Source organism: Chlorocebus sabaeus, chromosome 5 (genome assembly GCF_047675955.1).
Source record: "Chlorocebus sabaeus isolate Y175 chromosome 5, mChlSab1.0.hap1, whole genome shotgun sequence".
NCBI lineage: Eukaryota > Metazoa > Chordata > Mammalia > Primates > Cercopithecidae > Chlorocebus > Chlorocebus sabaeus.
The window spans coordinates 53,133,318-53,205,406 of NC_132908.1; the positions used below are offsets into that span (position 1 = coordinate 53,133,318).

The window sequence follows — 72,089 nt, forward strand, 5'->3', positions numbered from 1 at the left end:
TTCTGTCATTAAGTGGCCTCCTTGATCCTTGATGCAGGTAACTGTGACTCTCAGGGAATCATAGGAGACCAATTGTTCCAGAATCTCTTCTCCAGGTAGGGGCATGTGTTGTGGGTGTCGGACAAGCACAAACTTAATACAGTTGCTCAGATCCAGGGAAGATTATTTTTCCTACATTGAAAAAGACAAGCATTTACTGAGCACCCACTGTTTACAAGGCAGGTAGTGTGTTAAAGGCCTTACCTGAAGTGCCTGGTGTAACCATTCATTAATTCAGCAATTATTTATTGAGTTGCAACAAGAAGCTGTGTAAGATGTCAGGGATGCACTGGGGTCAGGGAGACAAGCAAACAGATCACAACCACAGGGTCATAAATATCACAACAGAATAGGACCAGGGCAGAGAGGCAACACCTAATCTGGTCTCGGCAGAGGAAGGTGCAAGAAATCTTCCCGGAAGGAGTGAGACCTAAGCAGAACACTGAAGCCCAACTGAAAAGTAAGTTAATCGGGTGAAGGGGAGGTGTGGATGGGAGGTTGTTGGGGAGTGGAACATTTCAGGCAAAGGAAAGAGCAAGCCCTAAGGCCCGGCAGTAAGAGAGACAGAGAGTAGTTCATTAGAGGAATTGTTAGCAGTTCACTATGATTGGAGCAGAAAAATGGCTGCAGCAGTAAGCAAAGGTCTGAGCATGAAAGATTGACAGGCCTGGAATCGAGGTACAGATTTAGCAAATGAAAATACAGTTGCTAAACCTGATGAACACTACCTTAGCCAGGTGATCAAGGTCAACATTGACAGTGGTAAGTCATATGGACAGTACAGACCCTTAATGAGATGTGCTGAAAATGGCTCTTGACCTCTGTGGTCTTCCTCCCAAAAAAACAATACCCCAGCCTAATCACGAGAAAAACATCCGACAGGCTGAAGTGAGGGGGATTCTACAAAACCCCAGACCAGTGCTCCTCAAAACGGTCAAGGTCATCAAAAACAAGAGAAGTCTAAAAAACTGTCACAGCCAAGAGGAACTAAGGAGACTTGACAACTAAATGTGATACGGTGTCCTGGACAGGATCCTGGAATAGAAAAGGACATTGGGGGAAAACTAAGGAAATCTAATGAAGTATGGACTTTAGTTAATGATAATATACAAATCTTAGTTCATTAATTGTGACAAATGTATCATACTGGCATAAGTTTGTTTTTTTTTTTTTTTTTTAAGAGATGGCGTCTTACTCGATCACTCAGGCTGGAGTGCAATGGCGCAGTCATGGCTCACTGCAGCCTCGAATTCCTGGGCTCAAGTGATCCTCCCACCTCAGCCTCCTGAGCAGCTAGGATTACAAACGCGCACCACTGCACCAACTTGACGTAAGATATTAGTTATAGGGGAAACCGGGTGCGGGGTGTGTGGTAACTCTGTACTATCTTTATATTTTTTTCTGTAAATCTAAAATGATTCTAAAATTAAAAGTTTATTTAAAAATGCAGGTTGCCCAGTTAAATCTGAATTTCAGATAAACAATGATTTTTTTTAGTGTTAAGTATATCCCATGCAATATTTGAAGCATCATTATACTAAAAAATTATTCAGTGTTTATCTGAAATTCAAATTTTACTGGGTGTCTTGGCAACTCTGCCTGGAAAGGGGTTTACCCTGAGAACAGTAAGAAGGGCAGTGATGAGCTACCGAAGGTCACAGCCAGGACGGCACATGATGTGCCACTTCTACAGCAGATGTACAGGTGAGGAAACTGAGGCTCAGTGATTTAGCCAGTCTCCCCACTAGCTTAGTGGAGAAGCGAGGATCTGAACATGGGCCTGCCTCATCCTAGGCCCGTGTCTGTCCATTACACCTCCAGACTTCACAAAACTTTTCTTTTTTTTTTTTTTTTTTTTCCAACTTTTATTTTAAGTTCGGGATACACGTGCAGGATGTCCAGGTTTGTTACATAGGTAAATGTGTGCCACGGTGGTTTGCTGCACAGATCATCCTATCACCTAGATATTAAGCACAGCATCCATTAGCCATTCTTCCCGCTTCTCTCCCTCTCCCCACAACCCCTCAGCCCTGACAGGCCCCAGTGTATGTTATTTCCCCATATGTGTCCATGTATTCTCATCATTCAGCTCCCACGTATAAGTAAGAACATGCAGTGTTTGGTTTTCTGTTCCTGCATTAGTTTGCTGAGGATAAGGGCTTCCAAATCCACCTATGTCCCTGCAAAGGACATCACAAAACTTCCAGAAACATCCACCTCCATGAAGAAGAGCATAAATTCGCCCTTGTTGGCCAAAAAAAAAATGAAGTCGGGGGTCAAGAGCACATATTGAGCCCGGAGGACTCCAGTAAAAGCAGGCAAGTACTCCTGAATACTAAACCACAGGGTCACACTTCTGCTGGCCACCAGCTCTCCATGGAGGTCTCCCTCTCCCTCTTCTCTGCCTTCACCATCACAGTCAAACCAGGGATACTCAGAGCCATGAACTGAAATGTTGGAAGGGGCCTTAGGAGCCATTCATTCATCCCATATCCCGCTTTGGGCAGGATTCCCATCCACGGTTGTTGCCATGAATGTCACCTCCCTGGTTTGGCTCTTAACTCTTGGCTCCTGTTTGTGGCAGTCTTTTCTCACTTTCAGTTCCCTACTTCCAGTCTGTTCAGGTGTCAGAAAGCAGTTCACCAAGCAAACTAGACCTATGTGTTAAGTAAAAGTCAGTGGTCTCAAGCAAGGGCCCAGAAGGCTCTTCTGTGTGGAAAGAGAAACTTTGTAATGTGTATTCCTGCTGCTCAGGGATGTTTGGGGCTTACCTCCTCCCCACCTTGTTCCAAATAGATAGATGTTGCTGCTTTAGACCTGGGTTCCATAGCGATGAAGTTAAATAACTGCATTTAGCTCAGCACAGCCCAGGAGTTACATTAGCGTATTTTAGTAGCACAAGGGAGAATACAGAGGATCAACAGAAGGGTGACGTGTGCTCGGCCGGCAGAGTCTCCTGCAGGAAATTACTGACGCCAGCCAGCTGCTCCAGGCCCCTGCTGTGCTGTTTCTCCTCCCCTCCTATCTCTCAGGGGATGGCCGTCCTGCTATGGCTTGTCAGCTCTGGAAGACAAAGAGGGTAAAACTCTCAGTCTGCTGAGTGCCTGTCTCCCGCACGTCCCCTCCAGAAGCCACCGCTAAACACAGCCCTGCCAGGGGTGGGGGTGGGAGGAAGTGTCCAGCAATCCTCTTTTCTCTAGAAATGGGATTGGAAATGGGGTAATCGTCTAAATGGGCAGTCCTGATGAGTCGATAAGCATAACTCCCATTTTATTATGGTGATGAGGTTGCCTGGGCGGGCGTAATCCCTCCGCTGGGCTCCAGGCGATTGCCAGGCAGCCAGCCACTACCCCGCCTCTCCACCGCAGCTGCATTAGTCTGATGGGAAGAGGCTGAGCTCTCCACTGAACTGCATTTCATAATGGCATTTAAAAGTATGGATCCCGGGTCACGCCAGAGTCCAGGACACTGCTGGCCAAACTGCCTCTCCCCCTTCATACATGGTCAAAATGCAGGGCTATGCTCAGCCAGGTAAGATGAAAAAAATGTCAGGGAAGATCCCAACTTAAAATGGATCAAGAAAATATGATATTAGGTTGGTGCAAAAGTAATTGTGGTTTTTGCCATTAAAAGTATTAGCAAAAACCACAATTACTTTTGCCCTAACCTAATATAATGGAAAAACTGTGGATTCTAGCACCCAGCAGTCCCACTAACTCTCTGAGACCTCTATTTTGTCATCTGCATTATGTGATTTGCATGGTTCTTTCCTGCTCTCCCACATAAATTCATAGATTCATGACTCTCCAACCCAGCCAGGAATTCCACCCTTATAGACTAATTCCTTTGTGTTGTAAAGGCGGTTTTATCTTTCATACCTCCCTATTGAAATTATAATTTTCTACTTTATTAATGCACACTTTGTGGGAGAGGAAGACCTGTTAGTAGCTGGAAGCGAGGAGCTGAGGGAACAGGACAGGCAAAGGAGGAGTAACCAGGAAGATGCAAGGGGTTCAGGAAGGGAGGTGCAGAGACACCCAAGGCCATGTCATCTGAGAATGGGTAAGATCTGGGTAAAGGGCTGCAGATTAGGGCAGCTGGTTCTACCAGTGGAGCTCAGGGGCCTGCCAAATAAATCATATCATGTGTGTATATCTCACTCCTGAAATGAGGCTTCATCTTTACCCTATTACTCATGTACTCACTCACCCATCAGCTAGGAGGCAAAGAGGTACAGAAAAATTAAGACTGCTTTTAGGGCCAAGTGTGGTGGTTCACACTTGAAAGCCCAGCACTATGGGAGGCTAAGGTGGGAGGATCACTTGAGACCATGAGTTCAAAACCAACTTGGGCAACATAATAAGACCTCGTCTATACAAGAATTAAATAAATGAAAATTACCCGGGTTTGGGGTGGGTACCCATAGTCACAGCTGTGAGGTGGCTGTGGCTGGGTAGCTGTGGCTACCCAGGTGGCTGTGAGGTTGGAAGATGGCTTGAGCCCAGGAGGTTGATGCTGCAGTGAGCTATGATCATGCCACTGCACTCTAGCCTGAGTGACAGAGAAAGACCCTGTCTCTAGAAACACAGACAGACAAACAAACAAACAAACAAACAAACCAAAAACTAGACTTGGATCCTAAAGTTGGGCCCTAGCAGCAGTGCCAGTATTTAATTGTCATATGACACTGAATAAGTCATTTGCTATTCTAAGCCAGCAAAATAAGGCTAATGCCCACCTTGCACACTCCATGGGCAGGGTTGCCACCTTGCACAACTCCGGGGGGTGCCATGCCCACAGGAGTCTACATGAACTGAGCTCACCAGACCTAGGCAATTCGCAACTTGCACAGCCAAATGTAGCAGCTCGACTTGTAGTTAAAATGTCAAACGACATAAGCTACATTAGCCATGAACACTATTAACACAGCAGTATTATTATATCAGTCACATTCTAGAAGAGGGTGCTAGAGATATAAAACACATATCCTTGAAAAGCTGAAATTTAGTAGCATCAAGTTTTACATTCTGTCCAATTCAACGATTATATTACCCTAGTGTTATCTTTGTCATTCAGACTATAGGAAGCATTAAAAAGAATAGGAAAATAGGTGTGGCTCCAAACTTAGGGTGAGGCAAATATTCGTCCTTATGCATGATGTATCTCCCTGGTCCCAAGCCCACTTTGCCCTTGGTACTATCAGCCTCTCGAAATATTCTTTATTATAAGACACTCAGAGGATTTCAGTGAAGACCAGCCACCATGATGGACATCTCAGATCAGGTTAGTAGGACCAGAAGTGTCCAACCCAAGAGGAATTTCCTTGGATGTCACACCCTTTCACACACCAACTCACCATCAGGTCAGGGCAGCAGGTCCTGAAAGCACCCTCTCCTACTGTTATGCACTGAATGTCTGTGTCCCCTCCAAATTTATATGCTGAAATCTAACCCCCAATGTGATGGTGTTTGGAGGCAGGGCCTCTTTGGGAGATATTCAGGTCATGAGGGTGGAGCCTTCATGAATGAGATTAACGCCCCTCGAAGAAGGGATCAGAGAGCTAGCTTGCTCTCTTTCTGTCAGGTGAGGATACAATGAGAGTCAACTGCTTGCAACCCAGAGAAGCCCTCACCTGAACCTGATCATGCTATCACCCTGCTCTCAGACTTCCCAGCCTCCAGAACTGTGAGAAATAGGTGTCTGCCATTCATAAGTCACTCGGTCCAAGATACTTAGTTATAGCAGCCCAAATGGACTCAGATACCTCCCAACCTTCCAACAGCCCACTTTTGCCTGAGAAAGGGAAAAAAACACAGATTTGTGACTCTCCAACTGCCCACTACTCCACTGACTCCAAATCCCCTCTGATTTTTCCTCTGACCATTGGTGAGGTTCAAGTCAGGCAGGTTAAAAATGTTAAAATAATGTAAAGTTCCTTGATCCCTTGCTGCCCTTCCAGGAGGGTGAAAAAGGAAATAGAGAATACTAAATGCATTTGTTCCCATTTCTCCATTCTCATTCACTGTCCTGATTCCCATCATCTGCATCAGATGCCTCCTAATGTGTCTCCCTGGTCCCAAGATGCGTTACCCACCACACCTCCACCCCACACGCCTCTCAGAGCTTCTGCTCTAAAACACAGCTCTTGGCCAGTCATGTCCTTGGGTTGCAGGCTGCACAGTGCCCCTGTACCCAGAGGGCACCATCTCAGCCATAGGCTTGTTCCCAACCTCACCTCTACCTGCTTCCTCTCACATAACCAACATGGCAGCCCCAAGGAGTGGCTCTCTGTTCCTAAACAACCCTCATGTATCTATTCATTCAATGCATGTTTACTTGAGAGTCTAAGGTGCATGGAGCCCTGCACTGGGCACTGGAAATGTAGCAAAGGCAAACCCAGCCAGGATCCTGGAGCTCCCAACCTTCCAGGGAAAACAGACATCAATCAGATAACCACAAAAATGAATGTGTGACTACAAACCGTGATAATTGATAAGGAAATGTGCTCTGAGATGTACTAGGCAGAAGGGCTGAAGCAGTCAGGGGGATCCAGGGAGGTTTCCCTGAAGAAGTGATATTTGAGCTGGCACCTGAAAAATGAGAAAGGATGAATTAGGTAACGGGGGTGGGAGGGGAGAGTGGCAGCAATAGGAGAAAGCTTTCCAGGCTGAGGGGCTGCCTGGGCTGGGGGCCTGTGAGCAGACTGCTGCCACTCGGGACAGGGCTGGGGGCACTGGGAAGGTCTCCAGGGGCCAGATGATGAGAGGCCTTAGATGCCCTGCTGAGGATTTGAGTCTTTATCCTAAGAGAAATTAGAAGGCATTAAGAGGTTTTAAGCATTGGGAGGGAGGTAGTTTGGGGACCGTGTGACGTGAGCAGATTTGCATTTCAGAATGGTCATTCCAGCTGCAGTGAGAAGGGGCTGGAGGGCTCAGGGTGGATGTGGGAGGTCCATTGAGGAGGTAGGTATTGCCTCCAGTCCAGGCAAGACACACGGATGCCAACTTGGACTGGGAGCTGAGAACGGAGCAAATGAACTGACCAAGTCACTTTACCAAGGTAGATGGATGGGTGGTGCCATCTGGAAAGATGGAGCACCAGCAGATGATTGGATTTGGGTGAAAAGATCCTGAGGTCTGTTTGGGACAGAATGGGTCTAGGGAGCCTTTGAAGCTCCCAAGTGGAAATAACAGTGGCGGATGGGTCTGGGATGGAGACACACATTTTGAGAGTCATCTGCACACAGACTGCAATGGAAGATATGGACATGAACCAGATTTCTTTATATCACACTTAAAGCCACCTCCTCTTTCCAGTCACTCCACCTGTACCTGCCCCCATGCAGGGAGACAGGTCTCTGCTGCCTCACAGTGACCCCATAGGCCTCTGTATGAGCTCCTGCTGCTATAGTGCCTCTTACATATTGTTTTATGGTCACTTGCTTACATGTCTGTTTTCCCCACTTATGATCCAGGAACGCCGTGAGGACACAGACACATGGCTCTCCTCCTGATGTCCTCAGCACACAGAGCACGGCCTGACCCTTTTGTGAGCAGTGAGTTTTACAGGCCCACTTTTCTGACCCACCACAAAGCCCCAGTACAATGTTGCTCTAGAAAGAGGTGAAAATGCTGGCCCAGACCCAAGAGCCTCATCTAAAACCCAGTATCAGAGTCCTCAGAGGGGAAACTATCTCACTTCCACATAGAAACCAAGATAGGCATTGAAGAATTTTTAAAAAAGAATGGTATTGATGTTTCCCCACTGTTACTACAGATAAGCAAGCACTCAGGGAATTTAAGGGGGATGGATTGACAGGTAGAGAAATGGGTAAGCTCGGTCCTCAAGGAGCTTCCAGTACCATCTCTTACTCAGAACTCGCTGTGCTCATTATAAGTCAAAACAAAGTTATGTGTATTTCATGCGCAATATCTACAAAAAATCAAAGTCTCAGTCCTCAAGGAGCATATAATTTCAAGAAAATATAGAACAAACATAGATGAAAAGTTCACTCTGTCAATAAACACAGAGCCACCCCTACCCTCTCCAGTGCCTTTTTCTAATTAGAAAAAGGTACCTTTCCACTAGGCAGACACAGCACCTCAGTCAGCAGGATATATGACTGGGCTGGATTCTGGATTTAAGCCCATGTCCCCCTACACTGACCTGACATCTTTGTGCAGTGCACAACCTGCACAACACATATATGACAGGAGTAGCAGGTGCTGATAACAAGGAGGGATCCATATAGGATGGATGAACAGAGACTAGCTAGAATTGATTGGGTAAGAACAGACGAAACTACTACAAGGAATGCCAGAGGTATATCCAGTGACAAATCAGATTTGACCAAGGCAAAGGGTACACTTGATGGAGTAAGGAAATGAGATTGGGAAGCTTAGTTGGGGAGTAATCAGGGAAGGCCTCAAACACCAAGCTAAGGAGTTTGCACTTGACCTTGCAGGAATTGACCCCGTCTAGGGTCATTATCCTCCTTTCACCAAAGTAGTGCCATGGAGCGTTGGCTGCCAGTATCAATTGTCACTAAAGAAAGTGCCCACTTTCACCCTGAAGGTCATGAAAGATACCACGTGACAAGAAAACAACTAAATATCTTTGCGCTGACACAGAACCCCTAATAAGGTCCAATCCCTTGCATTTGTAGTCTGCATAAAAATGTATATTTTATATCCAATATATTTATTGTTACAATAGTCTCCTTTGATTAATAGGATAAGAAAGCAGGGCAGTTAAGGACCGTGGTGAAGGTCAAAGAAAAAATCCACGGGGGCAAAGCTGTGACTTGAACCCAGGTCTTTCAATCAGAATCTGATGCTCAAGGGCACTCAGCCTCCCTGCACTTGCCTCGGCAGATTCCCTCTCTCACCAGTCACCACACTGACTACTTGAGTTTGCCAGCCCTGGGTCCTTTCCAAGAAAAGACAATGCTTCCAAACAAGCAGTAGTGACATTGATTATTCCAAGCCAGAGGCAGGGGATTCTGGATCATTTCCTTAAAGTACTTGCTCGGCAGCACCCGGGTCCTCACCCTCACTGCCCCTGGTCCCAGGAAAGATATGTACAGTACTTCATTTACATGAAGGGGAAAAGAATTCCCTGTGGATTTTTGCAGTCTCATTTCCCTAGCTTGTCAAATGCCAGCAGCAAGCCAGTCTGGCTGCATTGTTAGCTTGGTTGCATCTTATTTTTGTAGTGTTTTGCAGATTGCAGCAGCTTTTTTTTTCCAGCTGGGTGAAAACATGTCACCTTTAAGCTTCCTGGTGTATCACTCAAAAGATTTTCCTATTCTCCTTAGACTTCATAATACAGAATTCTCTTCTGCTATCACAAGCCATTTTTTTTCTCCAGGAAAGAACATAACATTTATTTTTAACACCATCCTCCAAGATATGTGATCAAAATGTAATTTTTTAAAAAACAAATAAACAAAAGACTTTCCAATATGTCACGCAAAGCATAAAAGACATGCTGTTCAAAAGCTAAATTTCAGTCATTGCATTTACATTCCCTTTTTTTTCTGCTTCACCCTTTTGTTACTAAGGAAGTCGGAATGAAAGGGGATTTGTCTCTTTTTCTCAAAAACCCATCTCTCGCTGCTAAGTTTCTCCACACCTGAATTCACACATCTCCCACATCATGATAATTACCTCCATGGTAACCACTCATGACATCACAAACACAATGTGATAGCAGAAGAAATAAGAGCTCCTGAGATCCTGTTGGATACAAATGCCCTGTAAGACCTAAGGGCCTCCACAGCAGGAACAAAAGGAATTTTGTCTTGAGATTTTAGCAGAAAAGTAATTTTTGAAATCTATTCTTGGATTTGGACGTTTATTGGATTTCAAAGCTTCTTGCTGCCCAGGAGCTCGTGAATATGGTCAAAGGTCTATGAAATTTCCAAAGCAGTACCACAGCAGATGAACCTGAAAGCAAACTGGAGGGACCAACAGAGTCCAGCCTATAGACATAAATCCTTAACTACACCTAAACCTCACTGTCCTTTCCAATGGTCAAAAGAAGGGCTCTTGAAATGGCTCCACTGTTTTATAGAAAACAAGGTGTTCCTAAGAAGTCTTTTTCTCCTATCTTTTTCTTACCCAAAATAGAGGAATGGCCCAAACCTCAAGCCAGGCTTACCGGCTATAAACAACTTGGCGGTCAGCAGCCAAAAGAAGAGTGGACACGTCATGGTCATGTGGCGCGTACACTATACAAGTTTCACAGAGAAGAATGGAAGCACTTGATTGTTCGACAGAGTGGGGAGATGTGAGAGGAATATTAACATTCACTTTCCACAGGCATTTTTTTCTGCAAATGGCACTGCTTTGGGACTTAAAATTTTATTCCAAATACTATTTAGATGCATCAGGGCTCTCAAAATATAGATTTCAAGTTGGAGACATCAAAGTGCATTATTTACTAAAACCACTGCAGCTTTTCCCCCTCTCCTTTCACAAGATGCTATTGTAAATTCAAGCTGCTTTAATCTCGGTGATTAAAAAAAAAAAAAAAGAAAAGAAAGAAAGAAAAAAAAAGTGCAGCTTGAAGAGGAACTGAACTCACAATCTGGGAGCTAGAAAGTAAATATTACCCAGAGAGTACCTCACTTTAATTACTGGCCCGAACATTGGTTTCAATTTACATGTGTCTTAATTAGCCACGGAAGGGTTCACCTATTATTCTCTGAATACAAAACTTAAAAAGCAAACAGAAAATAGGGAAAGAAAGGCTTATTTAAGGGTCTCCAAGGATTAATCTTTGCATTCTTCTCATTTTTTCCCCGAATTTGGGGATAAAATTTGTCGCAGGGAATTTGATCTTACGGAAACATAGAGTTTGATTTGTGAACACAATCTACTTCTGAACACTATTTTAGCAAACAGAATTTTAGAAGCATAAGGCTCTAGCAGAGGGCTATACAGAATTTTGCATAAATTAAATAACGACTGTTTCCTCCTGAAATGCAGGAAATCAAGCTTCATGGATACATTTGCTGATTGGGTGAGTGAATGAGTGAGTGAATGAGTGAAAACTCCAGGCTCCTTTACTCTTCCTACCTTTCTTTAACATCCTTAAACTTTTATTTGAATTTTTTAAAGTTTGTAAATTTTTTGCTTGTCCATCTTGGACTGTCAGTTTCTGCCACCAAAAAAAAAAAAAAACAAAAGAGTAAAATTAATTGTAATTGACTTTAATTTCAAAACTGTGTCACACCAGATTTCTAAAAAGTTGCATTCTCAAAACAACTAGGCATTAACAACTAGGCATAAAGAAGCCTTAGAATGGCTGTAACTAGAGAAAGATGTGTGGCTGACTGATTTATCGACGACTAACAATGACACTTGGGGATTAAGCATTTCTGGATTATGAAGACATAACCTTTTTTATTAAGTCTTGAGCCCCTGACTCCAACTCCACCAACCAGCCAACAGTTATTCAAGCAGGTCCAACGGAGTTTCTGCACTGGGCAAGGAACTCTGTTAAATGCTTTGGGGGATAAAAAGAGGTCCAGTGGTGTGGTGGCTCACACCTATAATCCCAGCACTTTGGGAGGCCAAGGCAGGTGGATCACTTGAGCCCAGGAGTTCGACACCAGCCTGGGCAACATGGCAGAACCCTATCTCTATAAAAAGTACAAAAATTAGCCAGGCATGGTGGTACATGCCTGTAGGAGCTACGAGGGAGGTTGAGGATCACTTGAGCCCATGAGATCAAAGTTGCAGTGAGATGTGAGCATGCCACTGTACTCCAACCTGGGTGACAGAGCAAGACCCTGTCTCCAAAAAAAAAAAAAAAAAAAAAAAAGAGGTCGAGTACATGGTTGTTAAGAAGTTAAGAAGTTTGTTAAGGGAGATAGAACCTCTGTAGACCTATAGCAAGTACTTGTTCTAAGTTCTAAGGACTGGGAGACCACTTCTAAGTTGGGGGACAATTATGGGCTCTACAGAAATGATAATAGTCAATCTGTGAGGACTGAGCAAGAATCAATGGAGACGTGTAATATATGCACTGTTCCCAAGCCAAAAGCCTGGTATATATTTAGAATAATGAGTACAGGACTGGTTTTGTTGAGTGTCTGCTGTGGCCAGAGTGTGGAACAAAAAGGGGACCTTGCAGGTCAAAGCCATGTACCCAAGAGTGGATAATATGGTCAGCCTGTGATCTCAGAATCTGTGTGGAAGTGAGAGGAGAAGAGGAAAGGAGTGACAATGGCCTATAATGAGAGTTCAAAAGGAGACTTCTATAGCTTAAGACAGAGATAATGTTACTCTAAGTGTCTCTGGCAGGAGCCAAGAAAGAGAAAGAAGAAACATAGCCTACTATTAAGCTGTTGGGCTCTAGAGCTTACCCAACCTTGCCCTGTTGGCCTGGAATGAGTTTACTGGGTGCTCCGTAGATGCAGTGGCTCTCACCCAGTAGCATCTCAAAGGTACTGCTCTGCTTCTAGTAGTTATGCCAATCATGACATAGTAGAAAGCACTGGCAGCTGCTTCTCAGATGGCCACAACCCCAAGACAGCATGTTAGGAACCACTCATCTATCAATCCCAAAGTCCTTAGGTCTTCAGCAAAGCTTGGACCACTTGGCAAAGTCTTCTGTCTCCAGAGGAATGATGGGAAAAGCTATGGGACAAAAATCAGGAGAGTGGTGCTGGCTGATCCTGGCCCGGATATTGACTCCCTGGGGACTTCAGGTGAGTCTCTTCCTTTCTCTGAGACCCAATTTCATTTGTTAAATGAGGAGGTTGGAACAAATACTTGCTTCTATGTCTTGTATTCTATGAGTTGGGATCAAGTGACTGTCCCAAGTTCATGAAGCTACATGGAAGTGAGATCCTAGAACAGATCCTGTGTCTCCTGACCCAACAATCTAAAGTTCTTTCCATAATGCTGGGCTGCATGAGCAGATGTTAAGGGTAAGAGGTAACATTCATTGAGTGGATACCACATGCCAAGTGCTCTCTCTCGTGTGTCTGTACTATATCTAGTTAGTTCTTCCATCGTCATTTGTGTTAGATAAAATTTTCAAATCATTTTACAGATAGGAAACAAACAGAAAGATTAAGTCAATTACCCATAATCACACCATTAGTAAATGCAGAGCTAGGATTTAAAGTCAGTCCAATTCCAGAACCCATTGTCTTCATCTCTACTCTCTACACAGTAGAATAAGAAGGAGTAGTTCAGTGACATAAAGGACATGGAACCTTAAAACAGAAAATATGGCAGTCTTTCAGACGTGAATTCACATTGGAAGTATGCGAGCTTTCTGAAGAAATATTTTGGTTAGTGTTGCTTGCCTGCACACTTCCCCACTGATGACCACATGAATAGTCCCTGAGGGATCATTTGAGATCCAGTGGCCTTTAATGTGGTCTGAATGGAGTATGGATAATGACCACATAGAAAATCAGGAGGCAGCGGCCTCCTGGCTGACTCCTCTAGCTTATAAAACAAGGAAAACCAAAACCACCACAGATTATTTTTACTACAGAATAAAACCCAAGAGGAATCATCCCATTGAAATCTTTAGGGAGCCACGCTGACATCACCCTGAGGCACACACACAGGCTCACCCAGCAGAATACAACTTGGATTCACAACTATGCCAAGACAGACATTATTTTAAGTAAAATAAGGGGAGGGAGGACTTAAAACTTCTTTCAGAGGCCTATATGACATGATCTCTATACTTTCTTTTACCTGTAATATCTAAGATCTTTCTTCTAGGAGAGTGAGTTATTTTTGAGCAGATTTTTCTATTGCTAATAAATATGTGTTAGTATGACAGAAAGAACCTTGGATGAAGACTAGTGACTGTTTCTAGGCCAGCTCTTTCACCAAGTGGCCTCTTGACCTTGGCTGGTCACTAGACTCTCTGGAGCCCTACTTCCTCACCTGTGGAGAAGGGATTGATCTCTCTGAGTCAGCCAAGGACCAGGAGCCCTTGAATTGTGAATTTTGCTAGATAGATCCACCAAACAAAATTGTGATCCATGGAGATTAAATTCAAGTAAGAACAAGAGGCAGTGCTCCTCTGGAAAAGAAATTAAGTTCAGATAAAAAGCTATGCCTTTCTCTGGTTCTGGAAGCTTGGCTGGGCCTGACCTGCTGCCAAGCCTTGGGGGCTCCTCAATCTATCCACACAGCAGGCAGAGCACAAGCTCCCTCCCCGGGAAGCTGTTTGCATGAAGCAAAGCAGTGCAATCCTCCTTGACCTCCCTGGAGGGAAGGTTTGCCTCCTTCTCAGGGAGAGTTTCCACAGTAGAGATAGTAGAATACAGGACAAAATGAGCTGGACTGGATAGACAAGGCTGAGAGGAAAGCCACATATGAGACCACTGGATCCCTCTGGGATGGGGACACAAGCCCCCTTCATGATTCTGCCTCTTCAGAAAGTGGGTTTTCCCATAGCTCTGCCAGAAAAGCCTTTGTCACATTCTTGATGCTCACACACCCAGATGATGACTGTTTCTCCCTATCCTTCCATTCATGGTTGCATTTACCAAAATTTATATTTTTTCTGAGCCTCTAGGACCTTTCCCATGCTGTCCTACAGAAGCAGATAAGCTTTATTCAGTATTATCTGCATTGTGTAGAGTTGGGTACTTCAAAAGGAACTTCACATTTCCAGCTACCCTGTTGTGTCTCAGGATAATCAAAAGTATTCTGGATTTTTTTCTATGCATTTAAATTTTTCGAGTAAGGTGAAATTGTCAAACCCATTCTAAGGTGGGAAAATGAAGCATGGAAGAGTTGGGATTTATCCACAATTACACACGTAGTATGTGTCATGCCAGGATTTGAAGACAGTCAGTGTGACTCCAGAACTCATTTTTTTTTTTTTTTTTTTTTTTTTGAGACGGAGTCTCGCTCTGTCGCCCAGGCTGGAGTGCAGTGGCTGGATCTCAGCTCACTGCAAGCTCCGCCTCCCGGGTTCACGCCATTCTCCTGCCTCAGCCTCCCGAGTAGCTGGGACCACAGGTGCCCGCCACCTCGCCCGGCTAGTTTTTTGTATTTTTTAGTAGAGACGGGGTTTCACCAGGTTAGCCAGGATGGTCTCGGTCTCCTGACCTCGTGATCCGCCCGTCTCGGCCTCCCACAGAACTCATTCTTAACCTCAACTCTCCACACTACATAATACAATAAGAGAGGGAAGCTCAATGACATAGGGACACTGCAAATTTACATACAAATGTATTCACATATATAGGTGTGGCTTTGTTTCCTTTCTGTGTGGGGTTTGCATTTTTTTTTAGGATAAATGGGATCATATACTAGGTACTGTTTAATGAATTGCTTTCTCATATAACATATGTCTTGAAGATATTTCCATGCAGTTTTAGAATACATCAACCTTATTTGTTTATAATCTCAGTATATTCTACTATATGGATATTTATTTAACTTTCTTCCTACTGACAGAAAATTAAGTTTCTATTTAATTAAGTTTCCAGTTTTTCAGTTGCAATGCTTCAGTTAATATCTGGTACTGTATGTAGACATATGAATATTTCTGTAGTATAGATTTTTAGTAGTGAAATTGTTTGGTCAAGGAAAAATGCACATTTTTGTAGTAGATTTCTGATAGGGTTTTGCCACCTTGGCTAAGGTCACAGTTAAAGACACCAAGCTGATGTGGACTCCAGAGACAGACATTATGGATGAGTATCCCTATAGCTTACACATAGTACCTCACATATTCCAAGGAGCCTTTACATATATTAGCTCATTTACTCGATAATAAGTTATGAGAGAAGGCCATTCTCATCTTCAGATAAAGAAACTGAGACCAAGCAAAACTAGAGAGATTTGTCCAGGGTCAGTCTGTGAATTAAAATCAGAGTTAGAACTAGAAAAAAAAAAGTCTCATTTGTATTAAGGCTATTTCATTAAAACCACATTGGTATAATAAATTGCATACAATAAAATGTTTGGTTTGTGCTTGGCTATTAGCATATCCATATATATAAGTTTTTAAAAGTAGACAACATGAGCACAGTTGAGCATTGCAAGTTGTGAGGATAGAAATGTACAAGAGAAGATGGGAGTTGTTTTCCAGTTTGAAAGTACTATGATCTTATGATCCTAGAGAAGTAAATAAATAAAATGAAGAGAAGAACTCAGAAAGAAAAAGTAAAAGATACCAAAAAGGGTGGTTGGGATGGGAGAGTCTTACAAAAATTGGTCCCAGGAATCCTCACAGAGACTTGCAAAAAAGAAGCCCTCAGGACATACTAATGTCTTGTGAAAGCCAGAGTAACCCAGGCTCAGGCTTCTTGCCTAAAAACAGTATATAACCTAGAAATTTCTTCTCCAAACCCACAACAGGAAAAATGACAATTACTTAATCCACAGAGAATCTTTAGTAGAATCCACCTCAAAGATAATTTACTCCAAGTAAAAGATTTTACAGTTAAATATTTCTTATGATTGAACAATAGGTATCATTAGATAAAAGAATTTTGAAGAGGAATGAGTAAGCTTCTCTGCAGAAATGAATACAGAAATCTGTTCTTGATCATCTTGATCAGAATAATGACAGAAGGAGAAGGAAACTGTAATGATGTTTTGATAAACTTGCTCAGTCAGGTGCCCTAACATTTACATGTAAATTTCAAATAAGGATTCTACAAGGACTTAAGATACCTCCTCTCAATAGCTATAAAGACAGCCTGCCCAGTCTCAGCTCCTCTCACTTAGTTAGTATGCAATTTATCTAGAAATTGTAACTCCCCTCTAGTTCTGACTATATAACTTGCAAATGAGATAAATTAGGACATAAAGACAAAGACTCATACTGAGTAGTGTCTTCAAAGATGATTGTCTATCAGTACCAACAAATGCTTTTGAAAACATAAGCTTTCTCTACCAACTGCTCGTTAAGAAAGAGAGTGAGCGACACACACACACGAGAGAGAGGGAATGAGTCCATTTAAGAAACATATATTCTGAAATCTATGTGGTTCTTAAGGAGAATGTCTTGGATTATGAGAAATAGTTGGCAAGAGATTGCACCCTATTACTGCATACCACTGGGAGTTTGGGCTAGAATTTACAATTTTGGCTTTACACAGAATACTCAGTGTCCTGGCCACCCTGCATAAAAGATTGGCTGTGGATTTTGCCAAGGACTTATTCACATTTCAGCTGACCAAGATCTTCAATAATCGTCTGACTTCTAAACTACTCATTCTGAGGTCTTCTGCAGCAGCCCACGGGAAACAAAAGCCTTCGTTTTCACTTAGATTTCTCCTTTGACTGGCTCCAGCAAAGAATCTCTTCTGTCTCTCTCTCCCTCTCTCTCTCTCTCTCTCTCTCTCTCTCTCTCTCTCTCTCTCTCTTTCTCTCTCTCTCTCTCGGGATTCTTGATAAATATGTAGCTCATAAGGAGAGCAAGCAAGGGTGATAAGAGAGCAATCTGTGACAGGAAGGAGAGGAACTATGACACCTTTGTAAGACTCTCAACAGATGCTCACTGCACAGAGAGCTTGAAGGAACTATGAGATTGTTGTTGCTGTGGCAACCACGCATGCCTAAATGAACAACAAAATTAATAGTCTTAACAGCCTTCAGTGGCATCAACAGGATGACAGCACTTCTCTTTACTGGGAAATGTGTACCCTCAATAATGACCCCACTTAGGTATGGTGCTCATATAAAGAAAAATGATGTTTCATAATAGCAAACAAATAGAACAACCATCATGTGCATGTGCCACACAAACTTCTCTAAGCCACAGACAGCGGCCATGTTACTCTGTTTCCCTGCTGAAGTTAAGAGGCACCTTTCAAATTCCCAGGCCTTTTTGTGGCATTCTATTTAATTTCATCATGCTGCTGCTAGTCTCCTGTTGAGCTTTTGTTGTGAGCCAAGAAGGCTAATGGAGAGCTAAGGGAAACCAGAATGAGACACAAAGAGAAAAAAAGGTAAAATTAGCTGAAACCCATAATTGGACTCTGCCTGACCTTGAGGAAGGCACAATACATGTTAATTAAGCAGACTAATATGTTGCTAGCTGGAGGGGCTATTCTAGACAGCAGAAACAAAGTTTAAAACAGGTAAGAAGTTTTTTTTTCTTTCTTTCCTGGGTTGAGGTTAGTATTCTGGATTTTTCTATACATTTAAAATAATTAGATAAATTTTATCCTTGGGTAGAAATAGGAAATAGGAAAAGAAGCTTTCTTAAGATGTTAGATATTATTAAAAATCTGCTGGGCCAAGAAACATTTTTAGATCATGAGAACTTTTTGAGAAATTGCCCAGTTACTGCTCTATTAATTGAACTGTACAATGAACATATTTGTACCTTTCAAATGAGTGTAACATTCGGATCCAATTTTAGGCAGAAGTTTCACTCCCCAAATATTTATTATTATTATGACAGAATTAGAAAGAAGAAAATATTTCAGGTTAAATAATTTGTCCAAAGTTCTGGGCAATGCCTACATTGGGAATTGAAACCTTTGTTGGAAAATGTGGACTTGGACATTAAAGCCTGTATTAATTGAACGGGGTCAAATGAATGGGGTAGCTGGCTTAGAACAGAGACAGGGCAGCTCCAGGGTCAGACACCCTAATGCCAGTCAGTCCACTCAGAAATACACTCAAGTTTGCCAAAAAGAATAAGCAAAAATATATAATAAGCTCCATGCAAATTCATCACAGCTCAGCGTATACACAAGACTGATAACAGATTTGAGATTTCACCTTCCTTTAAAAAGAATAAAGTGCACACATATGCTTACAAATCCCATGTAGTGAATTATCAAAAAATGTTCTAAGTAGATTTTTGAGCACTATAGAATATGAGTTAGAGTCACACAAGTATTGCTGTTCATGATGCTACAGTATCAGCCTGATGACATGTTAATTTTGCAAACAAATAGGCAATAGTAAACTGCATCTTTATTACACAAAATCTAAGGAATTTATGCCTTAAACACTGTCTTATGAAGTTGTGAGAGTTGTACATGGGAATGAAATTGTCATCTCAAAAGTTCCCTCTCCTCCTCACCCCCCAATAATGACCTCCTACTATTATAAACCTATAGTAAGTTTTATAGAACACATTTAGGTGAGAATACATTATTAAAAGTAATTATGTATTCAATACTAAAAATCTCCCTTTGTCAATGTCCTATTTCTGAACTTGAGTGCTGGTTACATGGGTGCATTCACTTTATAAAAATTCATCAGGGCAAGGCACAGTGGCTCACACTTGTTGTCCCAGAGCTTTGGGAGGCTGAGGTGAAAGGATCGCTTAAGGCTAGGAGTTTGAGACCAATGTGGGCAACATGGCAAGACCCCATCTCTACAAAACAAAAGAAAAAATTAGCCAGATGTGGTGGCACCTTCCTGTAGTCCTAGCTACTTGGGAGGCGGAGGTGGGAGGATCCCTTGAGCTCAGGAGGTCAAGGCTGCTGTGAGCTACAGTCACACCACTGCACTCCAACCGGGCTGACAGAATGAGACCCTGTCTCCAAAAAAAAAAAAGAAAGAAAAAGTCATCAAGCACTATACAATCTTCTGAACGTTAGACTTCAACAAAAAGTTTTTTTTAAAAACCTTCTCTTGTTTCTGCACTGCTGATCTCAGATGAATTATACACAGTTCGATGTTGCTTTAGAAACAACACATTTATTCCTATCAATGTGAAGGTTAAAAAAATGTTTTGTAAAGTAATCATATTGTGAAAGTGCATCAAATAAGCTCATTATTTAAATGAATGAAAGATGTGAATTGTATCTCTGACTTGGCCACTAACTGGTGGATGAATTTGAGCCTCTCTATAGGCTTCAATTTTCTCTCAATTAAAAAGGGCTGGGTGAGCTACCGTCCAGTGTCTCTTCCAACTTCAATATACGGTATTAGGTAGGTGCAAAAGTAATCACAGTTTTGCAATTACTTTTTGTTTGTTTGCTTGTTTTTGTTTTGTTTTGTTTTGAGGAGTCTCACTCTGTTGCCCAGGCTTGAGTGCAGTGGCAGGATCCCAGCTCACTGCAACCTCTGCCTCCCGGGTTCAAGCAATTCTCCTGCTTCAACCTCCTGAGTAGCTGGGATTACAGGCATCTGCCACCACGCCCAGCTAATTTTTGTATTTTTAGTAGAGACAGGGTTTCGCCATGTTAGCCAGGCTGGTCTCGAACTCCTGACCTCAAGAGATATGCCTGCCTTGGCCTCCCAAAATGCTGGGATTACAAGCATGAGCCACCACATCTGGCCTTGGAATTACTTTTCATGGCAAAGCTGCAATTACTTTTGCACCAACCTAATATTAAGTAGTAGGACAAATGACAAATGAGAATCCTTTAGGTGAATCTCTCTGTAAAACAACAAACCACTTCCTGGTTTATCTCAAGAATTTAAGAGGGAAGAAGGGTAGTTGGAGTGAGCAAAAGTCTGATTGTGTGATAACCTTGACTCATATGACTAGGCCTTGTTAACCACAAGAAAGCCTCAGTCTAGTCACACAATTCTGTAGTCCCCGCAAAAAGGAGAAGTTGTAAATTATTTCCTCCATTAAAGTCTGGAATCAGTAAGACTAGAATTAACCTATTCCTGCCAAAAGAATTGTGCTGGGTTTTCAGTGGATCTAAGTTTAGTCAAAGGATCACCTATTCCCCAAACACGTACTGAGCTCCTACTGAATGCCAAGCTTCCCAGTAGACAATGGGGATAAGATGACAAGAGGGGCAGACTGGGTCCTCCCCTAGGGGCCTCTGAAGCTTGTGGAAGATACAGACAAGTAAGCAAGCAATTACAGAGGTATTATATTGTATGTGCTGTAAAGAGCGAAATAAAAGGCACAGGAGGGGCACATAACCTGCCAGGAAAGTTTTCTGGAGCAAGTGATGTCTAAATAATGGGTAAGAGTTAGCCACATGACTATGTGTAGCTCAATGCTAGGAGGCACCGCAGCCTGGAGCTGGCTCTGGAGTCAGGCTACTTAGCTTCAACTCCCTGTACTTAATAGCTGTATGAGCCTGGGTAGGGCTCTTAAGCTTGCTGATCCTCAGTTTCCTTATTTGTGAAACGGGAATAATTACAGTGCTCATGGGTTGTTGTAAAGATTCAATGAAAGGATCCATGCAAGCCTTCCTTAGCACAGAGCATAACTACTATTACCATCATTACTGATAGTGAGACAGATGTGGAGAGAGGACAGGTAATATTCCAGGCAGAAGGCCTGTGCATAGACAAGCCCAAAGGGGACAAAGAATATGGCCATTTGGCATCCTGAAAGTCATCCAGTCCATATGGAGAGAAGAGTGGGAGGAAGTGGTGTGATGAGGTTGGAGTGGAAGGTGGAAGGCAGGCACTGGAGGGTGAAAGGCCCTCTATGCTGTGTGAAGGGGTTTGGACTTCATCCTGAAGAAATGAGAAGCACTGAAGTCTTCTCAAAGGAGAGGCTCATGATGTTCACTCTCCAATTTATTAGTAGGGGAGAAGTGGGCTGCCCATGTAAAAAGTATTTTTATTTTACCCCAAAGCATTAAAACTCTGCATCCACTAGCCAGTTTCCTCTATAGAGGATAAGGTTCTGTTGGTCATTAACATCCAGGGATTCCCTTCTTTTGGTGCATTCAAGATGTTGGATGCTCGAATAACTGCAGTTAATTCAGGAGAGACATTACAAAAATAATGTAATTCAGCCTCAGAGATCCAGTTCAGAAAATTAACATACTATATCTTTTCATGAGCTATGAGTTGCAATATACAGCAGGCCTCTCTTGAGTCATTAAACTTGCTCTATTAGATTACAGAAAATCCCAGACAACTCACCCTGCCCTGGCTGGATTTTTGTAGAATGCAGATCTCTTTTTTCTGACAGAGGAAAAGCAAGCATGAAACATAGGAAGAGAGCTTTGTGTAGTATGGGGTGCAAGATACACACTTTCTGCCCTTTCTGTTTCTTTAAACCTGACTTCTAACGGAAACTTGAATAAGAACAAATCAAGGCTTCTTGAGATGAGTATTACAGTGAAGTCCATATGGGATGGATGTGAGCACTGACATGATTCAACACTTATAAATGATCTGGAAGAACAAGCAAGCAATAAATCTCTGATGCAGTCAACCCTAAGCGCTTCTGGGTAGTTTAATGCCAAGTCAGCATGAACCAACTCAGAGCAGCAGTGGAGAAGAGAATGGCAGGTGTGATGTAAGTGTATTTGGAAGAGAACGGTCCACATCTCACCTGTAAATGAACTACCAGTTACAACCCAAAAACAACACCTGGAATTATGGTGTGGTCCCTGTTAGTCTATTAAGGCCAGAAAAATTAGAGTATCATCGTGACAGTCACTAAAAGCAAAAGAGGAAGCAAACCACCATTCTTCAGCCCTCTTAACCAAAATGGAGGCACACCCACTCCTAAAATGCCATGTGGCTTTATGGCCATGCACAAAGAAACAGAAAGCAGAAACTGCTGGCACTTTCGCACATCTCCTGTTTGTCCACCACACTAGCTACAGTGTTTTGCACTCAACGACGAGACTTAAGTATCAGTAATGAATACTAGTTTGCTCATGCATTTAATATTTATTGCAAACCGGCTAAATGCAAGGCACTATCTTAATGCCTGGGAGCAATATTTAAAAAGGCGAGATATGCACACTCACCCTGAGTGGCTTAGTCTCTGGTAGATGCGATGAGACTTGGACATTATAACACAGGGCACAAAGTAATAAAAAGCCACAATAGAGGAGCAGATGAAGTGTTATAGGACTATCCTACACATATTTAAAGAATATTATTACGTCGATACATCATATATATATATGGTCTATTTTTATTAAGCACATTTGTTTTAAAGTTTGACCTGGACAGCGATGATCATTGTGATTATACTAACTGACAATTCCATTAATGCCCAGAGCCAGTAGCTGATATTGACTAGCAGGTCACAGTGGCAACAGGAAGATGAGAAGTTTCTGAATGGAGCTGCTTTCCGAGGCTGCTAACAATAGTGGATATTAAGACAACTGACTTTTCTCTAATGGAGGAAGGTGGAAGGGAGAGTTTATGTAGCTTCCCAGTGAGATCCACCATCGTTTCTCCTGCCTATGCCCACAGGGCACTTGGTTTATCCTGCAATTGCTGCAAGGTGCAAGAGCCCTGCCCTAAAATACTCTTTAAAGGAGGGGAATAAAAAATAGTCTCAGGATGAAGTAGCTGACATCCTGTCTCTTCCCAAGTCAGCTTAGAGAAGGCATTTACTATATTAATACCAACAACACTGTCTTCCCCTTCCCCATACCACTCCAGAAGGTACACATTGGATTTATTTAGGAGATTAATTTTGTCTGTAGAAATACTAGTTCTCCCTAACCCTCATAATCAGAGTTCAAGGGAGAAATCAATAATACTGTAGTAAGGCTTGAGAGATAAATGTCTTTGGGAGCATGACATTTTCATACCTCCTAAATATTCATATCTCTAAGCCAAGGAAACTAGAAAAAGGAGTTTCAATTTTGCCGCTTAACAATGGCAAGAAAAGCCAAAATTGACACATGGGATCTAATTAAACTAAAGAGCTTCTGCACAGCAAAAGAAACTACCATCAGAGTGAACAGGCAACCTACAGAATGGGAGAAAATTTTTGCAATCTACTCATCTGACAAAGGGCTAATATCCAGAACCTACAAAGAACTCAAACAAATTTACAAGAAAAAAACAAACAACCTCATCAAAAAGTGGGCAAAGGATATGAACAGACACTTCTCAAAAGAAGACATTTATGCAGCCAACAGACACATGAAAAAATGCTCATCATCACTGGTCATCAGAGAAATGCAAATCAAAACCACAATGAGATACCATCTCACACCAGTTAGAATGACAATCATTAAAAAGTCAGGAAACAACAGGTGCTGGAGAGGATGTGGAAAAATAGGAACACTTTCACACTGTTGGTGGGACTATAAACTAGTTCAACCATTGTGGAAGACAGTGTGGTGATTCCTTAAGGATCTAGAACTAGAAATACCATTTGATCCAGCCATCCCATTACTGGGTATATACCCAAAGGATTATAAATCATGCTACTATAAAGACACATGCACACGTATGTTTATTGCGGCACTATTCACAATAGCAAAGACTTGGAATCAACCCAAATGTCCATCAATGACAGACTGAATTAAGAAAATGTGGCACATATACACCATTGAATACTATGCAGCCATCAAAAAGGATGAATTCATGTTCTTTGTAGGGACATGGATACAGCTGGAAACCATCATTCTCAGCACACTATCGCAAGAACAGAAAATCAAACACCGCATGCTCTCACTCATAGGTGGGAATTGAACAATAGGAACACTTGGACACAGGAAGGGGAACATCACACACCAGGGCCTGTTGTGGGGGTGTGGGGAGGGGGAAGGGATAGCATTTGGAGATATACCTAATGTAAATGACGAGTTAATGGGTGCAGCACACCAACATGGTACATATGTAACAAACCTGCACATAGTGCACATGTACCCTAGAACTTAAAGTATAATAAAAAAGGAAAAAAAAATTTTCATTGCCTAAAATACAAGCCCTCTTACCCACCCCCCCCTTTTTTTTTTTTTTTTTTTTTTTTTTTGAGACAGGGTCTTGCTCTGTCAGCCTGGCTGGAGTGCAGTGGCTCAGTCACGGCTCACTGTAGCCTCAAACTCATGGGCTCAAGTGATCCTCTCACCTCAGCTGCCCATGTAGCTGGGACCACAGGCACTCACAACCACACCCAGCTAATTTTTTTATTTTTTTCTGTAGAGATAGGGTCTCTCTGTGTTGCCCAGGCTGGTCTTGAACTCCTAGGCTCAAGCGATTCTCCCACCTCAGCCTCCCAAGTAACTGTGACTACAGGAATGTGCCACCACACCCAGCTAATTTTTGTATTTTTTATAGATGGGTCTTGCTATGCTGCCCAGGCTAGCTTTGAACTCCTGGGTTCAATCCATCTGCCCACTTTAGCTTCCCAAAATGCTAAGATTACATGCATAAGCCACCGCGCCCAGCCAGCTCTCCTACTCTTCTCTGTATGCTCTGACACGGAAAACAAGCTTATGTTGCTAGCTACCTGTGCAGTTATCAATGTCCACCTCTTCATGAAACCTCTTTAATTCATGCAAATAAGAGATAGGTTTTCCTCATTCTCCATCATTTCCACCATTACATTTGCTTTTGCCTCTGCATGTGTTAGTGGCGGGAAGGGCATATTTATACAGTTGTCTCTCAGTTAATAGAACACGTTTAACTGGGAATAGAGTTCCTAAATGTAATGCAATCACATTTCAGAATAATGCAAACTTCTTAAGATCATACAAATAATAATAATACAAAAATTTAAATAATACAAAAATTTTCAAGTATATGACGTTATTTTAAATGTTAGCAATGAAATTGATGAAGTAGTATCTATCTGCTAGGTTTCTAATGTACTAAGGTATATTGTTAGATGCTGCACAAGTTTTTTTTTAAGTTGAAGATATAGATCCTATTTTTGAGAGGCTTATAATCTAGTTGGGTAGATAAGTTTTAAAATATACTCAAATTAAGTGTAAGAATTAAATATCAGAATAGTACCAAGATGTCTACTAAGTCCAGAGAGTTTAAGGGATGGAAAATAATGAGTGTAAATGTTAGACTTTATTTCAAAAGTGCTTGGGGTTGTTGGAAAATCACCAAGGCTTTAGGAATTTCTACCTTTCAGCTAGAATCACTGTGATAAAGGGTAAAGTTGATGGCACTACTGTCAAGAGTTTCAGTTACTGTGTTATGTTTGCAGTATTTTTAATTTTGTGCTTTATTCTAAACATAGTATGACTTATTAAAATATTATATTCTTCTTTATCCAAGTCCCAAAAGGGTTTCCACTAATTAATTAATTTAAAGAATTTCAACTAATTAAGGAATATCTGTACTGTTCAATTGTATTTCATCTGGTTTCTTTTAAGAATAGTTGACATGATTATTGCCTTCTCTGGGTTCTCTAAAGTCTATAGTAGGTGCTAAAGAATCACAAACACATTCTGTACCTAATAAATGAATAAAGACGTTGTTTGGGAGAAGTAGAGATTCCATTTTGTGGATGCTTTAATTAACAACTGAACTTGTAACTTTCGTTCAAACAAAATAGAAATCTTAATTGCTAACCAAATTAACTCTTAAACTTGAGTTTTAAAATGGCATAGTTTGGGATTCTTCGTTCTCTTTCCCTTCATCTCTAATATGCAAAGAACCCAAAAAGATATAACACCTAGAAAAGACAAAAATTGGCCGGGCGCGGTGGTTTACGCCTGTAATCCCAGCACGCCTGTAATCCCAGCACTTTGGGAGGCTGAGGCCGGAGAACGGCTTGAATTCGGGAGGCGGATCTTGCAGAGAGGCGGAGCTTGCAGTGAGCCGACATTCCGCCACTGCACTCCAGCCTGGGCGACAAAGCGAGACTCTGTCTCAAAAAAAAAAAAAAAAAAAAAGACAAAAATCAAAGTTGAACATTTGGATTCAAATTGCAGAGGAAGAAAGGGAATATTTTAGAAAATCGCAAGGGATATGCCTGCTGTTATTGCTTTAAATCAGTTCGAGCACACACTGCATTTTAAGTAGTTGTTTGCCTGGTTTGTGTTATTTTTTTTTTATAAATAAACATAAAACTATAATCTTAAATGCACGGTGAGAACCCAGATAATTGCTTTCAGTTTTATAATTGGGAGTCGGCTGTGACTCAAAACAGAATCTGAAAGCTACTTCTGGAGATGACACTATATGCATTCAAAATTATGAGGGTGAAGGACTTCCTGAGTGAAGCAACAGAGCACCTGTGGTCACTCCAGCCGTCTTTCCAAGCTTTTGTTTCATCCTTTGAGAGCTTCTAGAAACAGGGATTCAGATGTTTATATGTTTAGAAAATGCAGGATCAATTCTTTTGTTGCTAACTATAAAACTAAATTGTTCCCAAACTATTCAACTTCACACTTACATACATAAATTATAACATCATAGTTGAAAGCTTCTAAGCCTAATTACTGTGCCCATATGAAGATTATAATGCACCCCATTCTTGATTATTCGAAGACTAATTATCTAGGCCAGGCACTTAAGCTTGTCCTTATTCCCTTGGTTTTCTGCCATTTGGTTATTTTAAGGTTCACTGGCCTCTTCACATGCAGGGCAGAGGAAATAAAAAAAAAACATGAAATTCAAATCAGTAAAATTTAACTTTCCACGTGATCTACTAAAACTTTTGAGATAGAGAAGGCAGATGAAATTAATGGTTAACATGATGATGGAAGTTCTCAATGTATTTGATTTATTCACAGCGCTCTCTCGCGCGCTCTGTCTCCAGTAATAAGCTGACCAGATGTCTTGAATTAAGTACAGGTAAAATATAACTTGATGTTGACTTTTTGACCTTCCTGTTTTTTCACTTGGTTGATGGATTATGTCTCTCAGCTCTTCCTCCCTTTGTCCTTCCTTCTCCCTTTCCTTTCTCACTGTTAGCAGGAGTTACATTCATTCACTAAATGACAGTCCTTTTATTTTTGCCTTTGAAGGGGGGAATCCCTGGGATTTCCAGGCCTTTTCTATCACACTTTAGTAGCTTTGCTAAGCCAAACCCCAGTTCTATATGCTTATATGCTACCCCTAGTAGAGAACTGGTTACAGTCCTGTGACCCCTCCTGGGCTGCAAGTTTTATCATTTCTTTAATCCCCTATCTGAAATCTTGTCACATTAGCTATTTATGTAGATATTAAAATGACCCAATATCCAGCCACCCAGCTCTCTCTAACCCCGCTCCCACCATGTTCCTCTGTACATGACAAAATTCTTAGCCAATAGGATATAAATCAAAGCATTACTTGTTTCAGTTCTGCCTGCCACTCCATGGGTTGCTCATCAGCCAAAGCTACAACAGTTTCCTGCGGCTTAAACTGTTAAAAATTCTATCAAAAGCTCAGACCACAGAAAGGAAGGATCCCCAGGGAACAGTATGCCTATGAATAAGATCCCCCAAACTCATAGGATTCATCTTCCATTAGCTCTGTGGGGGCACTAAAACCCCTGTTAAGCCTGTAATTTTGTGCCCAATATTAGAAACCACCGGATCCCAGACGCAGCCCTAAACCTGAAGGGTAGTGACCAGCTGTTCTCTCCACCTCCTACCAAAGCCTGAAAGGTTCATCATGGTTCCAGGATAATGAAGAAAGAGTAGAAGAATTCGAGTTACAGGTCACAGGCTTATGTTCAATTACAGCCTTTTGTAGTCTGATCTATGTGATGTGATGTTTTATGTTATATTGTGACTCCCATATCTTAGGTCTATATTGTTATCTACATCCAACAGACTCTAAGCGTTTCATGTGCACCATCTCTAATCATCACAGCAACCCTGAGTTAGGTACTATTAATATCTATCAGACATTAGAAACTGAGGATAGCCCTGCCAGGAAATAGCAGAGTTGGATTCAAACCCAGACTGACTCCAAAGTCCATGCTCATTCTACTACATTATTTCACCACCCTAGCCCTGGCCTATTTATCTAGTCTTATTCTCCCACTTTCTCAAATCTCAAGCTGCCACCAATTGAATCTTGTTAGGAGCTAGTCTACAAAGAAGCCCAATCTGTGTTCTTAGTAAGGCCTCATTCCTGTGTAACTAACCAGGCCTTTCACTTAAGACTACTGTAACTTCATCCCGGCCCTGCCAGGGAGGTTATAGCTCCTGCCCAGGATTCCCCAACCAAGGCCAGTGTCCCCATGAAGACTCTTTTCCACGTGGACTTTTTACAAAATCTACCATGAAGAGCAAGGAGGATGAAAATGAAATTGTATGAACTATAGAAATGTAAATGGCATATGGGAGCATAGATTACTAAGAAATGGAAATAAGGATTAAGATAATCTGGAAAGTTAACACCCATCTAATACGAGGTTGATAAATAATAAAATATACCAACAATTGACACAGAAATTAAAATCAGTAAAATAAAATAGCATACATTCCTGAAAGGCACAAGGTAGACTTGAACACAAGCAAAAATATCCTCTATTCTTGGATAGGATGATTCAGCATCACATATATGTTGGCTCTTCCTAAGTTAATTTATAATTGAACTCAGTTCCAATAAAAATAACAACAAGCCTTTCTAAGGAGTTAGACAAATTGAAACTACAGTTCATGTGGAAAAACAAACCTTTAAGAATAGCCAGAAAAATGGTGAAAAAGAGAAACTATGAGGGTGGAGTGGGGAGGGAGAAAGAGCGCCATCAGACAGTCAAACATACTATAAAGCCTCCAAGTTCCCATTTAATCTACAGGTTAAAGAAAGGCTCTTAACTATGGTTCAAAACACAGCAGCAATAAAAGATTAATAATTGTGACTACATAAAACTTTTTGTATGGCAAAATGAAAAAAAACCCACCCTAAGCAAATCAAAAGACTCTGACAAACTAGGAGAAAATATTTGCAGCATATACCACAGACAAGGTGCTAATATCCCTAATAAATAAAGAACTATTAAAAATCAGGAGACAAAGGACCAAAAGTTGAGCAGAAAAATGGAAGGACAACATGAGCAACCACACACACACACACACACACACACACACACACGCACGCATGCACAATCTAAAATGGCTCTTAAATGTATGAAAAATAAACTCATAGAGAAATGCAAATTAAAACAACACTGAAATACCATTTCTCATTTATTAGATTGGTAAAAAAATTTTAAAAGCATGGCAACACATTCTCTTGGCAAGGTTGTGGGGAAACAAGCACTCCTATATACTGGTGGTAGGAAGGCAAGCTGATGCCACCCTTCTGGAAGAGAATTTGGACATTATCTAATAAAACCACACAAGCACAAAACTTTTGATTGAGTAATCCCACTTCTGGGAATCTAATCTGAACATATACCTCCAATAAGACAAAAATACATATTCTCAAGATTATTCATTGCAATATTGTAATTACTAAATGTTGAAGACACTCTATCTGCCCATTCACAGGACAGTAGTTGAAAAAACTATCATGAAATACTGTATTATATATAGCTGCAAAAAAAAGAATAAGGAAGATCTCTATAAATTGATATAGAGTAATTTCAAACAACAACAAAAGTGCAAAAAGAGTATAGGAAGAGTATAGGAAGGAAAGGGATTTAAGAAAATATCTGTTATTTTGTGCAGAAGAAATACAGGAAGGATAAACTGGTAGCTAGTGAACATGGTTACTTTACAGTTGTAGGTGGGAGTAAGTGGAAAAAAGCCATGAGAAATAGTAGTAAGAATAGGGGAGCAACATTCCTCTGAATATACCTTTTTTTTTTTTTTTTTTTTTTTTTTTTTGAGATGGAGTTTTGCTCTTGTTGCCCGGGCTAGAATGCAGTGGTGTGATCTCGGCTCACTGCAACCTCCGCCTCCTGGGTTCAAGCGATTCTCCTGCCTCAGCCTCCCAAAAAGCTGGGATTACAGGTGCCCATGGCCATGCCCAGCTAATTTTTGTATTTTTAGTAGAGATGGGGTTTCACTACGTTGGCCAGACTAGTTTCCAACTCCTGACCTCAGATGACCCGCCCGCCTCAGCCTCCCTAAGTGCTTGGATTACAGGCGTGAGCCACCGTGCCCGGCCTGAATACACTTTTGTACACCTCTGACTCTTAGAACCATGGTAAAGCTTCATGGTAATACACAGTTTGGAGATCACAAGAACCAGGCTTTCCACTGTCTAAGAAAGAAGTTACAAATGAGGAAAGGAAGCTGGATGTGGTGGCACACGCCTGTAAGCCTTAACACTTTGGGAGGCCAAAGCATCAGGATTTCCTGAGGCCAGGAGTTTGAGATCAGCCTGGGCAACATAGCTTGACTGCATCTGCCTCTCTACAAAAAATTTTAAAAGTAGCTGGGTATGGTGGCACACGCTTGTAGCCTCAGCTACTTGGAAGACTAAAGCAGGAGGATCACTTGAGCCCAGTAGTTCAAGGCTGCAGTGAGTTGTGATTGCACCACTGCCCTCTAGCCAAGGTGATAGAGAGAGAGACTGACTCTAAAAACAGAGATAAAATAAAAAACAAATTATGAAAGGAGAATGGCTAGAACAAACCCTGTGGTGTTAAATTAGAATTAGAGGCATCACAAAAACTCATGAATTGTAAGATAGATATATATATATACACAGATGGATACATATATCTATATGTATATGCATGCATTTGAATGCATACATATGTTTCCTTGTTCTGTCCACTTTGAGAAAGCCTAGAAAAAGGGACACCAGTAGCAATAAGAATATCTGGTGCCCAAATCTTGGTCTCCAAATAACATTTTCCAGTGAAAAGTACAAGGGTTCCTTGGAGAAGTGGCTGGTTCTAGAGCTGGGGGAAACGTACAAATGAGCCTGGAATATCTTGGGGTGCCAGAAAGTAAAGAAGTGCTCAGAAAAATGATGGGCCTGTTGAAAGGACACAGAAGCCAACTTGAAGGAGCTCCCCATAGCTGAGTAATGGCCAAAGCTGACAATCTGAGTAACGATAAAGATGATAATAATAGTATTAGATTATAATCCACAGAATAAAATAGTCATGAGTCCATGTTGATCTAAATAATTAATTAAATAAATAGGGTATAACCCCATCACAAAAAGATAAACATTGAATGATTCCTCTTCTATGCAGTATCTGGAGTAGTCCAATTCATAGAAACAAAAAGTCGAATGGTGGTTTCCAGGGACTAGGGGAGGGAGAAATAGCAAGTTAGTGTTTAATGGGGATGGATTCTCAGCTGGGGAAGATGAAAAAGTTCTGGAGGTGGATGGTGATAGTTGCACGACAATGCGAATGTACTTAATGCCACTGATCCATACACTTAAAAATGGTTAGAATGGCAAAAGTTATGTTATATATAGTACCATAATAAATTTTAACAATATTTACAAACAAATAATACACAGGGGGAGGAAATAGCTCTTACTTAGAGTAGAATTCTAACTAATAAATACAGAGAAAATAAGGCAAAAATATCAAATCTCCAGTAGGCAAACATCAGAGTACTCATTGCTGCAGCAAAAACTACTGATGGATGTTAAAATTATTGGGCATATGATAAGAAACAGGATATTTGCACAGAGTCAAAGTCTCTCCCCCAAAGGTACTTACTAATTACAAAGGGAAAAATCGTAATTTTTAAGTAGAGAAACTTCGCAAACATCTTAGCTATGTGATGAAATTTACCACTGGTAAGACATTTTGACATGATTGACACAGCATTAATTCTGTGATACTCCTGCTAAAAGGCATCACCTAAATCCAATCATGAGGAAACATTAGACAAACCCAAACTGGGAAACATTCTACAAAATAACTGGTCTACAAATCTTCAGACACATCAAGATCATTAGAGTTAAAAAAAAAAAATCTTTCATACTGAAGGGGATTAAAGAGATTTGACGACTAAACACAACACATGTTTCTGAACTGTATCTATTTTCTATAATGGACATTATTGGGACAATCAGTGAAGCTGTAACAAGATCAGAGGATTAGGTGGTAGCAATATATCCGTGTTAATTTCTTTATTTTGATGATTGTATTGCAATCGTGTAGGAGAAATGTACGTGCTGGAAATATACACTAAAGTATTCTGTGGTAGCAGGGCAACAGATCAGCAACTTATTCTCAAATTGTTTGGGAAAGGGAAGTTACTTGTACATAACTTGCACACAAAAATTCGAGAATGTTTCAAAATTAAAACATAATAATTATTATAAAAAGATAGAGGGCCAGAAAATATAAAAGAATGGGAAGAGCTCCAACATATATCTTATGTAATTCCAGAAGCAGAGAATAGAGGAAGGGTCAGAGAGGCACCATCAAGAGAAATAATGGCTGAGAATGGCCAAAAATTTTCCAGGCTGAGGAGTAAAGAAAGACATGAGCCCTCAGACTGAATGTTTATATCAGTTGCTGAGACACAAAAACAAAAATAAATCCACCTCTAAGCATATCATATTGAAAATTCAGAACAGCAGGGATAAAGAGAAAATCCTAAATACTACCAGGAGGGAAGACAGATTACCTACAAAGAGCCAGTCATTAGACTGAAAGCTTACTTCTCATTGGTAAATTGACACCAGCAGACAGTGGGGAAATAGCTCCCAAGTAATAAGGGAAATAACAAGAATTGTATATGGAGCAAAACCAGTGTTTTTCTGACTGTAGTAAGTCATGAAAGGATATACTTCAGCAAGAAGAAAAATGAACCCAGAAGGAAGGAGTGGGATATAAGGAGCATAATTAGCAAATAAATTAACAAAATATATCAGCATATCTCTTTATGTATTGGTTATTAATAATAACAACTGATTTTGTGCCTTCTAAAATAGGTAAAACTAAATTCTACATAACAATAAAATGGCAGATTAAAGAAGGGACTCTGGATAACTTAAGTTTGGTACCTGGTAAATTCCTTGTTTTGTTCAAAAGAAGAATAGAGAAACTAAAAAAACTATAGATAAAGTAGAAAGCTTAGAGTATATGTTAAAAATGTGAAGAAATAAAAAATAGAATCTAAAGTTGTCAAACCACTGGGGTAGAGGCAAGGGAAAGGAGAATAAAAATGTATAAATCCAAAACAAAGGAAGAAAGAGTGAAAAAAGAAGTAGGTAAAAAGCTTGATAAATAGAAAATAACATAAGATTGTAGAAATAAGCCAAACTATGTCATTAATCATAATCAATGGACACAGATTAAACTCAGTTAATCCAGAAAGTTCCCATAACTATGGATAAAAAAGCAAACACCAGTGACGGGCTACTTTCAAGAGACACCCCTAAAACAAATACGGAAAGATTGAAAATAAAAAGATGAAAAAATATAGACCAGGCAATACCAGCCCAAAGAATTCTAGTGAGCAATATTAACAGCAGATTAAATGGAATTTAAGGCTAAAAGCATTATCAGAGATAAAGAGCTTCACTTTAAAATGATTTTTTAAAGTCTACAAGAAATATAACTATCATTAACTTGTATGAATCTGCTAATACAGCTTAAACATACCTAAATGAAAAACTGATAGAATTACAAGGAAAATTGGATAAATTCACATTCACAGTGAGAGATTTTAAGACAACTTTCTCAGACAATGATAAATAAATCAGATGAAGAATCAGAAACACAATTAACAAACATGATCTATTGGACTTATACATCAAAAGAATACTACACCCCCCAAAATAGAGAATATACGTTTTTCATATGTATGTGGCATAATTACAAATATTAATTGCTAAGTAGCAAAGTAAGTCTCAACAAAATTCAAAAAATCAATAGCATACAGTTTGCATACTCTGCTTATCACAATCTAGTTAAATTAGGACCAAACAAGAAAAGAGGGTAAAAATGAAAACACCCCTATGTTTGGAAATAAAAATTGCATTTTTATACAATCAAGAATTAAAGAGGAAATGATAATGGGATTGTAAAAGATTTAGAACTAAATTAACAGTGAAAATGCTCATTCTGAAAGTGTTCTTTTAAAACTTGTAGTATGCAGCAATGCCAGCCCTGGACTTTTCCCCAACCTATCACCCAACCCACTGACCTGGAGCCAAGGCTAACAAATTTCCTTTCTGCCTATCTTCAGAATAGAAGAGGGGTAGATATTTTTTCCAATTTAATCACTGTATGGGTCATTTTTCAAGGTCCTGTACTTATCCTGAAGATCTTCAATCCAATTTCCCACTTTGCTGGCAACCTCAGCTTTGTCTCCTGCTCCCCATTTAAGGTCTATGAAAATTGAAGCTCAAAGGATGAAAACAAGGGGATCTGAGGCTTTCCTCAACTTTCTCTCCAGGTTCACCATTTATTTTAAGATTTTAAAAAAAATTTATTCAGCATTTCAGAAGTTTCAAATTGGGAGGCTTTCTTGGGATAAGTAGTCTACCATTTTGTCCAAAATGGAGTGCCACCCTTAGGCACATTACCTATCCCCTCTGTGTCTTAGTTTCTTCCTTATACAATGAGGATAAGAATAAAATCTATAAGTTTGGTGGGGGTAGTCAATGAGGGACTGCATGAAAGCCCCTGGCGCTAGTAAGTACTCAATAAATGCTGATTATTAGAGGCAGCAGTTGTAGTGAACTTAATGCCAATAAGGAGAGTACCAAAAAAATCAATATTATAGAACAATCTCATCTACGAATATAAATGGGAAATTCCTAAGAAAAGTTAAGCCAATGAAACCCAGCAGGGTATAAAGAATACAAAATGGCTAGGTAACTTTATCCCAGGATGCCAATATAGTTCCTCATCAACATATATTTTTGTGTGTGTGTGTGTGTATGTGTATACACACACACACACACACACACACATATATATATTTGACCATACTAAAATTAAAGGAAAATACTACATGGCATGATCATCCTAATAGTCGATGCATAGAATTTAATCTTCATTCATTGTAATTACTCTCATGGAAGTAGGAGTAACAGAGACCTCCTCAATCTAATAGAGTAACTACATAACACCAAAAGCAAACCTCAGAAATACAGATGAATCTGCAGAAGGATTTCCACTGTAGTCACAAAACACAGAAATCTACTTTCACCATGATTATTCAACATTATACTGGAATTTCTAACCCCGTGCTATCCAATAGAAGTGTATTAAGAGTTAAGAACTGCATGGGCATTTTTAAATTTGCTAGTAGGCAGATTTTAAAAAGTAAAAAGTACCAGAAGTTAATCATAATAATTTATTTTATTTAACCTGATATATCCAAATTATTATCATTTCAACATACAATCAATTTCAAAATTATTAATGAGATATTTTACATTTTTTTCATTTTACATCTTAAAAATCTGGTGTGCATTTTATACTTCCAGCACAACTCAAAGCAGCTACATTTCAGATGCTCAGTAGGCACATAAGAAAATGTACTGAACTTCATATGTAGTCAGGGAAAAGTATCAGGTTGGCAAACATTAAAATGTCTGAGAATGTCAAGTATTGGTAAGAAGGATGATTCTTATATATTGTGGGTAGGAGCACCCTACCATTTGGAGAACAATATGTAATAAATTTGATGTAGATAATATTCAGTCCAATAATTCCACATCTAGATATATACTTTAGGAAAATTCTTCCCCAAGTGTGTAAATAAATATTTTTGATGGATGTCCTCATAAGCTTTGTTTGTAATAGGAAAAACTATTGGAAACTCTAAATATCCATAGGTAGAAGAAGGAAAGAGAAATTGAGGTAAACACACACAACGGAATAATACACCACAGTTAAAATGAACTAAATGTATATGCACTAAGATGGATCAAGCTCAAAAAAAAGGAGAATTTGTATATTATGATAGAATTTATGTCAAATTTTTAAAATGTATAAAAGCTACATATATTTTAGGCATATTCTATAACTAGTAAAAATATAAAAGATATAGTGGATGGCTACACAGCATAATAATCATAGTGGTGCCTCTCAGAAAGAACAGAGGGAAGGAAATGAGAATGAGAAAGGATGGGATCAAAGATTTATCAGTAAAATATTACTTTCTTGATTAAAAAAATGAAGCAAATGTAACATGTCATCTGGAAATTTTATTTGATGGCTACGTAAGTAGTACACAGTATTGTCCCTAGCACTTTTCTGTATTTTTTAACATTTTCACGATTATAATCATATAATGCTTCTTGCTATCTGCGTATCATGGATGAAAAATTCTTACTTGCTACACAGACTGAGTCTTTTCCATTAAAAGGAAATTTAGAGGAAATGAAGTCCTACACATGAATGATCTGTGTGTACACCAACATATGGATGCACATGCGTGAGTGACAGGTCCAGTCTAGTATCTAGATACTTGATCTGTGTCTAGAAGAGTGTCTGGAACATAGCAGTGCCTTAATCAGCACTGAGTCCATGAATGCATGAAGTGTGTTGCACTGGTGGATGGGACCTTCAAGAGTCAATTTGCACCAAGGGAGGTTTGCCACGCTTGTGCTGTGATTAATTAAAACCATGCACTTGGTTTTCCAGATACATTCAAAGGATTAAACTGGCCATGGGAGGCAGAATGCGATACCTGACCCAGATATTGATTTTTGGTCCAACTGGGGTCTTGGCTTTATGGAAGGAGAAAGGGTATCTAGGCTACAGAAGAAGTGCCTTTTTCCCCATGTTACTCTGAACACAGCAGTTCCACTTTGGTAGCCAAGTGACAAAGCATGTCACAAGCTGTCATGAGCAGGAGAGAGTTGGAGGAAGGATTTTTCCCTAAGTCCTCAGACACAGCATGGCTTTAGTTCAGCAAGGACTCCAGGAGACTCTGAATTACGGATTTGCCACAGAAAGCTGTTATGTATCTCTACTAATGAAGCTCCATGGTAACTTGACCTACCATTATATAGGTTTCCATGTCTCCAGATCAAACCACTTTCCCACATAAAACACATATGTACCACTAAAGCTGATCTAACAGCAATTTATAGGAAGACAGATGAATAGATGAAAGATAACATTAGATTAAGATAGATAGATAGATAGATAGATAGATAGATAGATAGATAGAACTCCTTTTCCCTGTCTGAGAGTTTCACTCTATTAGATAAACTTAGCTGCAAAAGGATTGAACAAATATGCCAAAACTCATGAGAATTCTCTGTTTTAAAAAAAGCAAGATCTTCAGGAATGTTTTTGCAATTAACTATGCTCCATGTATAACAAACCTAAATACGAGAATTGGCAACCAGACCTACAGATACTGTAAAGAAGGGAGTGCTGAGCACTTCACATTGTCTTTTGGCACCAAGTTAAAAGGACCAGGATGTGGTTTCAATTTTGGATGTGCTAATTATGTTTGTCAATTGTGAGTTTTGCTTAATTAATTAGTCATACAAATTTAGCTTGAGTTTTTTTTTTTTTTTTTTTTTTTTTTGCACATCTAAATCATTACTATAGCAATTAAAAAGCTGCTTTGATTAGCTCCTTTCACAGTATGTAGCACAGCATACTCCTGTCAACTTCCTTTTGACAATCTAGCATTTGGGTACTGTTTGGAGAAAATATATTCTATATGTTTGGGGAAAAATAAAAACCAAGGCAGGTAACAAGAAAAGTGGCCCAGCAGAAGATAAGTCAACAACTATTGCCACCATAAAATCAGTGAATACAGACTGGAAATTGTAATAACACATGTTCAGGAGGAATACCCAGGGGTGGAGTGAGAGAGTGCTGAATAAACCAGGGACATGTTTCTTTTGGAAAATTAAGGTGGGGAGACAGTAACAAAGATAAGTCTTTGACTCCCAATCAATGTCAAAACCTATAAAATACTATAGGAACCAAGCTTGTCTTTGTCTGGGACACCTAGCCTGATTCTCATAATCACAAATAAAGGCTATGGGTAGGGGGCTTCTGCCACACGAATCTCTCCCCATGGCCATTTCATACACTAACAAGCCCAACTGTCAGGGACATTGTGTGATACTAGGTTGAATTTCATCTTAATTGATACATAGGCGTTACCTTCCCTATGAACCACCCGTGGATGCTGTATCACTCTCCTTTCTGCAGAGTGAGAACTTGACACATAGTGGGATTTAATATATTCCCCCATGCCACACTGAAAATTAGAAGCAAATTCAAGAATAAATACAGGATTTTAACTTCCATTCAGAACAATCTGTCAACCAAACCTTCCCATGCTTGCTCCTCACCATTAGCCCTGCAGGCAGGATGATAGCAAGCAACAGCTAATAGGTTATTACATACCCATGATGTTTATAAAACACAGAACCAACAGCAATTATTTAGAGAATATAATGCCATTTCTCATTTTAAAGTCATCCCTAAGGCTAATAACTTTACACATGTGGTATGTCTCAAAGGGTCGCCAACATCTTTAATAGAATCCAACTGTGGAATAGAAAAAATATTTCATCTAAGAAGTAGATCCTAGCTGTCAAATAAAAAGTCGCTATTGAATGCTGTAAAGTACATTTTTACACACATGGAACTCATGGAAAAAATTAGAGTTAACATGGATAAAGGGATTTTAAACGGCGAGAGAGGGAAGAGTTTCTTCAGGAGTCTCCAATGACAAAAATGTGTGCATTTTCTGAGACCTCCAGAATGAATTACTAAGGCATCCTCAAACAAAAGTGGTTTTGCTATTCAGAAATTCATATGTTCTAAATAAAGAAAATTAAAAATTAAAAAGACATGATTCACATTTTGCAGTTTTTTTGATACCCAAAATCCTACAGCACTCTAAAAAAATTGAAATTAATTTTCAAACTTTTCTCAATAAATTTGTCCCCCAAAATATCCCAAATAAGTGCATATTTGGATACATGTACATATATATATGTTGAATATATTCCTATTAAATTCTCATATATTTAGGATTTCTCAATATGACTGGTGCTGGATGAGTCCTGAGATCCGGCCCACATCTTCAGGGATCTCCTTTAGCAATTACGTGCACACACACACACACACACACACACTCTCTCTCTCTCTCTCTCTCTCAATTTTCTGTACTTCTGGATCCCTCCCCTGTGCATATTGATAAACTCATGCCTCCCACTTCAGCATTTTCTCAAGCAATCATGCTCTCACTCCTTCTGCCTTCACAGCCATTCTCCTAAAGGAGATATCTATTCTCACCATCTCCACTTCCTCACCACTTACTCACTTCTCAGCCCACTGCAATCTGGCTTCCACTGAAACTGATCCTGCTGAAGTCACCCAAGCCTCTCGATTTGCCAAATCAAGTGAAAACCTCCCCCCGTCTATTTTACAAAGTCTCCCTGAATCGTAGACACTACTGATCTCTACCTTCCTGAAACTCTGCCATCGAGATAACACTCTTCTCTGCTCTCTCTTGCACTCTCTCACTGTCTCTCACTGTCACCCCGGCTCCCTCTTTTCAGTTTCCATCACTGCCTCTTCCTCCTCCAATATCTCCCTAATTGTTGAATGTCCCAGAGGTTCTTCCTTACCCTCCTCTCTTTCTCCTAGATTCCTTATGGCAGATGCATTCACACAAGCCAGAAGCCTGGGACTTATCCTAACACAATGTCATCTTCATCTCCATATTCACCTCAAGTCCTAATGATTTTGTACTTTCATTTTCTGCCCAGCCTGTCTGCTCTTGAGCCTACTGTCCACACTGCAAACAGAGAGAGATTAAGAAGTAAATCTGGTCATATCACTCTCCTGCTTACCACCTTCCAGTGGTTCTCCCTCACCTATTATTGTGGATTTACAAGTTTTTTAAAAAGGAATCTTTAGGCCTGGTCTGTAGCTCACACTTTTGATCAGAGCACTTTGGGAGGTCAAGGCAGGAGGATTGCTCGAGCCCAGGAATTGGAGACCAGTGTGGGCAACACAGTGAAACCTCATTTCTACAAAAAAAAAAAAAAAAAAAAAAAAAAAAAAAAAACACTTAAAAATTAGCCCAGCATGGTGGCGCTTGCCTGTAGTCCCAGCTACTTCAGAGACTGAGGCAGGAGGATTGCCTGAGTCTAGGAGGTCGAAGCTGCCATGAGCCATGATTGTACCACTGCACTCCAGTCTGGGTGACAGAGCAAGCCTCTGTCTCAAATTTTAAAAAAGGAATATTTTTTTTTGCACTGGGAGGTAAGCTCTGTGCAGGTTATGCCCGCAAAATGCTTGGCACCTAGTATGTGCTCAATAGACCACTGTTGGGTAAAATGAAATCTTACATGAAGTCCAACTTGAAGCATGCACACAGTAAAACTGAGAAATTCCCATTAAGACAAGGGTAGGAGCAGAATCCTCCCTGCTTGCCCTGAACATACCCCACCAGTACCCCAGGTACCTCTGTGAACCCGCTACTGATCTACGGCATATCTGGAAAACCAGAAACCCATGTGATAAAGTGTAAGCTTCCTAGTATGGGATAGAGACCCTTGACAAACTAATTTCTACCTACCCTCCAACATCATTTCTGATTGATCTCCGTCTTTGCCCTTCACTCCAGCCTTGATAGGCTGAATTACTGCCACGCCTGGACATGCAGGGCTTTGCACATGTAGTTCTTTTCTGCCTAGAATACTCTAACCCTCCTTGACAGCCTAGAAAACTCCAACTTACTCCTCAAGAGCAGCTCAAAGGTGAAGATTTTCTGATTCCACAAGCAAAATTACTCCCTTAGTGCCATAAATAAACCTCATACATATATTTATTATAAGTCTTTTCACACTCTGTATCATTTTTTGTTTACAGGTTTACTAACTCTACTGGGCTATGAAGGCACGAACTCTTTCTTATTTATTTTTGAAACCCAGGGATTAGCTAATGCCTAGTACCCAGGAGATACTCATTATATGTTTGTGTAATAAATGCAATTCTACTGGACTGAATCTTTTTTTTATCTCATATCCTTTTGGTAATGTCATTTTGCATGTCACAGTATCCCATGTTGAAAACTGACCAGTTAATCTTCTACTATCTATGTTTTAGCAGAAATGAATACGGATGAAGACTTGTAGATTCAAATAAATATTTAGAGATAATGTCTTTTTAAAATTTTACTTTAAGTTCCGGGATACATGTGCTGAACGTAAGGATTTGTTACATAGGTATACATGTGCTATGGTAGTTTGCTGAGTCTATCAACCCATCGTCGAGGTTTTAAACTCCACATACATTAGGTATTTGTCCTAATGCTCTCTCTTCCCTTTCCCCCACTTCCTGACAAGCCCCAGTGTGTAATGTTCCCCTCCTTGTGTCCATGTGTTATCATTGTTCAATTCCCACTTATGAGTGAGAACATGCCATGCTTGGTTTTCCATTCCTGTGTTAGTTTGCTGAGGATGATGGTTTCCAGCTTCATCCATGTCCCTGCAAAGGACATGAACTCATTCTTTTGTATGGCTGCATAGTATTCCATGGTGTGTATGTGCAACATTTTCTTTATCCAGTCTATCACTGATGGGCATTTGGGTTGGTTCCAAGTCTTTGCTATTGTAAATAGTGCTTGTGAGTCTTTTTAATTGAAATTGAGATGTCTGAGATCTAATGGGTTATTACAACTGTTCTTCTCCTGGGCACTGCTGAAATAATGTCTTGCTTCTTAGGTTTTATATAATAAGATAAATAAGATAGGAAAAACATGTGGGTCATATTTATTCAATATGAGTGAGATCAATAGAGTATAAGAATGTGATCCCTTAGCAGGTTCAGAAGGGGGCCATCTCTTTAATGATATAAAATCGAAAATGAGAAACATCAGATGCAGAAAAGAAAATTTTAGTTAAAGAAAATTTGATAGCAAATTTAACTCAAGCTATGTAAATGAGACTTCCCAGGGAATGAAAAAATATCTTCTCATTCTCTCCAGCTGGTCTCCAGAGTCGATGTTTCTACAACAATAGTTGCATCAGTTTCCTCACAATTCTGAAACATTTGGGTGCTAAATGCAAACCAGAAAATAAAACTCGGTGTGTTGGTCTCCTGGTAGATGATTTTTGTTTTCCACTTCCAGGGCAGTTTTGCAAATCATGTAGTGAAGAATCATATTCATCTTTGATATACATATCTCAATCAGATTATGGTAACCAGTAATTTACCTACCACCTTATTGGCCAAAAATATCTGGTATTACTCAAGACTTCTTTCTGTATGTACCAATGTAATATTCTTGATGTTCACAAAGATGGTATTGCGGGACCCTGAAGTACCCACTAAATCATGGAAGAACAATGAAATCCCTTGAGTTTCAAATCCAAGTGTATCTTATTGTATGTATTCTAATTCTCTGAAAAATAGGGACTCATGTAGAGCATATATGGTTGTTTGTGTGTATGTACCTGTGTGTGTATGTATGTAGAATATTTGTAACACACCCAGTCCACCACCCATAACCCATAATAAAAAACTTACACTAAATCAGTGGTCCCAGCTGGTCACAGTGCCTCACACCTATAATCCCAGATATTCAGTAGGCTGAGGAAGGAGGATCACTTGAGGCCAGGAGTTTGAGACCAGTCTGGACAACATAGTGAGACCCTACCTCTAAAAATTTTTTAAAATTAGCTGATCATGGTGGTGTGTATCTATCGTCCCACCTACTTGGAAAGCTGACATAGGAGGATTGCTTCAGCCCAGGAGTTCAGGGCTGCAGTGAGCTGTGATTGCACCACTGCACTCCAGCCTGGGGAACAAAGCAAGACCTAATCTCTAAAAAAATCTTTTTAAATAAATATGTAAATCAGTGGTCCTCCAAGTATGGTCTAAAGACCCTTGAGGAACCTGGAGAATTTGTCAGGAGTTACACAAGGCCAAAACCATATTTATAATAATGCTAAGACATAATTTGTCTTTTTCATTCTCACTCTCTTGCAGATTTGAGTTTTCCAAAGGTTATATGACATGTGATATTGGAACAGGTTGAATGCAAAAACATATATGAGAATCCAACAGTATTCTACTAAACTAGACATTAAAGAGGTTAACAAAAATGTAAAACACCACGACTCTTCTCATTAAAAGTTTGTTTTGGGAAATATAGTTATATTTCATTAAAATGTGTGATGTATGCTGAAATGCAGTGGGAGAACTTGAGATTTATTGTGCTTCCTGAATCTAAGGATTCATGTCTTCTACCTATTCTGGAAAATTCTCACCAATTACCTCTTTAAATATTGTTCATATCCCCTCATTCTCTTTCATCCATCTAGAATATCAGTACAACATATATGTGTTCTTCAAATGCTCACATATTCAATGTTTTTTATATTTTTCCATTCTTGCAACTCTGTGCTGCACTTTAGGTACTTCCCTCAGATCTTTCCAGTTTGCTAATTCTTTTTACAACTGAATCTATTTTGGTTATTTAAGTATTCCATTGTATTCTAAAATTTGATTATCACTTTTTTATTTTTGGAAGTTCTACTTTGTTTTATAAAATCGTCAGGTCATGTTTATGTGTGTGTTCTCATTTACAGTTATTCCTGATATTGTTTCCTTAAACCCTTTAAAAATATAAAACTCGTTCTATATTCTCTATCTGATTGCTCAGTTATCTGAAGTTCCTGGAAGTCTAATAAAGCTGCTTTTACTGCTTGCATTCATGCATGGAAATCTGTTTCTTTTGGTATGCAATTTTGGATTGTGAATTTATGTTCAATCAAACCTTTTATCCATGGGAATTATCTTACGTCTGTTTTCTGTTGCTTATCACAGAATACTGAACCTAGGTAATTTATAAAGAAGAGGACTTATTTCTTACAGTAATGGAGGCTGGGAAGTTTTAGGTCAGGGGGCCACATCTGCTGAGGGACTTCTTGCTGGTGGGGACTCTGAAGAGTCCAAAGGTGGTGCAGGGCATCACATGGTAAGGGGACTGAGTATGCTAGCTCAGGTCTCTTTTCTTCTTATAAAGCCACCAGTCCTTCTCCTGTGATAACCCATTAATCCATTAATCTATGAATGGATTCATCCATTCATGAACGCAGATCCCTTATGACCCAATCACTTCTTAAAGGCCCCACCTCTCAATGTGACCACATTGGGGATTAAATTCAACAGGAGTTTTGGAGGGAAGAATATTCAAACCATAGCAGAATCTTAAGTAGCCTAGGATGAAGACAGGAGTCTTTGGAGAGGATTTGCATTTGCCTCTGTTAGGCACCCAAGGTGTCCCAAGGTAGTATGTATTAGAACTCCTATCCCACTTGAGGGCAGGCCTGAGGTTATAAATTCTCAGGACATACTTTTCGTTTTTACTCTGTATGCCCAAGCCAAGCCAGACAATTTGCCTTAGTATCTCCTTTTGCTAGTTATTTTTTTCTATCCATCTTTTAGTGCTTGAGGGTTCCAGATTATTGTGAGGATCCTGGCTCCTCTCTACACCTTGCTGGGTCCAAGGTCTTATCTTCATGTGGCTGTTGAACACCAAGCATCTTGATTACCTGCAACTATAAATGCCCCAGGGCATCAGTGGCCTCAATGTCTGCTCCTCCCTTGGTTTTCAGCTTCTTCATTTTTTGATCCCTGGAGCTTTGCCTTGCTTTTTTGCAAGCTTAGTTCTATATATGAGATATTTGTTACATATTGTTTAATATTTTAGGTGTCTTTTTAAGGGGATTTCCAGGTTATCTTGTTTGCCATATTGCTCAGGAATATAAACTGATATAAATTTCTGAAAGATGAAATCCATATACCATGCAACCAAGCAATTTTACACAAAGAAATTTATCCTTTGCATGGAAATTTGGCAACATCTGTCAAAATTTAAAATGTACATAATTTTTAATCCAGCATGTCTACTTTCTAGAAATTTATCCTACATATATACTCACACTTATACAAAATGCCATATGAATAATGTTATTTGTTGCAGCAGGCTTTGTGAAAGAATAGAAATTGTCAAATGTCCATCATTAGAAGGCTAGCTGAGTAAATTAAACTACTTCCCACAATATTCTGCAATTGTTAAAAAAAAAAATGAAAACTTCCATATGACCTGATATGGAAAGATGTTTACGGTGTAAATTGCATGACTTCTTTACATAAAAAATATAAAATATGAGAAGATGTGCTTGTATATTCATTAAAAGCTGAAAAGATACACAATGGTTAAGGTAGTTTCCTATAGGGATCAGGACTAGGCCATTGTTATACAAAACACTGCACCTAAATGAGAAATTTGCTACCTTGAAATTACTTTTACCCATTTATTAATGGGTAAGAAGTATCTTACTACATTATTAGTAGTAGTGTTACTAAAGGCTTTTAAAAATAAAGTCCTTCTCCCCAAACTGTTCTGCAACTCTTATCATCTACTACCTGCCTGTCATTCCTTACCTGTCATTTAACCTATCTGTCCTCTGCTGACTTTACTAGGACATTCATTACCTAATGCTCTAAATATAATTTTATAGACTGAAATAGATTTCATACTTCCATCTATCCTGAGAAGGAATGGTTTACAGTGTACATAAAGGAGTTATATTTTAAATGCCACACCACTGCAGAGGGAAAGGAAGGGCTCGCTGAGAATTAACTGAAAAGCCAGCCCTACTGCTTTGGCTACGTCACAGTTTGATCAGCAGGAGAGACTGATTTCAACATCTGAGCCCAGCTGTAGCTTCTGGCTGGAACCCTTGAATTTTCAATGAGCTGCTTAATGTCCAAGGACTAGAAGCTGAGTTAGGCATTTATACAGCTGGGGACATCTTCTGGCATGAGGTTGAAGGTTTTCTTTTGAGCATCTTCATTCCTTCATATGATGAACTCCTGGAGATGACAGTGCACAGCTTGAGTTATTTAATTTCCCATTAGATTTAGAGGTGCAAATATAACAAACCCCAAGTAATTTCATATACATTCATAGCCTTTCACATACTAAATTGCAACTCTCTTTACTTCATTCTCCTTGAAATAGGCTTCATATTAGTGCTGTGATGAAAGCCAGCCCAGATATTATTCTAAATTTTGGATTATAATTTTCACCATATTGTAAGGTTAGGGCACAAGTTACTTCAGATGTCTTTGTAGTAATTGGTTGCTTTGTAGATATGGACGTTTTTGTGTTTGTTTGAAAAAATGAAGAAAAAGATCAGAAGAAGAGAGAAATTTTCCTTTTAGAAAAATAATTATTTTCTTTTTGAGTTTTTATTCCCATCAAAGTCCATAAGAGTTGACACTTAGCTCTTTCGAAAATGTAGATACACATAAATAGAAATAGCAAAGATGGCAGTTTCTGAAATAATGTAATCTACAGGCAACAGAACAGAATATTTCTTGATTATTGGCACCCCAAAGTATCTTTCTTTTTTTATTATACTTTAAGTTCTAGGGTACATGTGCACAATGTGCAGGTTTGTTACATATGTATACATGTGCCATGTTGGTGTGCTGCACCCATTAACTCGTCATTTACCTCAAAGTATCTTTCATAACAATCCTCTTCAATGCCATGAGTTTCCTCATTCTTTGTATTTCTCAATCCTCTAATAAAACACAAACATTTTAGAAAAGACGATCTTTGGAGGCCATGTTCAGTCATTAAATTCTATATCCATCATATCACTTTCCAGTGTGAGAAGCTGAGAAGGACTTAAACACAAGATAGGTAACAAGAAGGTAGTAGACAAGTATGACAGGGAGGTCCATCAGGGTGGCAAAGGAGGAAGGACATTTAGCAATAATGGACCAATACCTATGCATTGAAAAGGTACTTCACTGAAAAACAGTGAAAATAGAGTTACGAAATAATAGTATCCAGCTATTTAATTTCCTAAATATGGCCAAAGGTATAGTGCAACTGGAAATCATATTACGAATAAAAACAAATGGGTTTCGTAAAGAAGGTTAGGATTCCAATTCTGCACATACGATGCTCTAAATAAATATGAAACTGTTTCTTACATGACACACATATGAATTCTGGGTAAAATATTAATCCTCCCAAAATTTAACAAATAGCTAAGCTTAAAAGAAAGTGAGAACTCCCCCAGGTGATGGGAATACAATGGGAACATAAAGCCAGGGCAGTAGGGGAGTGCATGGGTAGGCAATTTAAAACCTAGGAACAGGTTCTGGAGCCTGGGAACTGGGATTTCACCACCCACAAAAGGCTGCTTCGGGATAGAACAGGCTTGTCCAACCCATGGTCTGCAGGCCACACGCAGCCCAACACAAATTTGTAAACTTTCTTAAAACATTATGAGACATTTTTGTGATTTTTTTTCAGCTCTTCAGCTATCGTTAGTGTTAGTATATTTTGTGTGTGACCCAAGACAATTCTTTTTCCAATTTGACCTAGGGAAGCCAAAAAATTGGACACCCATGGGGTAGAAGGAGGAGACGCGCTGGAACTGAGGCTTCCACATAAAGCCAAGGCCCTTGAAGGGCTGCTCAGACAGGCAATTATCTGCTGTCAGCTGTGAAAATACCACCACCAGCTCAGCAAAGCAGTAAGGCAGTTTTTACCTGCCTGAAACGTTGAATAGAGAAAATGTCCCTGTGAGACAGCAAGCCATTCAGATACCTTGACTGGAAGAACTACCTGAAGGTACGCTTCAGGAAAATAAGTAACTGAACCCAGAGCAAAGATGAAGTGTCAGAAACAATGAGGAGGTAAGAAACTGGTAAAACACCAACACCAAAATCATTAAGATATGACTCATTTCATGGATATTAAAACAAGAAAGAACTTCAATACTGGACATGTGAGACTCGGGTTGGATTTCCAAATAAAATCCAGCTATATGCTAATTCTAAGAGCTACAATTAAACCAGAATGACACAGAAAGTTTAAGAATAAATGATGGGGAATTTTGCATCAGAAAAAATGCTAACCAAGGTGCATTTATATTAATATCATGCAGAAAAAAACTCTAAAGAAAAAACAGTACAGTATCATTAGGAATACATAATGATAAAAGAGTAATTTACTGAAAGACATAATAATTCTGAATTTATATAAACCTAGCAACATAGCCCCAAAATATATGCAAAGAAAATAGAATTAAAAAGATAAAGGGAAAGATCCACAACCATATTAGATTTTTTTAACATGCCACTTTCATCACAGACAGATCAAAAGACCAGAAATAAGTGAGACTATAAATGATTTGCTAACTCAATTAAGAGACTCCATGCAATGACAATAATTATATAGAATATGACATCCAACATTTTGAAAACTAATATTCTTTTTTCAAGCAAAAATGGAACACATATTAGCACAAAGAAAAATTTCAAAAACTACCAAACAAAATATCACACAAACCAAGATGTCGACTCAAAATACAATAAATTTAGGAAACAATAACAAAAGGTTATTTAAGAATTTTTCATTTTGAAAATTTTAATGTATTTCTAAATAATCTGAGTCAAAGAAGAAATCGCAATAAAAATTATAAAATATTTAGAACTCATTCACAAAGAAAACACTATATTTCAAAATGTGTGCAGCTAAATGAACTAAACCTAAAACTGAAAATTAATGATGTAGGCGACTCAAAATAATAGGAGAAAGTTGATGAAATGAAAAACTAAATATTGGAGCAGAAGTTAATGAAATGAGAAACAACAGAAACAAATCTTAAAGTCACTTTTTAAAAGAAATTAACTTTTGTTATCAGGGCTAATCATGGGGGAAAAACACAAAACATAAACAAAACAGATCTGAAAGTAAAGGGTGAGATAATCACAGATAGAATAGACATTTTTTTTTTTTAATCACAAGAGAACAGGCTGAGTAACTTGATACCAATAACTGGAAACAAAAAATTGAATAATTCTCTAGAAAAATATAACTTACCAAAACAGACTCATGACAAATTGAAAAGTTGAACAGATCTATATCCATTAAAGAATTGGAATTGATCATTAAAAATCTATATCACCCTCTGCAATAAAAAAAATCACACCATGCTGGATGGTTTTATTGGAGAAGATATCAAACTTCCAACAATCATCATTTGAAAGTTTTTGAGAGAGTACATAAACACGGAAACTTCACTAACTGATTTTAATAAGACTGACATAACTTGGCACCATAACTGAAAAAGTACCATATTAGAAAGGAAATTTGGCCAGGTGTAGGGGCTCACACCTGTAATCCCAGCACTTTGGGAGGCGGAGGCAGGGGGACTGCTTGAGCCGAGGAGTTCAAGAAAAGCCTGGGCAACATGGCAAAACCCTGACTCTACAAAAAATACAAAAGTTAGCTGGGCGTGGTGGCAGGAGCCTGTAACTGTACCTACTCAGGAGGCTGAGGTGGGAGGATTGCTTGAGCCCAGGAGTTTGAGGCTGTAGTGAGCTGTAATTGTGCCACTGCACTCCAGTCCAGGCGACAGAGTAAGATACTGTCTCAAAAAAAAAAAAAAAAAAAAAAAAGGCAATTTGTAACTCAGCTCATTTATGAACATATTTGCAAAAGAGCTAAATAAGATACTAGCAGAGCAAAACCAAAAATTTATACTTAAAAAAAAAATACGTATCATTACCAAGTAGAGTTTATCCCAAGGATTCAAGGCTGTGCTAACATTAGAAAATATTTTAATGTAATTTAACATATTTATAAAGGAAAAAAATTATCTTATTGCATGTACAAAAAGTATTATTAAATGTATATGTATTTATAATTTTTTAAACCCTCAGAAAATCAAGAATAAAAGGAAATTTCCTCAACCTGACAAAAGCATACTTTTAAACCCTATAGAAAATATCATCATAATAATGAAACTTTATTAGCATTTCCTTCAAGACAAGAAAGAAGAGAAAAAAAATGTTTGTCATCAGCACAACTATTCGACAATGTGCTGATAGTCTTAACCAGTGGAATAAGACAGAAAAATAAACAAACAAAACTTAATAACAAAGTAATCATTGCTTTGTAGGCAATGATTTGTAGGCAGGTTCGAACTATTTTTAAGGCCTTTGGTGAATTTTGACATTTCTGCACAAAGTCTACATTTCTAAATTAGAATCCCAAAAACTACAGTTTCCAGGTTCCTTTGCTATTTGGTGTAGATTTGTAATTTTGATTTTCCCACCAGAGGCACCTATTGGAGGCTTTGATCCAAAACTGGGTTGTAAGTCAGATGTTGTTATAATTATTAAAAACACTCCCTTTCAGACTCAAAAGAGTCCTGAGTTGAACAATAAATTGTGCATTTGCTCCATTACATAGACAAAAAGGCAACATGTAGAGATATATTTGACTGATGGAAATCATGACAGAAGCAGCATGGATCTGGAACTCTTAGCAGTGGAAGCCTGGATTTAGCAGCTTCTGTATTACGGTAAAGGACGTGTAGTCCTGGTGCCAGCAACCTGTGTTTCAATAAGCATTGAAGGTGACTCTGATGCATGCCTAAGTTTGAGAACTAATGCTCTAGAAAAATTTTTGCCCGTGTGTACAAGAATAAATATATAAGGATGTCTACTACAGCACTATTTGTAATACAAAAATAAGTGGGAACAACTTTAGCATCATCAGTAAGGGAAGGGAATTAAGTAAACTGGCTTAGTTGTACAACAGATTCTATATAGTTCTAGTTCAAATGAATGAACTAATCTCCATAGATAAATTTCAAAAACCTAATGCTGAACGGTAAAAACAAATTGCAAAAGGATATGTATGGCATGATAACATTTATTTAAAATTTTGAAACACAAAACACCAGAAATTATATATTTATGATATTTACATGTGCTTTTTTAAAACACAAAAACATTGAAGGGATCACACATATCAATTTCAAGACAGTAGTTACTTCTCAGAAGGAAGGGGAAAAATGTCTTGGGGGTATCCTTTAATATTTTATAGGGCAAATATGATAGCATTTTGGACAAAGATTCATCAATTTTTATCATTTCTCTATGCTTTTCTTCATATTTGAAAAATCATAAGTTAAATGGTAAGATACAGGTTTGTTCTTTAAGTTCACTTTCACTTGGTAAATTTGGCAGATAAAATGGTTTTATAAAACATCTGGTAATGTTGCAGTGCTTCATTTCCAGAGGCCTATTGCCAGATAGAAACTCAGTCTATAATCAAAGGTGAATACTGTAAACACCTCAGTAAATATATATTTTTTGGTTCAGTTTATATTCAACTAAATCCCTGGAATTGCTGGCATTCATCAATATAGGGAGGACAAAATACATCAATCCCAAATGAAAACTACAGGAGTAACACATCTTCAGGACTATCTATATATGAAATACTGAGATCTAACGTTCCTTAAATGAGGACTCTGGGCAAATCTCTCTGTAAAATAAATAATTGTTTTTGAACCTATTTGTAAGTTCCCATTTTCAAATGTTTTATTTTCCCGATATGTTATATACCTATAACAGTTCAAAAGTAGAGAACTCAGTTTTCCAGCATTGTTACCTTTCCACAATACTGAAAGAGTAACTCAAGCATGCTTTGGAGGAATAGAGTTAAAACCTAAGACTAATCTGTCTACCCATCTATTTGCTCATATATCTACTATTTTTTTCCATCCATCTGATGCTCAGGTAATCCTCTGAGATGGCTTTCACGTGTCCATTCCAGACTGTTCCAGCATTTTGTATTCAAGTGAAAATCCATGACTGTTAATTTATAAACACTGCATTGATAAATGACAGGTAAGAAATAACAATTTGTAAGAACTGCATTATGTCTAGGATTTTATTAATCTTAAAAAAATCAACTTAGAATTTCTACTAGGTAACATTAAAATGTATCTGCACACTTACTAAGAACCAGGTTAAAAACAAAAATAAATAAATAAAGTATCACCCATGTGAACTTAAAACACAAAAGCATTTTTACTAATTTTATGTGTATTAAAATTTTATGTATTGCTAATATTTAGCTATTAATACCTACTCAAATATATCAACATTTTGAAGAAATGCAAAAGCTGCTAAAGTGTTAAGAACTCTGAGAAATTGTAGGAAAAATGCAAATGAGACATCAGAGAAGAGCTCACAAAGACTAGGAGATTGAAATGGAGCCTTAGGAAAAAAGAAGTCAGAGAAGGAAGAAAAAAAGGAGCTTCTGAAAATGAGAAGAGTAACGTGCTGAAGGGCTCATCAAAGAAAAGTCCCAGATACAAATGCTTCACTAGCTGTAAACGATGAGGACCAGTTTATCATGTAAAATGAGAGTACTAACCTGTAGACTGCATTTCATGGTACTAGGAACCAAAGTTAAGTGCACCAAATAAATATATTAAATGTCACGGTGGAATATTTCACTGAAACATCTACTCAGTTATGAGAGCTGTTTTTATTGCACACACGAGAAGCAAAAAAATGTGAAACAATTTATATACAAGAGGGCACAAATATGAAATCATTGTCTGTATTTAACAATAAACCATGTAACTATTTTGAGTTTAACAATCATACCAATTATGTGTTGTAACTAAGATAGCTGATTGTTTATCATGAAATATAAATGAATATGAATAAAATGTGTTGCTATATTATGAATAACAGAAACTGCTAGAACTACATATGTTCAGTAGTTTATGTCACTAATCTCTAGATATATCAAAAATCATAATGCAAACTTCCACAGAGTATCACAGATTTGAGGCATAAACAGAGCTTCCCAAAACTTAAAAGTAGAAGGAAGATGGTATCATCACAAGCTGAAAATCAATGTCTATTAGTAGTTGCTTTTCAGCCCTAAACAGATTCATATGTCAGTTTCACTGAGGATACTGACTATGGCATAACCTCATAGGTTTGACTACGTAAAAACCTTCTCTCCCTGAGTTTCTTCCAAAATTAGATGAGAAGCAAATGTGAGAAGTCTTGAACCAAGTGAAATATTAATTAGGTTCATATACAGTTTGAAGTGTTTGGGGTTTGCTTGCTTTTGTTTTTTGCTAGTGTAATCCTTTAAATACATACACATTTGTTTCTAAACAAACTGATTTATTAGGTGAATTTTAGTTTTATTTTTGTTGGAGACAGAATGTTATTAGAAAAAAAAAAGCACACACAAAAAAAGTTGAGGTTACATTCCACTCCCCAGAGGCAAACATTTTCAAATATTTTAGCTGTTTCTCTTTGTGGTTATCTTCATATTTCTAAATAATATGTTTAAACTTCTGTATCTTGATTCATCAATTCTGGGTGTTTAACTATTGACTTACCGTACCATTTTCCACTTACATCCATTTCCTATCCCCATTTTTCCAACATAAATATATCTATTTTCTTTTTTAATTAAAGCAATATTCAATTTGTATTTGCTGGATATTTAAATATCACTCAGTGCTGAGTTAAGTGGTTAACTATGATTACCTCTCCTTTTTGTGCAACTGGTTTTTTTTTTTTGAGTTAATAATTGTTCCTCCTTAAAATTTGCTGAGACTTCTAGACCCTACTACCATTAATAGCAATTCAATTCACTTTCCACATGTTAAAACCAATCAGAAGATTATTTTGCCCTAGAGTCCTCCATCCCCCACTTCCAGTTGGGACTAGTTGCTCTCTAGGCCTAAAGTATAGTTGTCATCCTGGGGTTTTCCTTCAGCATCATCCTGAGAATTTGCTACATACCTTTTTTCCTTCCTGAATCCCGTGCCTCCTTTTTGTTGTTTAGTCCCTCATTGTGGTGGAGCATATCATTCTTCAGCTTCCTGAGAAAAGACAAATGGATAAGGAAGGGAGCTGAAGGGTGTAACCATTCAAAATGCACATTTTAACTGAACCCTCCTATTTCCAGTCCAACATCTCACTCCCTTTCCTTCTTCCTCAGTTTTTAACCTCTTCATGATAGGCTCTGAAATAAAAATTATTTCAGAGAAAGTAATTGTCAAAACTAAAATATATTTCATTTGCAAAAGATAGGATTTGTTGTAGGAAAAATGAATTCATAGGTCCAAAGCTTGGAGTAGTCAGAGTAAAGGGTCTTTACCATAAGTCATACAGTAGGAAGGATATAAGTTATGAAGTAAGGGCATTTCTCAATACATAGGGTGAAAGTAAAAGCCCTGTCTGAGCTCCAGGAGGGCATCTTGGGCAGGGGGAGGGAAACAAAAAACAAAACAAAACAAAAAACAAAAAGCAAAACAAACAAACAAACAAAAAAGAGAGTAAAAGAGTGAAGACGCAACAAGAGCCTACTTTCTCCCCTGCCATCTTGGAATCAAAATCTCAGGGAATGATGGAGACTCACAGACAGGCATTACGAAACCAGTGGGCATGCTTGTGCTCCACTTCTCAGAGCATAGCCCAAGAAGCCGCAATACAGCAGAGTGGCAAGGCAAAACACGCTGAGAGGAAGAGAGTGCGTCATGGCAGGATGTCACTACATGATACTTATGACTATGGATCCCAGTTACACCCAGAAGATGCCAACACACAATGCCCAAGGCAGAAGGGAAGCCAGCTGGACTGCTATACTGCAATTGCGCGTCAGAACACAAAAACCAGATACTCTTCCCCAGGAAGTATCAGAAACCACCTAGGAACTCAGATCATCCTGTAGGTACTCAGGAAGACAGGTGAGGAGATGGGAGGAGTTTCTCTTCCAAAGAGTCTGAGTTAAACTGAAAGAAACAGTTTTAATCCAGAATGACTATGTTACCATGAATGCAGAGTTACAAGTGCAGAAATGCAGGTTAATGCACAAATTGAGTTAAGCTATAGAAAAAAGAGAGGATAACATTTCTGCACATCCATCTGGTAGTGTGTAAATTGCAAGCTGCTAATTAACATTAGTGGTTTGGTCTAGGGTTTAGCAAGAAGTCATGCTCACTTTAATTTATATCCCTGGTTGATGGTCACAGGCTATTTCCTTGTAGCAGTTCTCTGCCTTTGAGCATGGGACTTTTATGTCACACGCAGAAAGCCACAATGCAGTGATGGGACAGCATCCTCTCACCTCGATTTCTGTACACACTGCATGTTAGCCATATCTACAATAACTCAAAAATGGCTGTATTTCTTACAGAGCCCTCCCAAACTGAGACGATTACCCAGAACTTGGGTTTATTGGCAAAGGGAGAAGCTGGTGGCTGGCCACTATCTTAGGGGAAGAAGGAAGAATTGCCTACACAGTGAAAGTTTTAAGACCACAGATCTCAAGCCTTAGTTAGCATGAAAATCACCTGGCAGGCTTGGTAAAACACAGATTATTGGATCACATTCCCAGAATTTCTGATTCAACAGGTCTGGGGTGGGGACCTGAGAGTCTGTACTTGTAATAAGTTCCCAGGCAATATTGATGCTGCTTGTCTGGGGACCACACTTTGACAGAACGACTGCCTTTAAAATATACTAGAGGCTCAGGTCAAAATCTCCCTTACCTATGTAGTGTCAGGCTGAGCCAAAGCCAGGAAGTGTACCTGATTTGTTGGTCAGTGTTGTGAAGGCGTGGTGAGCTCTTCCAGGCTGACAACACATAGCTGACGTGGCTGAGGATGTAGAAGCTGAGTATGATACAAGACTGTCCATGAAGGGCCATTTTCCTGTTCAGATGATCCCTTTTTACTGTACCTCACTGAAGTGAAACTGAGTTATTCTAGAACACAGTGGACCAAGAGCAAAACTGTCAGCAGGACTCAGGCAAACAAACTCCTGGCATCCTCCTCAATAAGTCAGACATCCATTCTCTTTTTCCAGAGCCCATATGAAAGGTCTGAGACTGAGTGTGGCACCTATTGATTATCTGGTAGCAGAAAAAACAGCTGGACTGAAGCTTGCAAGAGTGGGTATTAATCCCATTCTTTCAATAACTATCTCTGTGACCTCGAACCCGTCACATCTCTTCTCTCAGCTTCAGTTAGCTCATCTGTAATTGAAGGAGTTGAACTGTGTGCCTTTGTCCTATGGGTCACCTGAGCATTTAAGCAGGAAAAGCAGCTAAATATTTTTAGGAGGGTGACAGGGATAAAAATTAAATTTCAACCACACTGCTGTTAATATGAAATGGCTACCTAATCAGACCTCTCTTCCAAATTAATCTGTAATGATTTCAATCATAACTTACAGTTTGTGAAGTGCTTGCTTCTATATTTTTCTCCTATCAACCAATTTGATGTAAGTAGGGCAGGCATTTTTATCTCCATTATTTTCCTCCTCAGGGTAATGTACAATTCTCACTCTAGGATTCCCATAGTCTACAGCAGCAATTCTCCAAGCATGGTCATAGGCCACTTGCATAAAATCTCTGCAGGACACCTATTACAAATTCCTCTTCCTGGACTCTATTCCAGATCCACTAAATCAGAATCTCTAAGGTTGAGGCCCTGAGATTTGTTTGCACTTTTGACATAACATCTCCATGTGATTTTTATATAACCCAAATTTGAAAATCACTAGTTTAAAAAATATATTTGGGGGTACAAGTGCAGGTTCCTTGCATGCATATATTGTGTGGTGGTGAAGTCTGGGCTTTTGGTGCACCCACCCATCACCTGAATAGTGAACCCAATAGGTAGTCTTTCAATCCTCATACCCCTCCCACCTGTCCACTGTTTAGAGTCTCCAATGTGTAAAGGAAGCTAGCATTTGAGGCCTATTATGTGTCAGGCACTATACTGGCTGCTTCATATGAGCTCTTTCATTCAATACTCATAACAACTCAATAAAGTGCATATATATATGTATATACTACATATCTACATACAGTTTGTCAATAAACTATTTTGGAGTGCTTTTATATTTATGGAAAAGTTGCAAAGACAGCAGTGATAACATACCCCTCACCCAGTTTCATTGTCCCTGTTGTTATTACCTTACGTTACCTTGGTTAGTTTGTCAAAATTAAGAAATCAACACAACATTGGTACATTACTGTCAATTAAACTCTCAATTTTATTCAAATTTCACCAGCTTTTTCATTAATGTATTTTTGTATGTTCTATAATCTAGTCCAGGATACTACATTACTTTAGTTGTCCTGTCTCCTTTGTCTCCTCTGATCTGTGACAGTTTCTCATTCTTTTCTTGTTTTTCAACACCTTGACGGTTTTGAGGAGTCCTGGTCAAAGTAGTACAAAATAGTAGAATGTTCCTCATGTTTGGTTTGTCTGATGGTTTTCTCATGATTAGACTGGGGTTATGGGTTTTTAGAGAGAATATAACAAAGGAAAAGTGTCTTTCTCATCACCTAATATCAAGGGTACATAATATCTATATGATATCACCTGATGATGTTAATAAAGTCTATGCTTATAATCCCAATTCAACCAAATAGGAAACAAGTTTATCAAGCCTAGTGTTCCATAACTGCTAAATGGCAGAACCAGGATAAAGTTTAATTTCTTTTCTCTGCCATTTTGGTTGCAAGTGACCACTCTAGTTTTATTCTCTTCCCATAAAACCCTCCATTTCAGCTCAATTTGCCATTCTCTGTTGTTTCTTGCTCTACTCAACTCCCCTATGTTTTCCAAGTCTTTTTCAGTGTTCAGCTGAAATCCAATCTGCTCATTGAAATCATCCATGATCCCCAACACACTCTTCTTTCATGAAATTCTAGATGCTCCTCTAATTTTCCACTTAGCACATATTCTCTTAACCGCTGTCTTTCCAAGCCAAAATGAAACAATGGGGAGAGACCAGCCTGTATGTGAATCCATTTGCTCCTGAGCTGAATAACATTGGTGTCTTACCTTCTGTAGTCTTTCACACTGTATTCAGAGGAATGCTTCTGTTAAAACAAACTAAATATGGCCTGAGAAGGGCTCTGTACTTCTATATTTGAATCCCTGTGGATGAACTGCAGGCTAACTTAACAGGTAGACAAGATTGAAAACCTAACTTAGGAGTATGTGCCTCTAACAATCGCTGAGTCTTGGCCAATCCCAGCAGCCATACTTCAACCAGTCAGACTGCTGAGTGTTTAAACTGTGTTCAAATAAGGCAGATATCAAGCTGTAACCAATCCATCTGTTTCTGTACCTCACTTCCGATTTCTGTATGTCACTTTACCTTTTTTGTCTATAAATTTGTTCTGACCACGAGGCATCCCTAGAGTGTTTTTGAATCTGCTGTGATTCTGGGGGCTGGCCGATTCACCGATCGTTCATTGCTTAATTAAACTTCTTTAAATTTGATTCGGCTGAAGTTTTTCTTTTAACACTTCTAAATTGCAAATCTATACCATTACCATGCTTAAGACTTTTCAATGACTCCCTATTATTTGCAAAATCCAAATGTCTACCCTTAACATATAAGGCTGTTATGAGTTAAGCCTTGCCCATTATTTCATTTTTATCTCTAGCCATCACATCACACTCCACTCCACAATATCCTGCATTCCAGTTATGATGAACTACTGGCAATTTCTAAGTGCCCTGTGACTCTTCTGAGCCCTATGCCCCTACACATGCTCTATTATCAGTGAAGAGACCATTATAGAAGACTCCAGTTCACCCTGGCTGATACAACAGGGACAACAATAACATTATGTCATAGGAACGTGAAAAGTAGGGAAGTTGTCCAGCAACTCAACAATGCCATCAAAGACCCAGAGTCTTTGTATCCTTTTGCTTTGCCATCCTCAGACAATGTGATTTGTCCTCAGGTTGGCTCCCTTCATAGTCACAACATGGCTATGGTAGGTTTAAGCATTCCTTCTAAGCACAGCAATGCCTACAGACAAAAATAAAAAATAAAAATAAAAGAGCTACCTCTTCCAATGTTTCCCTCTTAAGGTCAAGAGACATTTCCAAAGCCCTCCCAGCAGACTTTTTCTTATATCTCATTGGCCAGAACTGGTTCATATGCCTACTCCCCTAAGGTAATCAAACAAGAGGAATGGGCCTACCATAATTATCTTAGACCAATTAGCGCTTATTCCTAAAGGCAGGGATAGAGTCACTCTCCCTTGGGTCAAGTAGAGGAGGGGACACTTGAGCAAAATCTCAACTCTGCCGAAAGGAAGGTAATTGGTATTTGGTGGGCAGCCAGAGGTATCTGCCATACTGCTGTTACTGCCTTATCCTTCTTATCTACTAGGCAAACTCATTCTTATCCTTTAAGACTCAGCTCAAATATTACCTCTTGCAGGAAGCATTCTCTGATATAACCAAGCAGAACTGAATGCTACTTCTTCTGATCCCCCATATTACTGGGTTCGTAACTCTGTGATAGCACTTATTGCATACCTATAATTCTGCTACCTTTAGAAAAAGCGAAATCTTCGAAAAAAGCACCATTTTCTATTCATGTTTGAGTCCAACTTTGTTGAAGGAAAGAGAAGGGAAAAGAGGAAGAAATGAAGGCAAGAAAAAAGGAAAAGAAACTCTCAGGCTGTTCATCTGTAAAATAGGGATAATTTTACTTTCTAATTGTTGTAAAGATTAAATAGAATAATATACAGAAAGCATTCAATAGAGTTCTAACACACAGAGTCATATATATATTTTTAACAACATGGACCTCATTTTGTATTTTTTAATACTATCCTCCCACCCTTTACACACATTTCCTAGCACAACGCTTTGTATAAGTATAGTTGCTCAATAAATATGTTAATAGTTTACCTCAATCTAAAAATAAATTGCAGATTACTGAACAAATTAAGCAACCAGCTCAGTTTCCATATCTTGCTTTCCTTTATTAGATTGCCTTAAAATTTTTTAATAACATTTCCTAAATATTCTATTAAGAGAACTCTTAATAGAAGCTTTCCTGCAACCATCCAAAACCTTAGATCTGCACTCCCCCATTGGGCAACCTTTCACTAGACACTCTTTTGTTTTACAGTCTACTCTCATCAGTATTCTGGGCTTCATTTCATATCCGTCCTTCTGAGGTATGCTTCCCTCCCCTTCCTAACACTTCTTTGTTGCTAAAAATAAGTGATGTCCCTTCAGAGCAAAAACACTTGGCAAATCAGTTAGCTTTTATAGGTACAGCTTTATACTGGTCTCTGTGAGATTGGGGAATGGATGAATTAAATAAAGGAAGAAGCTCACCACCATCTTCTCTCCATGTACTTCTGCATTCCTCAAAGGACTTTACAAAACCCATGAAAAAATAGCAATGCCACACTCATCAAAAATGCAAAAGCTAAAGGATGCTAACTGAGATTTTGCATAACGCTAAAGAGTAAATAAAACAGCCAGTTCATAAGATCGCCAGAAAACATTTTGAGGAAGCATTTAATTAAAGGGCCCCAGGCCCAACTCAACAAAGTAGAGCTGCTGGTGACGATGATTTAACAACCATGCTTTTCCAAGGAAAACCGTAGCATATAACATAGCCAATTTCCTTTAGATTACAATGAATATCTTTCGGACTTCTCTTACCTAGATTATCTCTTGGTATGACACTGTCAGCTTGTGTTCTGCCTGTACTCAGTTCCTTATATATCCTGTGTTGCTTTTTGACATTAACCCTGAAAGTAGCATTGATGTATTACCTAAAATATCCTTTTCACCTATTACATATTCAACTACTTGAGATACTCTATTTCCCTACAAGTGAAAATTTTCTATTAAATATGTTTAATAATCCTTACAACTGGTATATGTATAAACATATTCATGTGGATGGATCCATATGTTCATTAGTATCAAGGCATGAACATGTTGCATACATGCATATACTCAAGCACAAATTTGTATATGTACATACCCGAAAGCGAATGTACTGAAAACGAAATGTGGTTTGACCACTTTGCACTTCTGAAACTCATCTCTGGAGTTGCATTGTCCTAATTTCTTTGAATGAAAGTAGTGAAATTGCAGCACAAACTAAAATTGCTTAGAGGCCTAAATTTAAAGGTAACCAGCTCAATTTAGTACTCAATTAAATCCTATTCTGTTTAATCTGTTGGCAGTTGTGTCAACCTGCTTGTCAACTACTATCTTCTGATTTTTTTTAACCTCACCTCAAAAATCATTCTACCTTCTCTTTATTTTCTTGAGTTCATACCAAGCTCCCTACCTGCTATTCAGTATTTCATACATATCCTTAGGGCCATGGTTCTCAAAACCTGATTTCTAGGCCTCTGGTTATTAGTCATGGTGGCGGGTGCCTGTAATACCAGCTACTCGGGAGGCTGAGGCAGAAGAATGGTGTAAACCCGGGAGGCGGAGCTTGCAGTGAGCCGAGATGGCGCCACTGCACTCCAGCCTGGGTGACAGAGCAAGACTCCATCTCAAAAAAAAAAAAAAAAAAAAAAAGCTTCTTTAGATGTATAAATAATTCAAAGAGTGAGTCACACAAAAATGGAGATGGGGGGTAGTGAAGAATTAGAAGTATTCTCTATGGATATTATCACAGAATCACAGAACAGAAAGAGTACATCAAAATCCCAACAAAGTTATAATTGATGGGGTATCCAGCTATTAACTTAGTATCTTCAGTGTTGGGAAACTGATAGCCATCCAAAAGCATGCCTTCCAATCATAACAATGCTGTCTCATATATCAAGGTACTAACTGTCTTCTTGCAGTTTCTACCATTCAAATATTTATCATAAGCCTAGTAGAGTGATTAATCTATAGTAGCATTGAGCCACTGACCCCTTTGGGAATCTAATAAAAATGATGGGCCCTCTTCATAGAAAACTACACATGAAAAATAATTTTTCTCACAATTTCAGAAAGTTTACAAGTTATGTGAAGCCCCTTCATCCACAGACCCCCAGGTAAAGACTCCCTCACTCCTGTTTTTTACTGAGTAGAGAAATGGAGGAGAAATAAGCCATGGTCCTCCTTCAAGGACCTTACTTTCTGATAGCAAATGCATGTGAAACAGTTAATAGTAATAAGGCAGGATATGGTTAAGTACTAATCATACACTGAGAGACAGAAAATCTACTTCTGACAACACAGCAAGATAAAATCCTTGCAAATGGCCATTGTACACTCACATTCCATAATGGAGACAAAGTTTTTGTTGAGTTCTCGTCTGACAGCACAGCACCAGGGAGCAGAAGAAGGTTCTGGTCATGGTCTGGTACATGATACTCAACAAATTTTTAATGAATAAATAAACCACCATTTACTTATCAGTTGTTTAAAATGCTCCCTGACCTTCCTGAGAAGAAAGTTGAAAAAAACAATAAAATAATTTCACTACCTCCAAGCTTCTTTAGGAATAGCATTTCCATTCATCCCACCTCTTAATTCAAAAATGTCAGTCTTCCTAAACTCAAAATAAAACTCTATGAGACATGTTTTAGGTGAGTTGGGAAAGGTTAAAAGAAATGTGTCCAAAGTTACAAAAACGACACTACAGAATAGAATCCAGAAGGTTCTCATTCCAATAGGATCTCAAGAAGGAAGCACTGGTACTTCCATTTTAATGTCTTAGTAATGATATCTTCTAACAGAGTAATTGGACAGCTTTAACAAGTGGTTAATTTTCTCTGAAATCCAGATGTTACCCTGCTTTCTTTATATGGGGAGACCTTGAAGATTGGGTAAGGAAATACCATCAAATAAGGTAACAGGAAAAGTGGCCAGTTTATAATCATTTCTTTTTTTTTTTTTTTTTTTTTTTTTGAGATAGAGTCTCGCTCTGTTGCACAGGCTGGAGTACAGTGGTGCAATCTCGGCTCACTACAAGCTCCGCCTCCCGGATTCATACCATTCTCCTGCCTCAGCCTCCCAAGTAGCTGGGACTATAGGCGCCTGCCACCACACCCAGCTAATTATTTTGTATTTTTAGCAGAGATGGGGTTTCACCGTGTCAGCCAGGATGGTCTCGATGTCCTGACCTCATGATCCGCCCACGTTGGCCTCTGAAGGTGAGCCACCACGCCCGGCCCATAATCATTTCTATTTGCTCTCAGAATTGCTCTGTAGTGAAACACAAAATTTTTTTTTCTAACCAGGATTGTTGTTCTTTTGTTCTTCACATGCATATTATGTATTATAAGGTTGGTTTTGTTTGGTGTCATTTTGTTTAAGTAAAAGGATTTTAACTGAAGGCAAAATCTTGCAAGAGAGTCAAAGGAGTTAACACTCTACCAACTATAAACGAAATACATAGCTTCATTTAACTCCTTATACTGTGTTTTCCCAGATAAATCAAATAATTAATATAATATAAAGAGGGATCAGAATGTATGCATTCAGGTCCCACCTTTACCATCCAATCATTACATGGTCTCAAATCAAATCAAATTAAATCAGACTGAGGTCAGTCTGAGCCTCAGTTTTGCCACCATTAAAATAAAACTGATAGGATAATAAGACTTGCCTCGTTGACCTCCATGGTTGAATTGAGGTTTTTGTGAGATTATTCACATGAAGACAGTACTTTAAAACTCTGTATCAGTGTTGAGACAATACAGTTTCACCCAGAAGAGATGCTTAGTTGGTTCAGTTGGATCTACTGGCGATAGTTGGATCTACCTCCACTTGTGTAGTGTCAGAGCCTGAGGGGTCAAACTGGAGTAGTGGGTATAGGAGTTAAGATCACTGCCATACATACTTTTCCTTCACTTTCAACTGTACCTCAGCCCAGTACTACTAGGATTCTAACTAGCTAAACAGCATCTGAGTTGCCCCTAATTTCATGAACATTCAAAGCTATTTTGGGGAAAGGTAAGACACATTTAATTACTTTTCCAAAGCCTGATGGCAGACTAAAAACAACAAGTGAATTCAGCAACTCCAGGGTTCCAGTTTGTTATTCAATTGCCACTTAATTGTCATTAATGTATACTACAATATAAGTATATCCTTATGACACAGTTGATAAATGAACGTGATAAAAGGGGAAAACAGTCCTTATTTTTTAAATTAACATTTACAGAGTCAGGAGAGTTCAGAAAAACAGCAATTCAAAAGTGTCATCCTGAACAGATGGCTGCTCTCTACATGCTATCTCTGAAGGGGATTTTTTTCAAAGTAAATAGAAACAAATGTTTTGGTGCATTGTGTACCAAAATACGTATCTTACAAGAAGCATTTTCCAGAATGAGATGAGTTTCTTATTAATCAAATGTTTATGACAGAGACAAAAACTGATTTTGGAGCTAGTTTAAGACATTCACTGTTATTCTATGATTAAATTACTATTAATAGATAATATGTTTAGTTACTTCTAAGATATTTAACACATTTCATTTTAAATCTGCCCATTCTATCCTCTTGTCCCCTCCTCCACCCCCATTTAGTTTCCAACAACCTTAAGCCAAAAAGGGAGTTTGTCTCTCTTTAAAATATTCCTTTAACATCCAATAAAATATGAATGTCTTTAAGAGAACAATACAGATTGTTCTTTCATTAACTCATTTATTCAATAAACATATTTCAAGGATCAACACTGTGAAAGGGAAAAGTACTTACGAGCCCCAATTCTGTCACTGATAATATGACATTAAAGACATCTCATAATTATTCCTTGCCTCAGTCAGCCATTACAATATTTGATCTGCCCACCTGGCAAACCCTTATATGAATGCTCATTCATTCATTCAGCAAATATTCACTGAGCCCCTACTCTGTGCTGCTCACTGGCATGGTGCTGCAGATCTGGTAGTAAACAAAACAGACACGGGCCTGACTTCATGAGTTCAGTTTAAGAGAATTAACAAACGGAAACAAAAACAAAAGGTTCTACTTGAACAGGAAGAGTCAGAGAAAGACATTCTAACTTGGAGTCTTGAGGATGTAGCTTCCTTTTGCCCAAGCTACTGGTGAGTAGAGAAATGGTATAGATTACAAGAGAAAAACGTCATTAGATGTGCAAAAAGGAACCACCTCATCACTGCTTCATATCCATGTTGGCTCAAAGTATGAGCTAAAAATACAATCCAGAAGTTTCTTCCTTCCTCTAGGTGTGCTTTTCGCCCTATAATAGCTCACAGTGACTTTTTTTTGAAGGGAGGTATTATGTTATAAATGTAAAGATATGACTTTAAACACAAATGCACAAATAAAAGCAGCATTCTAAATAACACAGGAAAATGTGAGATCTTCTCTAGTCCAGTATTTCCCCAAATATGGTATGTAGACCACTGAAAGACATGAAATTATTTTAGGTGGTATATAGATAAAGCTTTCTTAATAGTTATGTGTTCATTTTAATGTGTATCAGAAAAAAATAATATACCCTGAATATAAAAAACATTATTTCACTGACATTTGGGCTTAGTATGAGGCTGAAATAGGTAGCACTATAATCATTTACTTTATGTAGCCTACATGAATTACAGGGGCAGGGCTCAGGCATGCCTATGAATGTTTTCAGCCTTCTGCCATAATTTTAGAGACACAGACAGCATACGTGCTATTAGTACAAGTATACTAGCAATTGAATCTCACATCCTGTTCCATGTGTATTGCTGCAATCTTATCTGGGATAGGCCATTTGTTACTGGAAATAACAATAGTTCCAGAAACAGACTTGGGAAAGGCCTCACTGGCTCAGTTTAGGTCATGTTCCCATTAAAGCAAACATTGTGGCCAGTGGGATGAGTTTCTTAAATTGGCCAGGCCTCAGCTTCGTTGCCCTCTCTGCAATCTGGGGTTGGGGGTAACCCTACCTAAGCCATATGGATAAACAATAGAGGAGATGTGGTTCCACAAAAGAAAACAGAGGGACTGCTCCACATTTGTATAATGAGGATAGTATCTCTTAAATCATAGTATTGAGGTGAGGATTAAATGAAATAAAGTATATATTGCCTGATGGATACAATGAGTGGCCCAAAATAAGTGCTCAACAAATGGTGGTACTAGGAGTAATAATAATTTTTATTATTGTTTGTAAATAGGATGATTTTTGTTGCTGTTATAGTAGTAATTTTCTGAAACAGTTTTAGGGTCATATTTGTTATCTTAATTATTTTATTAGCCTATAAGTGAAGGATAATTATTTGAATATAATCTTTGCAGAGCTATTATGTAAAGGTGGCACTTCCTCCAATTATATGCTTAATTTGTTTATTATCTCCATGCCTAATCAAGGTACTCTGAATTACCACAATAAAATTTTCTATATCTCACCAAACAGCTTTTTGCTTCACTCTTAAGTGATACATAGTTTAATCATGACATCATCTTAAATAATTACTGAACCAATAGTGTTAATACTATATTTGCAACAATAAATTGCAATATATTTTTCATAGAACCCATATGATTTTGTGAGTTAATTTAGTATGAAACTTACATGAGTTTCAAAATTAAAAGTGGTGATATTAAAAAAACAACAATATCAGCAGGAACTTAGTAATGTTGCTAGAATCTTTATTTTTTAAAAGTATATAATGTGATTAGGAAGAAGAGTTAAAACAAACATGAAGACTAAAACATAACAAAAAAATCATTTATTCCTCTTTGGATCAAGAATATTACTGTGTGTATCCTTTAAATAACACAGTTAGTTGAAGATTTATGATAGACTAGCATAAATTCAAAAGTTAAAATATTTACAGTAAAACAATATATGAATAACATATATTTGCTTCATAATATTACGAGTAAAGATTATCATCAGCCGGGCATGGTGGCTCATGCCTGTAATCCCAGCACTTTGAAAGGCTGAGGTGGGTGAATCACCTGAGGTCAGGAGTTCAAGACCAGCCTGGCCAACATGGTGAAATTCCGCCTTTAGTTAAAAAAAAAAAAAAAAAACAAAATTAGTCGGGCAGGGTGGAGGCTGAGGCAGGAGAATCACTTGAACCCGGGAAGTAGAGATTGCAGTGAGCCAAGATCACGCCATTGTACTCCAGCCTGGGTGACAAGAGCGAAACTCCATTTCAAAACAAACAAAAAAAATTCATCTATTATGATTATTGCCGAGTGTGGTGGCTCACGCCTGTAATCCCAGCACTCTGGAGGCTGAGGCGGGCACGTTGCCTGAGGTCAGGAGTTCAAGACCAGCCTGGCCAACATGGTGAAACCCCATCTCTACTAAAAACACAAAAATTAGCCAGGTGTGGTGGCACACACCTGTAATCCTAGCTACTTGGGAAGCTGAGGCAGGAGAATCGCTTGAACCCAGGAGGCAGAGGTTGCAGTGAGCCGAGATCACACCATTGCACTCCAGCCTGGGCAACAAGAGTGAAACTCCATCTTAAAAAAAAAATTATGATGAAAAATTCATAGGTAATATAAAGCACTGAATAAGTTTCTTCAATATATTGGGTCCTCAGCAAGATATAAAATATAAACCATATCAATTTTAAAATGTAGATATGGTATATTTATTTTACTTTCATTTGCATAAAACTTAACAGAGTTCGAGAGAAATAAGACAAAGGTAAGTGAAATATTGTCTAAATATCATAAATTAAAAATATTCTAGTTTACAGTCCCACCAACAGTGTAGAAGTGTTCCTATATCTCCACATCCTCTCCAGCACCTGTGTGTACATGTACCCTAGAACTTAAATAATAATAAAAAATATATATATATACATATATATATATATACACAGTCTAGAATAGTCACAGAAGAATTTAAAATCCTAGGACTAAGTGAGGTAATAACTTCTGATATTACAAAATACAAAAGTGATTGCCAAAAGAAACAAAGAATTGAGTTTACCTTAAAGTTAAATCCTATTCAGACTGTCAAATAAATTAAATGATATATTAGCAGAAATGACCAGATTCCTATCTACACATAGTGAAGGCAGCTGAAAAAGCTCCCTGGGGACAAAGCCATTTCTGTTTGTGGCTTTTTTATGTTCTAGTGCTTCCTTACACTGAATCAGTTTCTTACAAAAACATCAAAGACCAAAATGCGTATCTATAGTATATACTTTAGTAGAAATATAAATGCATGTGGCTTTCTACCAAAAACCTCAAATGAATTAAGAGAGGCATTGGGGTTTGCTTTTAGTAAAGAACTATGAGTTCCTTTTTCTCAGAGTTTTTGCATCTATATTCATGAGGAATATTAGTCTGTAATTTTCTTTTATTATAATGTCTTTGTCTGGTTCTGGTATCAGGGTAATGCTGGCCTTATAGAATGAAGTCAGAAGTATTTCCTTCTCTTCAATTTTCTAGAAGAGAAATGTTATTACTTCTTCCTTAAAAGGTTAGTAGAATTCTCAGTGAAGTCACCTGGGCCTGTCATTCTCTTCATGGAAAGTTTATTAACTATAAATTCAATATCTTTAATAAATATAGGATTATTCAGGCTATCTATTTCTTCTCGAGTAAGCTTTGTTAGTTTGAGTCTTTTAGAATGAATTTGTCCATTTAATCTAAGTTGTTGAATTTATTGGCATAAAGTTATTCAAAATATTCCCTCATTATCCTTATTAATATCAGTGTAATCTGTAGCAGTGTAACTTCTCTCATTATTGATATTGGTAATTTGTGACTTATATTTTTTTCCTTATCATTCTGGCTAGAGATTTAGCAGTTTTACTTATCTTCTTAAAAACCAGTTTTTTGTTTCATTGATTTCTCTCTACCGTTTTGTTTAATATTTCACTGACATCTGTTCTGAAACATTCTGGTATGTTATTATTTCCTCCCTTTTTCATACTTTGAGATTCACTTATTCCTCCAGTTTCCTTTCTTTCCTCCTCCTCCTTTCTTCTTCTTCTTCTCTTTTCCTTTTTTTAAGAGACAGGGTCTCACTGTACTGCCCAGGCTGCAGTGCAGTGGTTATTCACAGGCATGATCACACGGTGGCCTTAAACTCCTGGGCTCAAGTGATCCGCTTTCCTGAGCCTCCTAGGTAGCTGAGATTACAGGCATGCACGACTGCACCTAGCTTCTTCCAGTTTCTTAAAATGGAAAGTTAGGCTATTGATTTGAGACCTTTCTTTAATGCTGTAAATTTTCCTGTAAGTACTGCTTTATCAGCATCTCACAAATTTTAGTATATTTTCACTTTCATTTAGTTCAAAATATTTTCTGCATTCTCGTTTGATTTCTTCTTTGATTATAGTGACTTAGAAGTATGCTATTTCGTTTTTTAAAATTTGGAGATCTTCCATACATCTTTCTGTTGCTTATTTCTCATTTAATACCATTGTGGTTAGAGAATATACTTTGTATTGTTTTAATTTTTAAATGTGTAAAAGTGTGTTTTATGGCCTAGAATATATGCTTGAAAAGAACATGTATTCTGTACCTCATGAGTAAGGTGTTCTACAAATGTCATTTAGGGAAGTCTAGTTGATAGTGGTTTTCAAGTCATTTATATTTTTACTAATTTTCCATTTACTTGTTTTATGAATCACTGGGAAAGCAGTGTTGATCATTCCAACTATAATTGTGGATTTCTCCTTTAACTTCTGCAGTTTTTGTTTTATTCATTTTGAGGCTGTGTAATTAGGTGCATAAATGTTTGAATTGTTATTTCTTCTTGATGAATTTCTCCTTCCATCATTATGAAATTACATTCTTCATCCTTGGTGATAGTCTTTGCTCTGAAATTTACTTTCTCTGATATTAGCCACTCCAGCTTTCTTTTGATAAGCGTTAGCATGGTATATCTTTTTTCATCCTTCTACTTTTAAACTCAACTGTGTTTCTTGTAGACAGCATATATTTTTTATTGTTTTTTATTCAATCTGATAATATCTTCCTTTTAATCGGAGTGTTTATCCCATGTACATTTAAGGTTAACCATTGATATGGTTAAATAAGTCTAACATCATGCTATTTGTTTTCTATTTTTCCTATTCTTTTATCTCTTCTCCGCTTTTTCAGCATACTTTTGGATTATTTTTATTATTCTACTTTATCTCCTTTGTTTATTATCTATAACTTTTGTTTTGCTATTTTAGTAGTTGCTTTAGGGTTTATAGTATACATCTTTAACCTATCACAGTGTAACTTCAAGTGATACTAGTTTATATAGAAGATCCCTAAATTATATACTTCCATTTCTCCCCTCCTATATTTTTGGGTCATATATTTACTTATGATATGCTGTAAACTCCATTTTGTCATATATTTTACTTATAATATTCACTCCACAGCATATTATATGGTTGATGCAAAAGTAATTGCAGCTTTTACTAACAAAAGTGATGGCAAAACCTAAAAACTGAAATTGCTTTTGCACTAACCTAACATTATTTGTTGTCTTTTAAAGAGGTTTCAATAATAAGAAATGTAGTTGTCATTTCTGGTGTTATTTCTTTTGGTAGGTACCTATTTCCACTGGTGCTATTTTACTTCTGCCTGAAAGACTTTCTTTAGAATTTCTAGTAGTGTAGGTCTAATGTCGATAAATAATTCTGTCTTCTATGTGTGAAAAAGTGATTATTTTGTCTAGATTTTTGAGAGAGATTTTCTCTGGGTATAGAATTCTAGGTTGATAGTATTTTTCTTTTGGTATTTTTCAGATATTGATCCAGTCTTATCTGTAGCATTTCCAAAGAGAAATTGATATGAATCCTTATCTTTTTTCTCTGTACATAATGCATCCTTATTCCATAGCTGTTTGTAAGATTTACTCTTTATCATTGGTTTTGAGCAGTTTCATTATAATGACACTTAGTGTAGTTTTCTTCAAATTTCTTGTGATTGGGGTTCACCATTGATATGGTTTGGCTCTGTGTCCCCACCCAAATCTCACCTTGAATTGCAATAATCCCCACATGTCACGGTAGGGACCTGGTGAAAAGTAATTGAATCATGGAGGTGGGTCTTTCCCATGCTGTGCTCATGATAGTAAGTCTCATGAGATCCGATTGTTTTATGAAAGGGAGTTCCCCTGCATGAGTTCTCTCTTGCCTGCTGCCATGTAAGACATGACTTTGCTCCTCATTTGCCTTCTGCCATGATTGTGAGGCCTCCCCAGCCATGTGGAACTGTGAGTCAATTAAACCTCTTTCCTTTATAAATTAACTAGTCTCAGGTATGTCTTTATTAGTAGCTTGAGAACAGACTAATGCAACCATGATCCTTGGATCTATGGATTTGTAGTTTTCATCAAAATTCAAAATTTTTATTATTATTTCCTTATTGACCCTTATTTTTTTCCTGATTTCCCTTTGTGAACTCTAATTATACATACATTAGCTGGCTTAAAGTTTTCCCTCGCTGCTCTTTATTTTTAAGCAGCTTTATCAAGACGTAATTCGCATACCATGAAATTCATTCACTTAAAGTATACATATTAATGGTTTTTAGCATATTCAGAAAATTATGCAACCATTACTACTATATAATTTTAGAATGTTTTCATCACTGAGAAATCCCATACTTATTTCATTAGTTTTCCATGGATACCACGACAAATTACTGCAAACTTAGTCGCTAAAGCAATACAAATGTATTATCTTAGACTTCTAGAGTCAGAAGTCTGAAATGGTCCCACAGGGCAAATACCAAAGTGTCTGCAAGGCTGCATTCCTTTCTGGAGGCTGTTTAGAAAGACTCATTTCTTTGCCTTTCCTAGTTTCTAGAAGGCACCCACATTTCTGGGCTGATGACCCCCCTTCCTGCATCTGCAAAGCCAGAAACACTGTATCTAATTATTAACATTTCTCTCTCTGACCAAACCTGGGAGAAGTTTTCTAGTTTGAAGGATTCATGTGATTAAATATTCAAGTGGATAATTCAAGATAATCATTTCATCTCAAGACCTGTACACTTGATCACATCTGTAAAGTTCTTTTTGTC

The 72,089-nt window shown here is 38.5% G+C and overlaps 1 long non-coding RNA gene across 1 annotated transcript; it reads left to right on the top strand.

The window, feature by feature from the left end:
• Positions 1-9,402: 9,402 nt before the first annotated feature.
• On the top strand, positions 9,403-39,333 carry LOC140711677 (uncharacterized). Its single transcript, XR_012092949.1, has 5 exons — positions 9,403-10,643; positions 12,617-12,757; positions 27,380-27,440; positions 34,606-34,671; positions 38,964-39,333. It is a non-coding gene; the product is annotated as an uncharacterized lncRNA (long non-coding RNA).
• Positions 39,334-72,089: the final 32,756 nt, after the last annotated feature.